Genomic DNA, 71,373 nt, shown 5'->3' on the forward strand with positions numbered 1-71,373 from the left:
ATAAAAAGTATGAACTTTTACTTAGTTGTTTGTTAGTGCCATTTCCATTATTTTTTTGAATTTCTTATAATACTAGATCGATTATTGCTTTTATAATCAAATATTTATGATATTATAAATTATATGGTATAAATTTTCTTCTTCTTTTTTGTTGAAATATTGCAAAATATCATTTCAAATTTATCAGGTGTCCTCAATAATATTTTTAGAAAGACTTATAGTGTTGTTTCATTGTAACCAAAATGAGTTTGGCTTACCTCCAGTACTTTTAAAACTGGAATCTCCTTTTGTTTTAACTAGTTAAATTCTCGCACAACTTATTATTAGTTTTCTCAAATATTTCAATAAGTTTATCAAAAATCTTGTATATTAATTGGTTGGCACCTCAATTTCCAATAGAGACATTCATTATTTAGATCCCCTAACTATCGATGTATAAAAAATTTTTGAATAAATTTCCTTCTAAAATTGTAATATTTAGTTATTTTATAGACAAAATAGAAATCACACTATATATATGTGTGTGTGTGTGTGTGTGTGTTCACAAATTGAAAATTGCATTACATAGTGGTTAATAGATAAGCATGTTTCATGCCTACTAAAAAGATGAATATATCTTTCAATTTTTTTTTTTACATTCTTGATTATGTGTTACTAATTTTTTTTCCCCTTTATGTTGGACATTGCTTCAATTGTTGCATGATATGGTGTTTCAATTGTTTCTCATGTAAATCTTAGAAAAATTATATTAAAATTTCATTATACTATAACAACAAAAATATATTTATTCTATTAGACACACGCGTGCAAATGTGCGCGCGCGCACACACACACATATATATTATGTGTGATTGAAAGGAGATAGGAAATTTAATAGATAAGCATGTTTCATGCCTACTAAAAAAATACTTATATCCTTCAATTTTTTTTTTTATTTACATTCTTGATTTTGTGTTACTATTTTTTTCCCCTTTATGTTGGACATTGCTTCAATTGTTGCATGATATAGTGTTTCAATTGTTTCTCACATAAAATAAATTGTTTCTCATATAAATCTTAGAAAAATTATATTAAATTTTCATTTATACTATAAAAAAAATAAATATATTTATTCCATTAGACACACACGTGCGCGAGCGCGCACACACACACACACATATATTATGTGTGACTAAAAGGAGATAGTAAATTTAAAGAACTAAGATTTGTTTTAGCGAATTCACAAATATTTAATTTTTAATGGCTTTTGTGTCAATTGTTGTCAAAGCAACTAAACATGAGGAAGAATGTCATATTCAAAATTAATTAAAATTATTCTAACTAAAAATTACCTCATAAAGTTTATAAAAATGATCATATAAAACCATTTGATATAAATAATTAATGCACAACTATAGATAATTAATATATGCATCTGCTCTATTGGCTAATTTAATGAACTAATACTTTGATATAAATGCAAACTTTGTTGATTTAGAATTCTAAATAAAAAGAACTTCAAGAAATTCTTCACATGTCACAACCTCATACTTTCTAACATGAGGCCTCTGCTTTTATATATATACTGATGACAAATTGCTACATCACCCACTAATTAAATATGAATTAAAAAAGTGGAGATTAAAACCCTGTGGTGGGCCTTTTTCGCAATTGCAAGCTGGGCTGCCTCCTGCCACGTTATGGCCCAATGGTTCTTGGTAGGAGAGTCAGGACTGACTTGATTGCAACACACCCTAAGTCGTCTTGTGCACAAGCTAGAGCTCCTTTTTGCCAAGACTTTGGACACACGCCCACAACAGTGGCAACTGTTACAAAAGAGTTATGGCAGGCAGGTGTAATATGACAATAATAAGGAGAATATGCTTACTGTTAGCCAGAAAAACGGAAAATGCTAAACCATGATTTTTTTTTTTATTGAAAGAGGTAGACTAAATCATGATCTTAATAAAGGAAGAAGCAATGCAATAACATAAATGCAACATAAATAAGGTGATAACAATAGAGAAAAGGAAAACAACACTAATGCTTGATCAATAAACATAAAGGAAGAACAGTTAGTCTACCGTGCTTGACTTCTTTGCGAAGTTAAGTCCAGGAAGGGAACCACCCTTCAATGTGGGCAATCTCACAGGGAATATTGCCATGAAAATTACCCACTTTGAGAGAATGAGTCTAAATGACTTATTCTCAAATTACCCACTTTTATAAGGAGAGAAGAGAATAGTCTATTGGTGCATGCCCACTACCACACTCTTGTTGACTCTATTTTTTCTTCTAATTCATTTTTCTTTCTAAGTTTTATGTTCTAACTTTCACTCTCTTTCTTGCTTTCTTTTCTCTCCGCTCTCTCTTGTTCCCTTATGGTTTGTGGTTCCGTTGTTGTTTTTTTTCTCCCCCCTGTGCATGGCTGAGGTCCTTTTTATACTATCTGCTGTGACAAGTTTTTACTATTTTACCCTTTAACTGCTTTTGTCCTGGCATGGGTATCCTTTCCAAACCACCCACTAGTGCCCAGCCATCGCCACTTACTTGTGCTAGCTGTGCCACATCCCATTCCCACACAAAAGAATCTTATTTTGTTTGTTTGCTCATTGTGGCATTCCCATTTGGATAAGGGTGGACATTCTGTAATACCCCACATAATTTTATTTAAGAGTTTTCTTTAAAATATAATTGATGGACTATAGGTTTTTTTTTAATTATTACTGCAGCCCACTACCCACTAAGTCCACATCTTATAATACAAATTACAGGGTAGAGGAAGAGATAGTCAGGGTTTTATCTAAGAGGCTAAGATGTGTTTTCCTTGGAGTTAGAGCACATACAATTGAAGAGACAATCAGATTGTTCAATGTAAGATTTCTCACAATTAGGAACAAAAAAAATAAAATTAAAAGTTTATAAGGTTATTTAGAAATTTGATTTTGATCCTAAAATTTATATTCTAATGTTTAGATTTGTCGCTGGGTATCCACATTAGATGTTAGATTGTTCATTAGGATATATAAATAATTCTCGATTGAGCCATGAGATTTCAAGAATCAATATTTTGGTTTAAGTCTTCCGTCGGATTGTACATATAATATATATATATATATATATATATATATATATATATTAGAGTTGAAATAGGCTTTGGGCCAAAACAATGCCTCTGGGACCCTTTCTTTATGATTATGCTATGCCTTAAGGTTATATATTAGAGTTGAAATAGGCTTTTACGTTCTTTGGGTTTTATATATCTACATATATTAAATCCTAGGGTTACTACAACTTGTATTCTAGAGCAAAAATCAAGATTTTAAAACTTAAATAATGTATAAGGGTTTACTTTTGTAGGGGCATATATCAAATCCTGAGTTTACAATATATTGGTTATTGCCTCTAAGGTTTAATAAATTCAAGGAAACATTTTGGGCAGAGATTCCTTACATTGGTGTTATTAATAAGTTCAACAAAGAATAATCATCGTGAGTTAGTTGTATAGTTCTATAAGCTTTATGGTTGTAGAGAATATTGAGCATATTTTCATGATTGATTATAGGTTCTATTTAAGAGTGTCTTGAGGCTCTTTGGAGATTATTTTGGCTGGACTTTCAGAGTGATTCGAGTGCGGTAAGTAATTATGCATAATATGCACAAGTTTTGTTCTTTAGGTTCTTAGAATTTAAAGGTTTTCAAAAGTTATATTTTTTGTTAGCTTACGTTTTAAAAATTTATCAAAAAGCATTTCTACACTATTGAAAGAGAAATTTTAATTGGCTTTTAAATAATGTTTTAAAAGAAATTTCAAAATTTAAATAACATTTTGAATGTCCAAATCCCATTTAAAAGATGGTTTTTAAACTAAACTATTTTCCAAAAATCTTGAGTTTCAAAGTAAGTATTCTAAAAAGATTATTGTTCTTTAAAATTGTTTCAAACCAAGTGATTTCGAAATCATATTCTTGTTTTTTAAACGGTATTTAAGACGTTCCTTTTAGCAAACTGGATTTTCAAACTTACTCAAGAATTGTAAAAATATTTATATAAACTTTTCAGTTCCTATTCGTTTCCTAAGAGAGTCAAGCATCTTTTGATTTATGTTTCAATTTGATATTGTGATATTCAATGTCTTTATTGTTGGAACAATTGTTAATATTGAGAAAATTATTATATGTTGTATAAACTTTATTGTTTGTGATATGTGACTCAAAATGAGTGTTTTTAGAATTGATGAGATATATGTGTAAATCCGCTCACAGGATTGTATGTGAGAATATGTGTTGATCCCTCACCAACATGGGTTAGATGTTAGTATCCGCTCACAGGATTGTATGTGAGAATATGTGATGTGTATATGTGACACTGTGCTCTGATCAATTATTTGTATGTGTTTCCAAAAGACTTTAAGATTTGATTATATGTGTATTAAGTGATTCTTTACATGTTTTGAAAACTATATTGGATATTTTGAGTGAAATTGTGAAATCAAACTCGTGCTTTGCTTGACTCTATTCCGTTGTGTATTCTGTATAATTACTTACTAGATGTGTGGCTTACCCCATCAATTAATATTTTCAGATTAAAGTGTAGTTGAGAATTAGAACCCTTGGATTGCTTTGTAAGGTGCAAGGTAGAGCGTGGAAGTTGTAGGCGGGCCACACATCTAGTAAGTAATCCAAGGCTCACCCCATCATTTCTTACCTCTGACCCATGGCCCACCACTCCTGTATTGGCTGGGTACAAGTTGGTGGTGTCTGAGCTTTATGCGTGCTCCACTTCCATGTGTGTCCATGACTTGTTTGCTGTTCATGCGTTTGCTATGACCTGAGGGCTTGTCTACACGTTTTGCTACTCATTCTTGACCTCTTGTGGCGTGGATGAGTCTCTGAGCTTTCATTATTTATGTCTTACTTCTTTCCTAGGCTGAGTCTTGCTTGATCGTGGGCTTTCCCTTCTCCAATCCATTCCTTACCATCTTTTGCAGGTCGGTTGACATTTCTGCCATGCCATCCCATTGTTCTTGCCATGCTATTATTTGACTTATGCTTGTGGGCTTCTTTTGGACCTACTGTACGCTTTCTTTTTGCTCAATTCTAGTAGCCCAACATTATCATTGGGCTAGTACTCATGCTGTTTTGGGCTTCCTTGGCCCATTTCATTGCTTCCGGGCTTCTTTGGCCCATTTCATTCTTTTGGGCATCCTCAGCCCATTTCATTTCCTTGGGCATCTTCGGCCCATTCCAATTCTTCATTCCCATGGGTATTTACTAAATCTTTTAGGATTTCCCGGCCCAAATTACCACATCCTTTACTTTAGGAGTTTATGGGCTTTTCCACTAACCCTTTAATTACTTAGTTCCTTCTTTTGGGCTCCTTTGGCCCATTCTTGCTTGCTTTCCGTTTTTCATAATGCCCATAGGTTTACCACTTCTTTCTTTGGGCTCCTTTGGGCCTGCTTGCTTTCTTTGAGACCCTTTTGCTATTTATTTTCAGGCCTGTGGTCCATTATTCTTATCATTCGGACTTAATGGTTTTCTTTTCAATTTACTAACTCATTCTTCCCATATAGTTGGGTTTTTTTTTTTTTTTTTTTTTTTTTTTTTTTTTTTTTTTTTCTATTATTGGGTTTCCTTGCCAAAGTGGGCATCAACTAACCCACTACCATTTGCTATTGTATATTTAAAATAAAATGACACCTCCAGTTAAAAAAGTACCAGAGATAAGCCAAACCTGACCAAAACATAGTATTTGCAATTAACACCTAATAAAGGCTTATCTAACTCCTTTTCTTTTCCCAAGAGAAAGGTACAATCATCCTCCGCCTCATCTGAAGCACTTTTTCTAATAATAAAACAGCAAAACATACTATTATTATGCCAAAAATTCTAAAATCCCATAAAATACTACAACTTTTTGTTACAACTGTCCACGTGATAGATTGTGAGCAGTAGAGGAAAAAGTGATAGGTTCATGTAGAAGTGACTTATGGTCAATTGCAGTCTGCTATGTAAGATAGTTCTGTAAAAAGTTGTAGAGTTTTATGTGGTACTAGAATTAGTCTTCTTATGCTATGATGTGTTGGAATGCTTAGTTTTGGAGAACCAAATGCTTAGTTAATGAGTACTCAAGTAAAATTAGATCTAAAAGCATCAATTTCCGTTAGACTAGGAAAAGGCCACAGAGGAAAGGGATTTGCACTTAAACATAAAATTTTCTTTCTTTGTATTGATAAGCCTGCTTGAAGCGTTGTAACCACTTGCCACTTAATTGTCACACTATTATAGCATGAATGTCCTTCAACGGAAATATGATAATTTCACTGAAAAGTTAAACCCTAATCTTCGTGCAGGCTACGTATCATCCACTAATGCTTAACATATTGATAATATGAGACAAAATGAGCATGTCCAACAGTCCAAAAGCAATATAAAACTTAAGTCACTTTTGGCAACAGTATTCAGGGCCAGTTATTATGGTCTCTGAGGCTTTTAATCTCATCTAAAGTATGTAATTTATTAAAGATGCCGTGTCATGATGTGAAACTAAGAGCTTAGGCAAAGACTAGGCCATATTAGCTATAATGAACTCAAAGAAAGACCTCTACCTTGGCAGTTATGTCATATGTGTTAGTTTGTGGTGGTTGAAAGTATAGGGAAAATAAGAACCTAATTCATTATATAATTCTTGAAAACAAGGTGATGAATCAAAAATCTACATGTGTCTCTCTTTATATCCCAATTCACTTATGGTACAAAACCATTTTCATGTCTAATTAGATGGAAGAAGCACCATCTGATCTCATGGAGAGAACAGGAAAGATCATCAGGCTATCAATCTTTACCTTTCTAAAAGATTTTCAGTACTTCACCACCACCCCAGTTCTTCTTATGTTACCTTTCTCAGTATCAGTTCTCCTATCACAAGCTGTTTTCCCAACTTCGCCGACTTCTTTGATCATTCATGCTCCCTTTAAGTCCCTCTTCCATGCTGCAGGATTTTCTTCCCCTTCATTATTGGATTCTCTTATCAACCTGAACCTTTCTCAAACCATGTTCAACTATATTCTTAGTTTCCCATTTATACTTACCTCCCTTGTCATCTCAAAAGCGTCTATAATTCAAGCTCTAAATGACCATCAAAGATCTCTTCCACCTCCCTTTCCCTCTTTCATATCGCTTTACAAGCCTCTCCTAATAACCCACCTATGGAATTTGATCATCAACATCACCATTAATATGGCTGCCTTTAATGCCATTAAAGCTTTTGGGTTCTTATCCAACGATCCTATTTTTTCACTAGTAACAAGAATATTTCTCTATACCATACTCACCAACATAGTTGTTGTATGCAACTTAGCTTTGGTTGTGACTGGGATGGGAAAGCGCACAGACTACTTGGCCATTCATAAGGCTTTTTTGCTTAGAAGGGGTACAAATTCAACGGCTCTTTTGTTGGCTCTCCCTCTCAGTTTTGGTCTAGCTGCTATTGAGTCCTTGTTCCGCTTCCGGATTGTAAGAGCTTATCAGCTTTATGGAAGGCCTAGTGTGTCTATGGCCTTGGAGGGGTTATTAATTGCTTGCTTGTATTCACTGCTTATTATCCTTGACACAATTGCTTGTTGCTTGCTTTTCAAGAGCTGCAGATCAGATTTTTCGATGGATGAAGCAGATGAATACAACCATATTGAGTTTCAAAAACAAGGAGGCAAGCACTCTCCTCCGATGTTGAGAAATTTAGAAGAACTTTTATGAATTGCTTTTGCAGTATCAATTAGACCAACCTAAACTTGTACATACAAATGAATACAGATTTCTGTAAATTAAAACAGATCTAGTTGAACGTGGAACCTTCAAGAGTTACAGATGAACACAAATCAATTACTCAATTAGTTAAACAAGGAGAGAATGAGCAAGTATGCCACTATTTCAATCTTCCTTTGGTTTTCACTTTATTGTAAGATATATCATGTAAGATGAACTTCTAATGAATGAATGCAAATGCCAGTTGCCATCTTTTGGATAACAGCCATAAAAAAAAAAAAAAAAAAAAAAAAAAAAAAAAAAAAAAAGCAACCCACTTTTTAACCTTTTTTTAATCAATTCCAAAGTCACTGGTTTGGTGGCTCTTTGGTAAGTTTAGGTTCCTCATGAAGAGTTTGCTTGATTTCGAGTTTTCTTCTCTCTCTGTCTCTCTGGTGGCTATTTCAAGGGACTTATCCTTGTAATTATCCAGCAAGTAAAAGAAAGTTCCTGAATTAGCACAAACTGCTAAAATCTTGGTGTGAGTCTATTGTTGGCTGGTTGTAGCCTGTTTGGCATGACTTTGTAAGGTGGCTGGTAGCTCAAAATAGGCTAGCAACAAGGGATCACACTGCTTACTGTTGATATGTTGTGTATGTTCTACAGAGCAAGTCTGGAATCTCTGGATCATTTTTACTTTGGATATTCTCACATGAGGAGTGTTAAGAAAAAGAGAAAAGAGAGGAAGGAAATTCTATATATTTGTTTATATAAACTGTATAGGTAGAATCCTCTATCTATAGCCTCACATAATTTGAGTGATCTACAAGTAATAGGAGTACCGCACAAGTAATGGTAATGGACCTTGGCCTTTGGATGGAAGTAGATGTGGAGATGTGTGGTCAAGAGGCAGATTAGAAACTGGCAGGATGAGTTGGATTGGGCCAGTAAAAAATTGAAGGGTGAGACTTTTTGGAAAGATTTGTAGATTGACCTGGGCAGCCACATTTTACTGCATTTGGATGGATACAAATGCTAGAATCCATAATGGCAAAATTAGAAGTGGAACTGAGCCGCTAAATGGAATTTTCTTTGCTGTGAAGAGCAGGATTTCTACTTGCAGGAACTTGGAAGAACAAAATTCAGAACAAGGTCCTTCCCAACTTATGTAGGATACCTTCATACCTTTGTCTGTACTTGAAACCCATTAGTTGCAGCTACTGTATTAGACTTTTAGTAATTAGTACTTTTAGTCAGCTTGCTGTTGTTGTTAAGGGTTGAGTTTCCTTTGTTTTGCTGCCAGTTGATATGTATCTAAGTTATACTCCTTTTATATGCTTTGTTGTAGTTGGTTGAGTCTTCTTTGTTTACTGATGTAAAGGTAGTCTGGTGTGCAGCAGTTATTGCTGCTAGTGGATGTGTATTTTGTTTTCCTAGTGGAAATGTATAAGTTGTAATGCCTTTTTTTTTTTTTTAATAAGTGATAGTAGAGATCCTATAAATAATATTAAATATTACTACATAACTTTTAGAAATGAGTAATTTAGACGTTCATTTGATTATATTTTTGAAATTCATCAAATCATATTTATTGTCACATTAATTTGTAAACCTAATAAATAAAATTTATAATATCTTTAACATTTTTCTACAGTCACAATAGCTCATACGGGTTTTGAAAAAGAGTTATGTCTCTATATTTATTGATTTGGTAGAGTAGACCATTGGCGGCTCTACTTGGATGTGAGGATGGTCCTAGGACCACTATCACTTGTTAAAAAAAATTTATATAATTAAATAATTATTTTAAATTAATATATTTTGTGACCACCTTGACTTGAAAAAAAAAATGTATATATATACACTTTAAAAATATATATTATATACTAAATTAATTTATTTTGACTACTCTAATAAAAATGTTGAACACCTTTACTTGAGAATCATAAGAATTTGAATTCAATAAATATAAGAGTAATGCTACATTCACAACATTTTCATAATAATTTTACAGTAAATTTTATATGGTAAGCTGTTACTAATTCTAATTCGAATTCAATATTGACATGTTTTACCCACCAATAACAGGCTAACAACTTATTGCATAAAATTTCTTATTAAATTTTTGTGATCACTTTATTATTCTTGTATTAGCATTTTCAACTTGCATTTTATCTTTTATTGGTCTATTTTTTTTCCCTTATTCTCTCTGTTACTACAAAAAAATAGTAATATTTCATGTATTTATATTTTTTTGTAAGGTTGATATATTTAAATTGTCTCTTTATTAAATTCTATATAATTTAAGTTTCAAACATCTTAAAAAAAAAAAAAAAAAAATTCTAGCCACCTTCACATGGCAGATTTGGCTGATGTGATCCACCAAGGAGCTTGGCTTGCCTTGGGCATCACTGTAGTGTTAGTAGTAGTAACTAGTAAGATATAAAAACAGTCAAATTCAGCAGCACCAAGCAATGTGCCACGGCCATCACAACCATCACGATTTGAACTACGGGCACAGATCTAGCGCAAGTCAGATCAGTTAATTCATTGTATTTGTGGTGGCTGATTATATATTTTGATTTGGAGACCGCAATATTGCCAAATCGAAGAAATAGTGGCCCAGTTTCCAACTGGGCTTGTGGGCTGACCATGTGAACCTCTTTTATTTTTCCCCTTAAATAGCTCTTGGCCTTAAAAAATTTGTTGAAATTCAACAATGGACTGATAAAAATTTGGTTATTACAATATAGTACTTTCAAAAAGTCTAATGAATTAACAAAAATCTTCTCAAAAAGAAAATAAAAATCAATAATGAATAAACAAAAAGGAAAAAGGATTAAAATGTAATGCATTTTATCATGATTTTTTTCTCGCTTCATTTTTGCCCTTTGGATGAATATATTTTCTATTATTGTTAGTCCAAAAATGTTTCATACACCAGAGTACCTAGTTTGAGAGGTTACATGGGTCAGCAGAAAATTACAACATGAACATGAATTTTCAGTGCTGTATTCCAATTGCCATGTAGCTCTTCTAACTCTTAACTTTTGCACCATTTAAGGGGAAATAAACCACATACCATGTCCTTTTCTTTTGGGAGACAACAGAAAATTCAAGATACTACATCAAAACAATGGTGGTAAACCCAATCAAGTTAGGTTGAACTTTCACTCTATTAATATTTGGTGGAAGGTTTTAAGTCAAGCTCTTAATGATGTGCTAATTAGTGGTGCCAGCTAGACAGCTTCATTTTCCTCTAAATTAAAACAGTGAAAATAAATTAAAAAATATAAACATAATTTGGCAACCCATAAGAAATTTCTTCTCAATTTTTTAAAGAAACTTGAAACTTCCCAGTAGCCACATAAAAGAAAAAGGTCAAGAGTATTTGTTTTAGCTTCAATTATTCATTCTCACTAAAAAGCTTCTATCCTGCACATGTGCAAATGTGAAAGCCACCTTAAGTTTTTCAAACACCAAATTAGCTACACCCCTTAAACAAACATATTGTTTATTGGGGTTGTTGATGACACTTGAGATCATATAAACAAAAAGGAATTGCATAATATAGAAGATATATATTATAGGGTACAGAATTTCACGTGTGGGTCATTCCAAGAAGCTATATAAAATTGTATAAAGGATCTCTGACTTTATAGTTCAAACTTCAAACTTGTCCTAGTTAAGTGCATATATATATCAAAAAGATTACACTAATTTCACCTCCACTAATGTTTGTCAGGGATGCAATCATTTTGCTATATGAGTTTTATATGTGCACCCACGTGTTTGTGTGTGTATTTCCATGTGAACAGTTCGATTATCACTAATCTCATTTATATTGCTCTTCTTCTACTAATTCCATTGTTAATTTCTTTTGCTAGCTGGTACTTCTAATTAGCACATCATTAAGAACTTTGATTCAGAACATGCATGAAAGTAGGGGCTCATTAATATTAGTCCCACTACTCTTGCTTTTTTAAAACGCTCTCATGTTCAATGTTCTTCATCAACTTTGTTTTTGCTACATATTTCAACAATGATACTGTGTATTTAGATTGTCACACAGCTGCTTTTTTTTTTTTTTTTTTTTAATGAAGGATTCTTACAGTCAAGAATAAATAATTGTCCGCAAGCTAGTTCAATGTTCAAGCACATCATAATGTTGTTCTTTAGGAAGACAAAAAAGTAAGTTAATGGGTCGGTCCCAACATCAAGTCCTCACTCCATGTTTTTGAGCAGTACTCAGGGACAAAAATTAAATGTATGGGAATATGTGGTGAAAGCGGTGTCATCAATAGCCAAAAATATTGCTAGTATAAATGGCAGAGTTACCAATGAAATTTATTTGTCATCATGTAAACTGACCCCGTGTGCTTCCATATTGTTGAGCTTTAGATTTTTTTTTTTTAATCTAAATTTAAATTTTTTTAAAAATTCTAGAAGTATAACTTAGATTAGAAACATAGACAATTTCAATGACTACAGACTAAAATAGAGTATTCTTCAAATCAAGAAGTTAGAAATAATAATCAATATATAATTAATTTCTCGCCTAAACTTTCTTCTTACCCAAAAAAAAAAAAAAAATCTTCCCATACAAATTTCCTCCTAAGGGATTTAAATTAATTTTTTTTTTTTATAGAGAGCTTCAACCTACTAAGGGTGAATCTTTCTTTTGGTGTCTTTTTTTTATTTTATTTATAATAGAAAAGTGGTACAAATATCTCAATGACTCCTTTTTTAGAATTGCTTTGGTCGATCTAGTTCCTACAGTCCTAGCCACTCATAGTTGAGATTCAACCTGCTTCAACTAAAACACTATTTTTGATGTAAAAGCCTAACCTTTTATTTAATTATAAACAAGTTGCACATCCCCTTTTGAAGGTTCACTACAACTAAACCTTTACTTGTGCCGCAAAAAATTAGTGTTTTTCTTTTTCAATGTCACAAAGGAGAAAGTGGTATCTTATACATGTAATCATTCTCTAATAGTATATGAGTTTCATAAGTAAGATAACGATTAAATACAATGGCTTTATAAGATATTTTTGTAGTAAAGAACATATAATTTTGTACCTTATAGATGAAATGACATCCCTTATGTTAATAAATGCTCGAGAGAATCTAATCTAATTATCTAAAGAAAACATTTTTGTTTTATATGAGATGGTGGAGAACTTTTACTTCTCTACATTTTTCAACTATTATCATTGAAAAAAACTTGAAGCGCACTCAATATCCTATCAATAATAAATTGGTTCATATAAAGAGTTTTTAATATATTGATAATTGAGGATCCGTGAATTTAAACATTGTATGTTTTCATTCAAATTTCTATAAATTGTTGAATGTTAAATTTGAATTACAAAACTTTTGACTCATACTAAGAATTAGATGAACATTTTATGGCCAAATAACAATAACCTCCCTGTTAAAAAAAAATGACACTTAACTCATAAAGCTATGAGTTTTGTTTTAGTTTTCTTGATTTTCCTGATCATACCTCAAATATAGTAATATCATAAAAAAAGAAAAAAAAGAAAAAAAAAAGAAAACACGAACCCAGAGTTATGATGGTTTCCTCCGGCCAAGGAACGCACTCGATGCTTTTCAGCAAAACCAAGTATTATTTTTTCTAGTTAATTTGTTGGCCTTTCAATTTTTTTTTTTTTGAGGAAAATGTGAAAAGCACTTTTTTTTTTTGAAAAGCACTTTAATATTGCATACACCAGCATACGCAAATAAACTAGTAATTTATGCCAATAAATTTTTTAACATTATTGCTTTCCTATATTTGGTGCCTGCATCTAGACTTTTTTTTTGGGTTATAGTGCTCATTGATAGTTTATTTTCATTGATTTTTTAATAAGAGTTTATTTTCATTGTTTTTTTTAATAAGAGTTTATTTTCATTGATTATTGCACAATAAAATCTTACTAAGATTTAACACATCCATTAACATTGTAAAAATATTGTAAAATTTTATTATTTTTTATAAACTTTGTTTAAAAATTAGATTGAGCAAAAATAAGTTGTTATATTTTTTTTATTTTACCAGTTGAGCTAACTAAAATTCACAATTGCTACCTATATTTAAATAAAATAATTAAAAAATTCTACATGAATTATATTTCAATAATAAGTTATAATAAACTGAAAAAAAGGGGACAAACAAAGGAGCCCTCATGAAATACAGCCTAATAAATAAGCTATTAATGTGCAAACAAAAGTGTGGACAAAACACTCGCCTTTACAACCAATCACAAAAGAAGCCAAAATGGGACCATGAAATAAAACCATATGTGACAAGAGAAGAGAAACATTTTACACTTTCCAAACGAGTACAAAAACCTGCCTCTATCTTTTGGAATGTCTCACTCATCATCAAACATGAGATACCTAACTCACTAGGTACAATGAAAAATAATTCAAGCTTAAAACAAATAATTAAATTGGAATATATGTTATATATGGGTTTATTAGCTCAATTGAAAAAATTACGTTATATTATTTATTTTATACCATATTTTGTTAAAATATTATTAACTTTATCAATTTTTTTTTAAAATTTCTCTATCAAATCATCTCTTTCTCTATATATGAGTTAAAAAGTATTAAAAAAATAAATTTGTACGTGAACAATAACTGTATATATTTACTCGATTATTATAGCAAGAATTTAAATTTATACAATTTACATTTATGTAAATAATTTTTGGAGTTGAATGTACAAAATTTTATCTCTTATACAATTATACATTCACTAACATAAGTGTTTCTAGGACGAGTAATCTATTTGGTACAACCCATTCTTTTTTACTGCAGAAGATAATTGAATAGGTAAATTAATATGTCTTCATATGGTTGATATTCATCGGCCCTACTTGGGCCCCTTCACCTTGATAGGTATGAAAGCACAAATGTGGAAAAAAAAAAAAAAAAAAACTAGACAGCTTTAAACATTTAACTGTTGATGCGCACGCATTCGTACGTGAAATTGAAGAATAATGCATACCAATTATATAGCGTTTGAATCTTTTTGCTTTTTTGGCTAAAGTTCTTTGACAATCTTTTATTAGTTCTTGTTCATTTCGTCCTTATGTCCCTACTTTTTTGAGTTCAAGTTGATCTTAAAGGAGATTAACAGAGAAGCAAATATAATGCAGCTGTATTCAGCTGTACTTGGCTAACCTTGGTTCTGGTTAGGCCATGTCTAGTGATTTATTATGAAGTATCTGCAAGGTCATGTAGCTCATATAACATTATCGATTACATTTCTCGCATAATTGCTGATCTGATTTGTTGTTACTAAAGCAAAACCGCTTTTATAGTTTTATCTTGGTCAATCATTTATAGTTCTACTTCAGTTTTATTGTACATCAATTACAGCTGGCTATATGGACTCGTGACAACTATTTATGACTATGTTTGTTGGTCATAAAATAATGACCCCAAGAATAAGAGAATTCAATATACTTATTTTCCTTTATCAAAATATATATACTTATTTTCCCATTTCTGTTGAAAAGAAACAAAAGGACAGGTAACTTTTTTCATGAAAAAAAAAACAGATCATATTTTCATATCTGTTCAGAACTGTTTTGTTTCCAAATCAATCACATTAGTTTAAATGAAAAAAAAAAAAAAATCCACCATTGTTGGTTTTGAATTCTTCAAAGTTCCAACAAGATCCACATGAACAAGCTAAATAATATCTTGGAAAATTACCAAGCTGTACTCTTCAGTGGGACTGGGAGGACAGTTTCTGAAAACTGCGTTCAATATTTTGGTCCCTTTGAAAAGATACGATTTGACCGGGATAAACAGCTAGATTATTGAATCCTAATAATCTTTTTCTTTTGGAGGGTTGGGAATTGGAATAAAAAATTGAAATGAAAGAGTTGGGATCATCAAATTATTCAAATCTCAATGAATGGTGGACTCCATGGCAATTAATAGGGAACAACTAACCTTATCAGTTGTTTCACCACTTTTAACTACTAAAAAAATACAGGAGTTGTAAGTTATCTTGATGCTCTACCTTACCTAAGAAAAGAAGATCAAAGAGTTAGGTATCTTAACTGATATTTTTTTTATGTTTCTAACTAAAATATTTAGGGTTTAAATTTCTGATTCTCTTATTTTAATAGTAATTATTAAATTATAAAAAAGATAATAATAAAGAAAGAAAGCAAGGATTTGAGCTCAACTTCTATTTCATATAAAAATCAACAATATTAACTAGGCACAAAACTTTTGATGACCTAAATCTTTGCTGCCTTAGATTAAAAAAAGAAAAAAAAAAAAACTTTGCTTCCTATTCCCAATTGTAATTTTTTATTTTTTATTTTCTCATTTTTGTTGTTAATTAGTGGAGGGGAGCGGAGTGGTGTGGGGGGGGGGGGGGGGGGGCGGGAGGTAGGCTTGTTAGTTTCCTGAGGCGTACTTTTGAAATAACTATGAGTCAGCTCTTCATAGATAAAGTGGTTTTTGAGATGATAAAATGAAATATTATTTAGAAATTAGATGCTAATATTCTTACATTGAGGCGCCAAAAATACTGCATAATTTTTAGGATATTTCTAGTATATTTCTTTTAACTTTTCTTCTTCTCTCTTCCCTTTTTAGTATCCTCTTATGTGTCCTATTGCATACCACAATAATTGTTGTTACCGAGCAAAGGATGAATAATTGTAAAATGATGATTCCTTTCATTCTTATGACGTCCTTAATAAGCAAAATAATTACCTATTGTTTTAAACTTTGGTATGAATTATGAGGAAATTATTGGTCACTAAAAAAATTGTGATGACATATTTTTGGTGGTTCAAAGTTTAAACTAATTTTCTATTCTTGAATGTTTTTATCCTCTCATATTGTTGAGGGTTCATCTTTTGAAAAAATAAATTAAAAACAAAGTCTGTCTTATACAATAATAGACATTAGCCTTACCAACAAACTAACCTTTGTGTGTGTGTGTTTTGTTTTGATAAATACCAGAAAACTACCTAGTGACATTGATTAACTATTTTTAATAGCACTAGATGCAACAAAGCTAAAGCACCTCTACCTGTAATCTTCATATTCTCGGTCATATTTTCTTAAAATAATTAATATTAAAACATCAAAACTATGAAAAAGAAAAACTAGAAAATATGACTTACCCCTAAATCAATTTTTTTTAAAAAAACAACAACCATCCTTACATTAATTCTAAAAGAGATTCTGATTGTTGAAATTTTTCTCTTTGGCCATTTCCTATTCATTTGAGTCGTTTACTCGGTCTATCTTCATTTTCAAATAAGCATGTACCTTACACCCACTAATGTAATCAACAAACACAACAGAAAACACATCACATTTTTTTTTCTTTTTTATTTATAAAGTTAATTTTTAACTATAATAACCCCAGTAATATAAAAAAAAAAGGTTCACAAGTCATATGCTTTTTGAAATTTTTTAATAGAATAACAAAACTAATTTGTGTCAATAGATTTTTCTATTTCTCATAAAAATAGTGTTAGAATTTTCTTAAAATAGTTTATTAATAAATGTTTAAAAGTATCTCTTAACTAGACCCTATAATTAAAGTGATGTTGATTATATATATATATATATGTGTGTGTATATATATGAATGAGAAATTGATGTTTTATCAATCATTTATTTTTTTAATAAAATTAATTTTAATGACAATTAAATTTAGTGATACAAAAGAGTTGAAGCGGCATATTGTAATTAACACAAGTGGTGGTGAAAATATATGGATCATCCAAGTTACTGAAAAAGTCTGTAAATACGGATTATGTGAATTATGAAACGTAGGCGTGCAACTTAAGACCAACAATATCAGCACAACAACACCAACCACTTTTTGTTGTTTGTGTTTGTCTCTCTCTCTCTCTCTCAGTTTGCGCCAGCAAAATCTTTGACAAGGAAAGCTAAACTCACATACATTACTTGTGTTAAAAACACAACATCTATAACATATATTGTGATATAAATAGAAAAAACCATCGTGATCCTCATTTATTATCTTCTCCTTCTTTGTTTAGATTCTCATTATAAAGAGAAGCAAGCATAGGAGGAGGAGGAGGAGGAGGAGCTTCTTTTCTCACTTGCTTCTTATTGGATACCACATAGTCGGACCCACCCATCTAAATCTATTTCTCTTTCTGCATTGGGTTGCAGAGAGAGAGAGATATAGCTGTATCATCTTCTTGAAGATCTGCCCCAAGGTATGGCCTTTCTTAATTATTCATTGAGTTAACTTTTCTGGGTTTTGCTCCAAACATTGTTATGTGTTTGTTTCATATATAATGGCATCAATATTTCTGGGTTTTGCTCCAAATTTTCATATCTGTAAGTTTCATTTTTGAAGTTTCTTTCATTTTTGTTTTTTTGGAGTCTATTTGTTGTGTGTTGTTTCTTTCATATTCTTATATTCTGCAAGGCCATTTGTTTGTCAAGAAGGAGAAGCTCTTTATCACATTGTTAAAATTGTTTCTTTCATGTTTTTGACGAGGACAAACTTCTGGTCTATCTTTTAAGTTTATTTATGTTTGAATGGTTAATTGTCATTATTCTCAAATTTATTCGTTTTTTTTAGTATAATGATTGTGGTCCCTTTGACGTGTATTTTCTTCATCTTCTCTCCCTTTATTTATTTCTCCTTTCAAAGTGAAAACAGAAGCTTCTTAAACTGATAGAGGACCTCTCACTCTTACGGGATGGAAAATTTAAAGAGAAATGTTGAAATTTGAATGCTTCAGGGTGTGAAATTCTGCACTTTTTGGAAGATTATTGTCATTTATTTTGGTTAAAATCACAGCAGATCTGTTGAAATTTGTGAGCTATTGCTTAGTAGTTAGCAGGGATATTCTCTTGAGAATTTTGGGTTGCTTTGTTTTCTGAACTCAAGTTGTGATCTATTGTTTAGTCTTTGAATCTTAAGTGCGCAACACTTGGATTAAAATTACATAGTAGGATCCTATTTTTGAGTTAATTCATAGCGTCACTCTCCCTGTAGTGACTTTTTTTTTTTTGGGTCTCAATTCTTCTCTGAATCCTCTGAATTTTTTGACAGTGTGCTGTTTTACATGATCATTTTTATCTGAGAATTTCAAGAACTAGAATTACGATGATTAACAAAATCATACTATCAATAGAACCTCATATATCTGTAATGTAGGTTGTTAATTAGAATAGACTTAGGAAAATCTTTTCTTTCCTGTATTACTGAGGTTTCACAAGGTCAAGAATTTTAGTGTAGTAGCTGTCTTTTCTAGAAAGCTTGTCTTTTTATCTGTTAGAGCAATGTGTAAGAGCGATGAGTATTAGCATAGTAGTAGTGTTTAAGAAAGCTTTTACTCGTCTTTCTCCAGGGTGAAATTAATTTCATGCATGTTTCTCTTTGTTGCAAGTGAATAAGGATTAATGGTTTTTGGCTTTCAACTAGAAGACATCTACTTTGCCAGACATGTCTGGGATTCTTCTTTTAGATGATTCCTCTATAAAATACCAATTAGATAAAATGTTATGTGCACTAGATTTTAACCTATTGGTTAATGTCATTTTCTTTGGGGCATTTAATGATTTTTGAAACTTGGTTTGAACTGGTATTATAGAGGGATACTTTTAAACGTGTGGTTATATGATTGATGAAAACTGCGTTCATAATATGAATTTTTTATTAATGAAAACTGTCTCATTTTAACATTGTCTAATCCTTTCTGAAATGCTATGTTGCAGATACATATTTGTGGAGGCACATAGGCTTCTTGCAAGTCCTTTCTGCTAGGTAGCTGATTCTTTTGATGAGAGTACTTTTGGTGATCAGAAGTTCACCAGTGAACAGGTTATAATGGGTGCTTGTGTATCCACACCATCTAAAACTATTAAATCACGGAAGAAACACCATCACCGGTTCAGGAAACGGCATGGAAAAGTTTCTAAGAAATTCCCTGATGGCACCAAGAAAAGGAAAAGTGACGCAGGAAATCGGTTAACAGATTATGCTGTAAGTGAGTTTGTTCACATGGACTTTGAGAAGGGTGCAACAACTACTTGCAGAAGATCAGAGGTTTCCAATTCAACATTCCATCTCACTCAGCTGCAATGGCACCACAGTCAATATGACACAAATGGTATGTCCTTCCACACTTTTTCCAGAGGATGTACAGAGGAATCCCTATTCCAATGGATCTTAATCTCTGACTGCACAGTTGGATGCTCATAAGTAAGGCGTTATGGAATATAGATTTATTGATGTGTGTGAATGAGTACACAAATTAAAGCTCCATATTAGATTAGAGTTTTGTCCTAGTGTGTATCAAGTATTGAAAGTAAGGAGCAATAACCCATATATTGTTCTATTAACATATGGAAGTATCATACTTCATCTTACTATTTTGTTGTTCTTCTCTTATACTCTTTTATTGTCCCAATCTATCTGTAAGTTTTTCATATATGTACCTTGTCTAAATCAAAATCTGATTGCTTAGAGTCGGTGGTTGCCAATAAAATGTTCTTGTGAAATATATTGCACAGTAAAAAATTTGAAATAATTTTCTTAATTGTCATCATTATGTTTTTATTGTGGATTCTGAGTTTGTGGCATTTGATTTTTCATATGTTATTCATTGAGTGTCTTTGATTGTATATGTGCTTAACAAAGTAGGCTATGTTTATAATACATTTAAGAATTTATTCTTAAAGGAATGAACTTTTTTTGATTTTTTTGAGTGTTATAATGTTTCTTTATGTACCATAGCCAGATGATGTATGAAATAGGTCCAAAGACTAATTATTGTCACTGTATTTATAAATATCAGTTCCTTTATCTATTTTCCTTGTGACTTTTTCCTGTTGATGTTGATGTTTTACAATTTTTTTTTAGTCCTGTCAAGTTGAAAATATTCTGTTTTTATTTTATACCATTATATAAAACAATTAGCTTAAGGACTTAACATCTCTATATACTTGCATTTGCAGTAATTTGCCAAGAGGATGCTTGGTTTGACTCAGTTAGTATTCTGGATTCTGATTCGGATGATGACTTCATCAGTGTACATGAAGGTAAGGAACATCAGCCTGTGTTTACAGAATGAAATCTACCTTCTATACAAAATAAAACCAATGTCCTACTGAAATGACCGGCAGCATGATATGGGACATAACATTTTGCCATCTTCTGTCAATTTAAACTCAACAGACATAATGAGCTGATGCGTTGGTGGTATTTAGCCTAACATGTTCTGTATCAACTGAATTGTCAGAACCCTGGGGCCACTAAATCAAATTACTTATGATCACCTAGATTTTCAGAATACGTGAATTCTTGATGGGTTTATTAAATTTTGGACCTGACCACCTTTACCATTTAATATTACTGAATAAGCTTTTCACTGCCTAGTTATATAGCTGCTAATTCTTATGGAATATATACAGTATATGATTGTTTGTAAGTTGACTACATAATTTTGATTTCTTCTATTTTTCAAATCTTCAGATGGTTTTCAATCGGTAGGCAGTGCAATTGGGAATATTTCAAGTGGCCAAGTGCTTCAGTATGAAAGATCAGCATGCCTTATGGATAGCATGTGCAAGTATGAAGAATACCATGAAAGATATCTGAAAATTGATGGAGGTAAATCAGAAAAATTTAGTACCCAGGGTTATGAGCTTTCTCGCTTAGGAAAGGCTGATGAAGTTTGCAGCAAGAGGGAGAAAATGATAGATCATTCTTATGGAAGCTTTAAAGGTCTAAAAGAGGATAGACGTGATTCTAAAGAGAAAATTCAAGGCTTGCCTAAGCTGTTTTCTTCTTACAGTTTCAATGACAAGGTTCTAAACCCACCAAGTATGGGTCCCCAGGCTCAGAGAAAGCAATCAGCAGTTTTCAGGCTTTCTTTCAAGAGGAAATCCTGTGATGGAGAAGAAGCCACCAAACATTGTAGGTGTTGAAATCATTTAATTTTCATTAAGCATATGGAAAATAAAGCATTAAGTAAATTATGTATAATCTACTATTTCCAAGGCACATCACTGTTTGCATTTCAGTTTAACTAATGGTCACTTAAGCATATTTTGTGACAGGTTACAGTTTTGGTTAATGGCTTAATTTGCTTAAAATATAAAATATTTTATTTCTTAGTTTTGCATTTTTCTTTTAATTATAAAATTATATCTTAATTCTATTATTGCATCACACAAGAATAACAAACATAAGGATGATGTATATGCAGGTCAATCAAAAAGATACTTGTACTGTCCAAGAGCCGGACATATAATTCCACGTTGTACAGGAGAGAAGCTGACCCCGGGATGTTGGTCTGAGATTCCACCCTCAACTTTTAAACTCCGCGGTGAAACTTTTTTCAAGTATGCTGTTGGCCTTCTTTAACTACCCTTAACTGCATGTGTAGACACTTGCAACATGCCAACAAGTAGTTTTTCTTTTATGTTTGTGTTTTCATCAATAGGAATATAACCTTGTGATGATCTACCATACAGAGATAAGCGGAAGTCGCCCGCTCCAAATAACAGTCCATACACTCCAATAGGTGTTGATTTATTTGTCTGCCCAAAGAAGATAGATCACATTGCCCAACACATTGAGCTTCCTAATGTGAAAGCGAATGACAAAGTGCCTTCACTTCTTATTGTAAATATCCAGGTACCTTTTTTATATATTTACTTTGAATTTTGTAAATTTTGTATTAATGGTGGGTTGTAAGGCCAGAATACCAATCTCAAACTCCTTCAATTTTAATGGTAAATAGTGGCTTCTGAACAGTCTTTCATGCTGTATCTTATTTTTTTTTGTCATGCACCTTGTGACAGTTGCCTACTTATCCTGCTGCAATGTTCCTTGGTGATAGTGATGGCGAAGGGATAAGTCTTGTACTATACTTCAAAGTTTCTGAGAATCTGGACAAAGACATCTCTCCCCAATTTCAGGAAAGCATCAAGGTAACTTCATTCAGTTGTGATTTTCCATATGACCTAAAACTTTCTTATGTTTAATATTATTTTATTGGGCTCATAATGCATTTTTGAAAATTGTTGCAAGGGTCTGAAGAAGCTAATTGTTTAGGTTTCTATTTTTTCTTTTGGTTGCTTATCTTATAGATGGCTATGAAGTTAAGTTAATTTTTGTAGCTTCTGTTATCCACATTTCTTTTGGAAGGTTCCACTTTTGTTCTTTCTCTTATGCTTTGCACATTGCTTATACAATTGATTGGACTTTTTCTTTTATTAGGTTATGCCATTTTCTTCCATAAATATGCATTCCGGATTATGAGTGAGACATCATAACTAAACATCTTCCTATGCTTTCAATCGATATATTTGTTGCCTTTTATTGTAGCTATGCTGTACCAGTAGCTTTGTATGAGGATGTTGCAATTAGGAATTAGAAAAAAATTACAATTGAATGTTCAGATGCATCCAACTAATGGTACATGTTGCAAATATAAGTGGTGATTTATAACGATTATTTTGCTTTCCACTCTTATAGACATTTCTTTAAATTTTTCCATTTTGGTACTGCAATTCCAAAGATGATAAGCTGATGTTAGAGATCTTCAAACTCACTGGCTTGGTTAAGCAGATTAAATTCGAAAGCAGTTCTTAATCTTGGTAGGGAAGACTGGTTTGGAGTATGATATAGACTGGCTAGAATTAATGATAGAGATACATTGACCATTCAACAATTACAAGTCAGGAGGCCCTCAAGGCACTGTGAGAATGAGACATCAACGTTTTTATGAAATTTAGTAGTCTAAAGAGAGTAGGAATAATTTACTTGATTTATATTTTTATTATATAAAATGTATATTTTTTACATATAACATTTGTTTGTTCCCCCAAAAAAGTTATTACTGTTTGAATGGAGCCTACTATAAGTAGTGTGGCATTATATATATCTACATTGTATATATAGTTAATAGGTGCAGCTCCTCTCTCTCTCTCCTCTATGTGGGGGAGGCTTTCATGGCGAAGGAAATATCTTCTTCTTCTTCTTTCATTTATGGAGGGTTGGGGGGTTGTTGTTTCAGGGGTTACGTTATTCTCTCTCATTCTGGATTAGTTTGAAGCTTGCCATTTTGTACATATTTGAAATCATCAGAACGATTGTGTGTTGCCGCTCCATTTAAATGAAAAGCAACTGAGTTATTGCAAAGTAATGTGCCCATGACCTATTCTGCCAAAAACATTTTAATTGAATATTCAATGGTATTATGCTTTGATAATTTTTAATGTTAGATGGGGTTCTAGTTATTGAATATAATATTTCACCCTCACGGTTTTCTTGGTAGCACAGCTCAGTTCGACATTTTCTCTTTATCTTACAGAAATTGGTTGAGGATGATATGGAGAAGATTAAAGGATTTGCAAAAGATTCCACTGTTCCTTTTAGAGAAAGGCTAAAGATCATGGCTGGGGTCGTTAATCCTGAGGATCTTCACTTGAGTTCTACTGAAAGGAAGCTTGTTCAAGCTTATAATGAAAAGCCAGTACTTTCACGGCCTCAGCACAATTTTTATAAAGTAATGTATAAATTTCTTGTTTTTTATTTTGATATTCCTGGTGTTAAGCTAAAGTTAAAATTATAAGTAGGTCAATAGGCAATTATCATGATGGGTAGATTTTCATTTCACACATGTTCTGAACAGCACATATATTTTACATTGCTAATGATCTTATCATTCCACAGTATTTAATATGGGACATAATTGATAAACACCCGGTGGCACCCCAAAAATTGAAGAGGATGTGAATAGGATATCATTTTAGTCTAGTTAACCATCTCTACAAATATATATACATATATATATATATATATATATATATATATATATATAAATTGTTCCTTACATATGCAGTTATATGTTCCTTCTGCTAAAGCTAGTGGCCAGCGGGTTTTCATTTCATGCGAAGATCTAAAAGACAATAGAATTCTCGAAATATTTGACTCAACCTTATTGTTTTGTTAATCTTTATATTGCTTCCTCCACAGTCAATTATATACCACACTTGAATTAAAGATGGTTAATGGTGCTAGAATTCTTGTTGCTCAACCTTTTATGTTGCCTGTAGAGTAGGATCTGGTTCTGACTTTACCTATTTTGGCTCTGATTCAGGGTCCTAACTATTTTGAAATTGATCTGGACATTCATCGATTTAGCTACATATCAAGGAAGGGACTTGAGTCATTCCGAGAACGTCTGAAAAATGGAATACTTGATCTGGGTTTAACAATCCAGGTAACGCAATATTCTTGTTTCGTAGACATGCATTCTAGGTTATAATTTTTTGGTGTCCATTGACCTCTAAAAGAATTGGATTCATGATATGACAACAACAAAATTTATGTCAAAACTCTTCTTACTTTGTAGCAGGTGTTTTAAGGAGTTAGGACCTTGGCAGATTCATATTTTTATGCGTTTGTTTTTGTTCAATTGACATGATAATACTTGACTTCCTGGCATATTTACTTAAGCTTTGAGCTTATTCTGACATTTACGCTCTTCACATTACTTTTAATAGGCACAAAAACAGGAAGAACTGCCAGAGCAAGTACTGTGCTGTTTGAGAATGAACAGGATTGATTTTGTTGATAATGGTCAAATACCAACACTTGTGACCCTGGATGAAGATTGATACGGATGATTAGATGCAGGGTAGCATATAAAAGATACGGCCACTTGACAGCATAATGTACACATTGAACTCTCTGCATTTCTGCCATATGTAGAAGTATAGAAAAATCCAAAATAATATATATATGAAGTGTTCTTTTGTTTTGAATCATGTCTACATTAACATGCTTGTACTACTATACGTATGTTATATATGGACCTGGGCCTTAATTTGTATTGGTACAAAGCGGTCAACAGTAACACAAAAGATTAACTATTAATATTGACTTGTAAGTTCATGTAGTAATATAGCCCTATGCATCAACTTTTGATTACTAAAGACTAGCTATCATTCGAAAACAATGAAATACGATTAATATCTATTGCTAGAGTTTCTTTGTTTCCTTTAATGTTTCAAATACATAAAAGATGAGCAGCTTATAAGAAGCATATCATAAATAATATGCCATATCAGGAGAAAAATTCTAAATTGAAAACATGCTTACCAAGAACAAGCATGATTGAAGGAGATGAAAAATACAAAATAAATCTTTAAACATTTTGCTCCTGTAGCATAGGAATAAACTCCAATATAGAAAAGACAGAAAAACAATTACACAAATATGGACCTAATTACATATGCATATGCCCCCACCTCAAGATATTAAAGTCAAAGCAAGTGACATGCAATATCCAGAGGAAGGAACCTAATGCCACATCGCCTAAATTGTATAATTGAGAAACTTGAAATGATTCTTGAACAAGTTCCCATATCAGTTGAGGAAACACAATTTGCAACGAAGATTATAGTGATAAAAACTTATAGAGAAGCCGGAGCACAAAGTCTCTAGACGCAAGTGAAGTAAGACATTAAAAGGGTAAAGTTTTTAAACAAAATAACAAATAGAAGCCAACAATAGAATCATCTTCAAAAGCCAACAAAAGTTTTATCAGAGCTCCAAAAAACAAACGCGCGTTCTCTTCACAAATATAAAACGCAACTTTTTCCAAAAAGTTGCGTTTTATACTAACCAAACACTATTTTTGGGCTGACTTTTTTGAAAACGCAACTTTTGGGCTTCAAACACTGAAACAAACAGGTACTTACTATCAAAGTGAAGCATACGCCATGCGCTTGGGAAGCTAAATTAAATTTACCAATCAAATCCTTCAAACTAATAACAAATAAAGAAATAAAGATTGAAATCTTAACAAAAAAAGTCCCCTCTACCACCATCAACAACCCTTGGTGCAAAATTTAGTCCCCACAAGAACAACTAAACTCACTTCAGCATCAATAAAGTTTAGAATTTTTAATGTTAGTGGATGTATCAATAACTATATATTCTATGCAATTTTTTTTTTCAAAAGAAAATACTAGGAGAGAGAGAAAGAGAGAGAGTTTCACTATAAAACAAATACAATATTTCTAATTTTGAATCCATTAAAGTTTCAAATGAAAGACGTAAAAAATAATGGGCATTCCCATAAAACTATTGCTTGTCACTAATTAAGTAAGAGAATTTATAAATATAAATGTTCTTAGTCAAATGCAAGTTGACAAATCTGAGAGCTCCTTGGGAGCTCCCATAATTCCTCTTGAACACGATCCTTCTCTTCTGAGCCTAGACTACTGTCAACAATGACAATGATTGTCTTTAACACTCTTGCCGCCTTCAAGATTTGTCTAACAAGTTCCATCTCGTCCTTACGCCCTAAAAATCCTTTATAATGACAAGTTGTAAGGTGTGACGATAGAGATTTAGGAATATCCAATGGCTGCTCTGAGCGACCACTAGGTGCAAAATAACTACAATGAGGCTGTTTTGTCCTTTCAAAGGCAAATGTTTGTAGTTTTGGAGCCCGAGAAAAAAAGAGTCGTACCACATGCCACATATACCATTTATGGCAATTCAAACCATACAACTTCAAGGATGACAAATTATGAAACATAGGAACATCATCGATAGAAGCATGACAGAGTGTCTGCACGACAACATAATAATAATCAAAACCAATATTATTTGGTAGTATTTAGCAATTTAATTAATGATAGAGAGTTAGAGAATGATCAAAACCATAACTTGCCCCTACCTCTGCGCTTACTATGCACAATTCCATGTAGTTAACGTTATAGAGCCGTCCCAAGAAGTCCCATCCCCTCTTCAAATAATCTGTAAAACTTATACCATTGAGACTCCTAAGTCCTATCTCAACTACAAGGACTGATTTAACCAAGTTGGCAAGGTTTTCCAACACAACCTCGTCCAAATTACCTTTGAAATGAAAGCACTCGAGAGCCGGGGTGTTAATCTGGAGTTTGTATGATGAACACACAACACGTAGATGTAAGTTTTTCAGCGTAGGTATGAGTACAACAATATTGAACTTGCCTGCATTTTTGTCCAAATTTGTCAAATCTTCATCATGCACTTTGAGGAAGAAATCTTGGAGGACCGGGCAGGCAGCAAGGAGTGTGAAGAGAGAGTTGCGGCTGGCAAATCTAACACATTGAAGTTTCAGAATCCTGAGACTCGAGAGCCCTTGAATTTCAGTAGGAGGATTAAGAAGAAATACACCCTTCAATTTGAGTACCACTAATGATGTACAAAAGAAGAGACTATGCGGCAGCTGCAAAAGTCGATACGAAGTACATATGGTGAGATCAAGCTCTTGCACACCATGCCAAAAGGTGGCGCAGATCCATGTGTCGACAAGGAGTGGAAGACAATTTTTGTGCCAACAGATCCGCAACTTGTGTATGGGAGTAGGATTGGGAGCAGTATTGCGAAGAATCAAGATCCTGGACACTATTTCCGCGTAACTAAAAGGCTGATCAGGTGTTCTACAAAGTTCTCTCTGGTCCAAGTGAAGAACTTGGACGAGAGTCCAGAGAGGCCTCCACCTGCTGGACAAAACGCTTGTTGCCACAGAGTCTCCGGTTGGAAGAAAGGAGAGGATATGGCAGAGGAGAGAGTCTGGTAGATTGCTGATAATGTCAGAGGACAGCGAACACTGCCTCTTCATGCTGCCCCCAGCTTCAATAGCTTCCGATTCCAAGCTCTGGTTCATTATGATTGCTTCACTTTGTGGAGTTCTTTTTTGTGTGTATTAAGAACAAAGAGGTAAGAGCTTAGAACTTCGATATATAATTAATGAAAGTGTTAGGGAGTAAATCTTTCTATAGCTTAAGACTTTTAAGGTAAAGAAAATGAATGTTGGGGAGTGAATAACTTGTGAAGAAGTAATGAAAATGTTGGGGAGTGAATAACTGAGGAGATGAGTGGCATGGGACATGCTGACTTTGTTCAAACGTTGGAGATATAGAACAGTGCCAGAGATAACACAAATTTTTCCTATAGGTATTATAATGTATTCATTAATTTTATCTGTTACTCCTTTTTTCAAACAATAATTTTTTATTTTATTTTTATTACACTAACACGTCCACAACTATGACATTAGTGGCGCAAAGTTACAAAATTGGTTGTAACTTTAAGATATAACCTTGCTTAATATCTTTTTATTGGACGTGAATTTTAACAAGACACCAATGACAATGGATTGAGATCCGATGCAATTGCATGATTAACCCCATTTGCTTCGCTTAACTTATTACTTTTTTTTAATATTTTTTTATTTAATAATTAAAATTAAAAATTGCTTTTTTCAACCATAATCCCAACGATTCATTACAACTACATCAAGTGCAATCCATTGGGTTGGAAGAAAAAAGAGGATGTGACAGAGGAGAGAGTCAGATAAACTGCTAATTATGTCTGCGGTCATTATTCTGGGTTTCTCTCATCTGCTGCTTCATGCTTCAATTTTAGAGTTTTTGGGTACAGTTCGTTGGCTACTTCGCTTATATTGGCTGGTAAACCTTACCAATTATCATATGGAAAATATTATATATTAATTAATTTTATATGTTATCTTCAAAGTTCAAATTATAATATTTATTTTTTAATAATAATAAACTGATGTAAATCAAATTGTCTTTTTTATTATTTTTTCTTGAACTCAATATTGATTTGATAAAAGCTTCTTTATCTATTATCTTCAATTAATATTTTAATTTACTTACCAATCCAAAGGAAGATATTTAATTTTGTAAATTATCGTTGATAGGTTTTAGTTTCTCTTTTATTTTGATACCACCGCTTCGCTCTAAATATAATTATTAAAATACCATTATTTTCTATAATTATAAGGCTTCTATTGTAATTTGCAACCATTAGGAATTAGGATCTATGTATATTTACTTTATTTTAATTAATGAAGCATTCAATACATTGGACTTTGTTTTATTGTTTTCTTGAACAATATGAATTTCCTTCTAAAAAAAAAAAAAGTTGTATGAATTTATTTATCTATTTTTTTAATATGGTGTGATTACGTATTATTGCTTGTCTTGTGGTACTATGTTGTTACATTGAAACTTTGTATTACCGAGACGAGCATGCCTTTCAAAGCTGATTTAAAAAAAAAAAAAAAAAAAAAAAAACCAGTTGCTATTGTAAATAACATGGCAATCCTGATTGGGTGTATTACTAGGCATAAGATAAAAATCGTCCATGTAATTAGTTAGCATTCAGTTTAGCTATGTGTTTGACACAGTGACTTCTGGGCTCAAATATTCTATCTATTGGAAAGACCCAAGCTTGATGATACTATGGTTCAGAATGGCATCTGATCAGGAAAGCATTTCCTCCAAATTTATCCTTTACAAAGGAGTTCGCTTTTTCTTTAACAGTGTCTTATGGAAGCCATGAAATTTGCCTCATGGAATTCAATGCTTTGGTTAGACCTTTATCATATAGAACCTTGAAACTTGTGTTTATACAAAGCTATTCATATCTACTTCATATTTATAGAGCCTTTCTTGACACATATGGAACATTTCAATAGTGACTAAACTAAATATCAAGTCCAAAATTCTTTGTTTTAGAAGGCAATTATATATTAAATTGCATGCTACTTCACCTAATTAATATGTTTTTGGAGATTTAGTATCCTAAGCAGTAACCTATCCCTCTTTTCTTAGATTTTTTTTTTTTTTTTTTATAATAATATGAAATCTAATTGAACTTTGATATTCTTGGTGCTAAGCTAATTTATATATATATTATATCTAAAAGCTGAAGCGTAGTATTTATTGTTATTGTACTTCTATTGAGTCATATCATCAATCTATTTTCAATATTTTCTCTCTTTTTAAAATTTTTTTTTCTCTTTATTAGTTTGCTATTTTATAATTACACATTTTTCAACATTTACTTACTTTTACTTTTTTATTTTCTCACTACTCTATACCTTAACCTTACAATTTCTCCATCCTTGCATCTTCCTTTTATTTTGACTCTTCTTTTCCCATTTTTTTACTATAAAAATTTGTTATCTTCTCTTCCATTCAATCTATATTTTGCTCACACAAAAAGGTAAATACTCTCTCTCTCTCTCTCTTTACACACACACATATATATAGGCCAAAATGGCAAAATACCCATTTCTCACAAACTTTCCAGCAAAATGTCTCATGTTTGAAACTATTTAGGGATATGTTCATGTTTTGAAACTCGATTTTTGGACAATCAAGGTATAGAGAAATGAAACTTAAAAAAGAAAAAAAAAATTGTGGAACTCGGGTTCCAATCAAAGAACTCGAGTTCCACAGTTTTTTTTTTTAAAGTTCCATTTCGCTATAACTCGATTGTTGGACAATCGAGTTTTACATTAAAACTCGATTTTCTAAAAATTGAATTTCAAAACAGAGGCATATTCCTAAATAGTTTCAGACATGGGGCATTTTGTTGGAAAGTTTGTGAGAAAAGGGGTAAAACCCCATTTTGGCATATATATATATTCTTTCTTTTGGTGGATGCTTAATTCTTTAGATTGATAAATTTTTATGTTTAACTCTGCTTTAGGTTGATATGATTTGGATATATTTAATCTTTTATTTTTAATTTTTTTTTCTTTGTTGGTTACATGTTATCCTATGAACTTATAGAATGATATTCTATTACATAGCATGACTTGGATAATTTGGTATTGACAACTATATATTTTCTTTTGAATATTCATTTACTCATCTTCTTTTATATAATTTTGTTATTTGGATAATTTTCTCTCTCTCTCTCTCTCTCTCTCTCTCTCTATTATTAATTCCTTGGTGGTGTGTTTTTTGAGTTATTTATCACATGCATTCTCTATCCCTCTTATAGTTTTGGCTTGAGTTTATTTTAGATATTTTAGAAGTAAAATGATTATGTATTTGAATGTCTCTATAAATTTTTTGAGTAATATCAATTGTAAATTTGTGATGAGGTTTGGTTATCATGATAATATTCTTAAGAGAATGAGAAATTCAAATAATTAATTTTGAACTTAAAATTTTTAGCTGTAGAAAAAAAACCATAGTACACTATACAAAATTTTGAATAATATACATCACTTGAAAAAAGAATAGTTTTTCTATCTTTTATCTCAAAAAAAAAAAAAAAAAAAAAATATATATATATATATATATATATATATATATATATATATATATATATATTGCAATAATATCAATCAAATGCACCTAAGTTTTTTTCAAAAAAAAAAAACTCAAAATAATAGAATGATATATTTGTAGGGATAGAGAGATGAAAAATAATTTCAAAAATAATTTCACCAGTACTTTTTAGAGAATAAATATATATCACATTATAAAATAGTTGTATATTCTAACATGTAGCGTGGGTTTGCGACCAGGGCCGGCCCAAGGCCTAAGCAAGTTAGGCCTAGGCCTATAGCCCCACCCAAAAAAAAAAAAAAAAAATTCCCCTTAGGGAGAAAGGCCTCACTTTCAATGATCACTTCCAATGATTAAAAGCCCAAATTTTTATAAAATTATATATATTTTTTAAAGGTTGTGCATTTTTTATTATTATTGATGTTAAAGATACTACAAATTTTACTATTGACCTACAAATTGCCATGTTACTAATCACAAAAAAGTGATTTAAACATTCATTAGTTAGATTGATGAATTTCATCAATAAGAGTTAATGTCACATCATATTGTGAACATTTTATAATCCTTTAAGCACATTTTCCTTTTTATTTCTAATAAGACTCTCAATGTACGAAACCAATAGAACCCAAACTCAATTGAAATTCTAAAATGTTTCAAAAAAATGTTGCAAATGTGTTAAATTATCAATTATAGGTTAATCTCCCCTAATAGTTTGAGACTTTAATTTTTGTAAATTGATATTCTACAAAGCTAAACACCAAATAATATCTATCACCCCCTCTTAAAAACAAGATATACAATTAAAAATTAGATTTTAACTTTACTTAACTATGTATCCTTGTATATCTAATAGATAAAGTATTTTATTTTAATCGTAATATATTTTTATTTATTTTTATTAATATTTATGGTTCAATTATGATATTCAATTCTCTGTATGAAATTAACATTAGTTTAATTGGTATTATTCATCAAATTATGTATTTAATTTATTAAAGTAACTTAGATTTGATTAGTATTAAGAACTTTGTTTAATTAATATTTATATATTAAAATTTTTGCATAAATTTTTTGCCTTAATCCCCCAAATAATGTTGACCCGCCCCTGTCTGCGACTAGTGTTATATTAATTGTAGGTCAATTCACAATTATCATGATCGGTAGATTTTCATTTCACACGAATGTCCTAGCACATTTATTCTACTTTTTCTATAATGGGCCTTTGCCAATCCTGTCCCCATCCCAGGGAAGCGCCCAGTAGCAACCTGGCATCCTTACTAGGTGGAAAATATAAGAAAATGGTTGAAATACTTATTGCCAATGTAACCTCAGCAATATTGTTGTTTTACAGCTGAATCCAGTCTCCAATAAGCACATGTTTCCTCACTTATCCCTCCCTCAACCGGTTCTTCTTTATTATTGGTTTTATCATTCCATAGTTGTTAGTACACACCCCAAGAATTGGAGAGAACCACAATAGAATGTCGTTTTAGTCTTGTTGACCAGCTCTACTCTATAAAAATTGCTGTTCCTAGTTGACAAGGGTATTTTTAGACCTACAAAGTTGTCAACACGAAGCATAAGTGAACGGACCAAATGTTTGATTGTTTAGCCTAACAAGCCCACCTTGCAATACAGTAGATAGTCTTATTAGGCTGACGACATGACAGGACTGACGAATATATTTTCGTGAGCAGATAGATCCAGAGGAAGTGAACCTAAGATGGACCTCTATATGGACGGACCCAACAAAGTGGACGGGCCTCAGGCGGACGGACCCAATAAAGGGGGACACACGGTACTCATGTGGCTCCCAAGTGGCTGGAAATGCTCATCAAGAATCCTGATATGAAAAAACTTAGCACCCTACACCCAACCATAATTGAGGGTCATCTACAAGGAAGACTATCCCAAAAAATCCGAAAATTTGATGGAGAGTTCTCCCCATAAGGAAAGGCTTTCCTCTTCAAGAAATTAAGGTCAAATCTACACCACTATATAACCCTTAAAACCCTCTCTCACAAAGGTACACAATTTCTCTAAAGCTCATATTTTCTAGTATTGTTGGAGCTCTCTTCTGACTTAACCTTCGGAGGGTCATTGACCGATACCCCACCGATGCCCTTTGATTGATTCTTCTCTTTTGTTTTTCAGGTGCACCCATTGACACATATGGACGATCAACTCACTGACAATTTTTTGTGCATCATCACTAGTCCTAATGTATGCAGTCAAATGTTCCTTCTACTAATGCTAGTAGCCAGTAGTTTTTCATTTCATGCGAAGTTCTAAAAGACAATAGATTTCACCAAATATTTTACTCAACCTTATTGTTTTGTTAATCTTTATGTTGTTTCATCCACATTCGATTTTATACCACAATTGAATAAAAGATGGTTCATGGTGCTATGATTCTTGTTGCTCTGTAGAATATAATTGGTTCTGACTTTGCCTATTCTGGCTTTGATGCAGGGTCCTAACCATTTTGAAATTGAACTGCCAGAGCAAGTACTGTGCTATTGGAGAACAAACAAGGTTGATTTGTTGATCATGGTCAAATAACAACACTTGTGACCTTGGATGAAGATTGATTTGGATGGTGAGATGAGGGGTGCCATGTAAAGGATACGGAAACTGAACACCTTTCTGTACACATTGAACTCCCAGCTAATTGCCATATGTAGAAGTAAAGAAAATACAAAATAACATATAAATGTTCTGTTCTTTTGCATTCAATAAAAAATTATGACAACATCAAGATGCTTGTACAACTATACGTGTGTTATATATGGCGAAGCTATGACCTTGGGCCTTCGTTTGTCTTGGTTACACCTATGAAAATTTATAACCTGTTTTTACATTTCTCACCTCAACAAGGATACAATTAAATTTTATCAATCAAATACCGAGGGAGATAAAAGGAAGAAGAAAAGGCTCAAGAAGCAAAAGAATAAACTATCAGGGGGGAAAAATCCCAAATTGAAAACATGCTTACTAGAAACTAGCATAGTAGAAGGAGATAGAAATTACAAATTAGATCTTCAAGTTTGATCCTGAAGCATAGGAATAAACTCCAACATAGCAAAGACAGAATGTGAAATACACAAACAAGGACCTAATATCTTATGGCCTCAACATAAGATATTAAATCAAAGCAGGTGACATGCAACATCCAAGAGGAAGGAACCAAATGCCACACCACCCAAATTGTATCATTGAGAATTTTGAAATGATTCCTGAACAAGTTCCCATATCATTTGAAGAAACATAATCAACAACAAAGATTATACTTCCAGACAAAAGTGAACTAATATCTATCCAAAAATTTAAAGACAGAGCACCGAGTTCCCAGACACTAGTAAACTAATTCATTAACAAGGTTAAACTTGTAAACAAAAAATAACAATAGGAGCCATCAGTAGAATCATCCTCAAAAGTCAATAAAAGTTGCTCCACCTTTGACACAATAAGAAACAAAAATTTTACAATCGAAGAGAAGCATAAGCCATGGGCTTGGGAAGCTAAAAATTGGAAATCTTAAAGAAGTTGAGTCCACACTGTGATAGCTAGACTCACTTCCGCATGAACAACCTTAGTCAAATGCAATTTTACAAATTTGAGAGCTCTTTGGGAACTCCCTTAATCTCTTCAAATCACGATGCTTCTCCTTTGTGCCTAGTTGACTGCCAACAACGATAGTCAAGGTCTTTAACACACTTGCTGCCTTCAAGATTTGTTTATCAAGTTTCATCTCTTCATTAAGCCCCCGAAATCCTTCATAATGACAGGTGGTAAAGTATGGTGATTTATATTCAGGAAGACGCAATGCCTCATCCAAGTAACCTATAGGTGTAAAATAATTACCCTGTTTAAATTCAAAGGAAAGTATTTGATGAAACACAAGTTTGTCAGTTGTAATGAGGTCGTCTAGACGAAACCAGATGTCTGCTTGTGTCGCGATGGAAGAAGCTATTCTCTGAAAAGGTCACCGGTGTGGTGCCTGCCACAACGCCTTCGATGTCAAAGTCAGTATAAGAGAGTTTTTAATAATAGAAAATAAGAATGATTAGGTATCTCTTGTAAAATGTGTCCCTACCTCTTATTGGCAATGTGAAGGCTTTATATATGTTGCTCTGGATTCTAGCTGTTGAGGTTGATATTGTGATGTTAATGCTTTTTTTGGTAACGCTTCTTGCTGAGTAATGGGGTTTTAATATGCCTTTAACTGTTTGTCCAGCTGATTCTGTAACCGTCTGGGGTATTATTGGTGGCATTGAATGATCTTGATATCCTCATCGGTGACGTGGATACTTACTTAGGCTCGTCTCAGAGAGCGGTCTCGTCTGTCCTATTGAACTCGTCAGTAGTTAATTTCGTCAGTCCCATCAGATGCCTTAGTCTCGTCGGTAGTTGATTTCGTCAGTCCCATTAGTATTTGTAGCTTTGGAGCCTGACAAAGCGAGAGTTGTACCACATGCCATGTATACCGTTTAGGCGAATACAAACTATACAACTTCAAGGAAGACAAATTATGAAAAATTGGAACATCATCATTAGAAGCATGGTAGAGGATCTACACGACAACATAACAATCACAAGTTTCAAAAAGTTAGAACTCACAACAATATTATTAAGTAGTAGTATTTAACAATTTAATTAATGATAGTGAGTTAGAGAGTGATCAAAAACAAAATGTGCCCTTACCTCTGCCGTTTCTATGCTCAATTCCATGGATATAGCGTTATAGAGCTGTCCCATGAAGTCCCATATCCTCTTTGCATAATCTTTAGTAGTCAATACTCGATGTTTCTCAACTTGAAGGAACGATTTAACCAAGTTGGGGAGGCTTTCCAACACAATATTCTCGTCCAATACACCTTTGAAATGAAAGTACTCGAGAGCTGGGGTGTTTATTAGGAGTTTGTACTGAGCATAACTTGACAACCTTGTGTTTATGGTGAATTTTTTCAGGGTAGGTACGAGTACAAGGATATTGAATTTACCTGCATTCTTGTTTGTACGTTTGAAAACATCACGATGCATAGTGAGGGTCAAATCTTGGAGGACAGGGCAGGCAGCGAGGAGTGTGGGGAGAGAGTCGTTGTTTGCATAGCTAACCCATTTAAGTAGCAGAATCCTAAGACTTGGGAACCTAAAAGCAGACGCAGGAGGGTTGAGAAGAAGCTTATTACCATCCAATTTGAGAACCACTAATGTTGAACAAAAGAAGAGACTAGGAGGCAACTCCATAAGTTGGCCACAAGAAAATATGTGGACATCGAGTTCTTGCAGGCGGCCATGCAGAATGGCATGTTGGACCCATTTGTGGACGTAGAATGGTTCACACTTTCTGCACCAATTGATGCGCAACTTGAGTAAGGGAATGGCTTTACTGGTGTGAAGAGTGAAGATGTTGGACACTGCATCCACAAAGCTAAAAGTTTTTTCATTGTTAAAAAGTTGTCTGTGGTCCAAATCAAGGATAGGTACGAGAGTCCAGAGACGACTCCATCTGCTGGATAGAATGGTTGTGGCGACAGCAGCTCGGGTTGGGAGTAAAGAGAGTATGTGGGTGAGGAGACAGTCTCGCAGACTGCTGATTATGTCAGTATCAGAAGGAGAAGAAGAAGAAGAAGAAGAAGATAGGAAACTTCTCTCTGCTCTTTCAATTATTCTCACCCTCCTTTTCCTTTCCTCTTCCTCCGATTCTGTCTCTCCTCATCTGTCTCTCCCTCTCCCCTTCCTTCTCTATTGTTTCTCTCGTTTGCTCCTTCATATGCTTTCAATCTAGGTCTGAACTATGATTCAGTGTGCATTTGCTTCGTGGAGTTTATGCTTATTTGAGGAAGTCAACCAATTTTTTTTAAAATAAGTGTTTGTTCTTATCAACTTATTTGGATAAACTAATTACAATAAGAACTGTTCATATCAACTTCTTCTTCTTCTTCTTCTTTTAGCCTACGTTTGTGAGTAAATTTTTTTTAAATTTTTTTTGGGGATAAACATGCATCCTACATGGCTATTCTATCTTTTTCATAATGATAAAGTAACCCAAAAAAAGAAGAAGCTAATATGTATCAACGTAAACTGAAAAAACTTAAACTAATTTATATGCTTATGGTTTGAGAATCATGGTACATATATCTTCCATGAGAACTGATAGATTAATTTTAACAAAAAAAAATTCTCTTTTGTATTAATGGTCTCATCTCAGCAAGAATACAAAAGATTTTATCGATCGGATATTTGGGGAGGGAAAAAAAAAACGAAGGAGAAGAAGCTCCTGGAAAACAAGAAATCAGCAAGCACATTCTATATCAGGAGAAGAAATAATAAATTGAAGACATGCTAACTAAAAACTTGCAAAATTATATTGAAGGAGATGGTATATACAAATTAAATCTTAAAGCATATTGCCCCTGAAGCATAGGAATACATTCCAATATAGCAAAGACAGAAAATGAAATGCACAAACATGGACCTAATTACATATTCATATGGCCTCACCACAAGATATTAAATCAAAGCAGGTGACATGCAATATTGAAGAGGAATGAAGTAATTGCCACATCATCTAAATCGTATAATTGAGAATGTTGAAATGATTTGTGAAGAAGTTCCCCATATCATTTGAAGAAACAAAATCTACAACAAAGATTGTAGTAATAAAATGTATGGAGAAGCCAGAGCACCAAGTCTCCAGACATAAGTGAACTAAGACATGAATAAGGTAAAATCTGAAAACAAGATAACAATAGAAGCCATCAGTATAAGCATCCTCAAAAGCCCACAAAATATGCTCCAACTTTGACACCACTTTTACAATCAAAGAGAAGCATATGCCATGGGCTTAGAAAGCTAATTTTTCCCACCAAATCACTCAAGCTGAAACCAATTAAAGAAATAAAGATTGAAATATTAACAAAAGAATCCCCCTCTACCACCCTCAACAAAGATTGAAATATAAATAAACGAATCCCCCTCTACCACCCTCAACAACCCTCGGAGCAAAATTGAGTCCGCACCACGACAATTTTACAAGCAGGAAATTTTGTTATGGTGGATTAGCTTTTGTAACTCCGCCAGTTTTTCAGCACTTAAAACCCAGTCTTCTGAGCAAGTACATTCAGTTACAATTTTACTTAATTCTGGATTGCAAAGTGGATCCACCTTCTTGGTGTCACCCCATAGGCTTTACTTTGAAATTTCTCAGGCCCCCAACTGCCAAAATTGTAGAGTAAGCATGAATGACTGAGCATATTTTATAATTCTGTAGACACCAACCAAATAGCCACACCCCCTTTTTTGTGCGGAATCATCAAACTTTATTTCATTCTGAGAAGAAGAAAGTGGGAAAAAAAATACTATAAGCTAACAACATATTTGCCTTAAAAAATGCACTAAATTCACCATGTATATCAGCAACTCCATTTAATGTGTGATCATTGACCACACATAACACAGAGATTAGCCATACAATCCCTCTTTAGGAATTCTGGTAATGGTTCTAGCAAAATTATTTTTGTTTTCTAAGTGCCTTTCTTATTAGATTTATCTTCTTCATCAGCAGGTTCAAGTTAATTCTTCCGAATTTTCAAGTTCATCACTAGCAACAAGAAGGCTTTCCATTGGTTTAACAAGTAAATCTGCAAAGTCTATAGGCAAATCAACATTTTCTAATACTCTCATACCATCATTTTCTAGAAATCTGCTGTACCATAATCCAATACATCACTAAGCTGGAAAATATGAAATGATTCAAGAAGTTCTCCATACCACTCAAAGAAACATAATCTGCAACAAAGACTGAATTGATAAAATTAATAGAGAAGCCAGGGACCAAGTCTCTAGACACAAGTGAACTGATACATGAACAGGGTAAAAACTGTAAACAAGATAACAATAGAAGCCATCAGTAGAAGCATCTTCAAAAGCCCACAAAATTTGCTCCACCTTTGACACCACTTTTACAATCAAAGAGAAGCATATGCGAAGGGCTTAGGAAGCTAATTTTTCCCACTAAATTGCTCAAGCTGAAATTAACTACAGAAATAAAGATTGATATCTTAACAAAACAAGCTCCCTCTACCACCTTTAACAAACCTCAGTGCAAAATTGAGTCTGCACCATGGCGGCTGGCCTCACTTCTATAAGCTGCACGGGGCCTCCATATTACATAACATGTTTGTGTATATAGCAAGCACTATATATTTATGCTTTTTTTCGGTTTTCAAAAGAAAGATACAAGCACAGAGAATTTAAACATTAAACAACTATTCCAATCTTGAATCCATTGAAGTTTCAAAAGAAAGATGCAAAGACCAATGGTCATTCCCATAAAGCTATTGCCTCTCACAAATTAAGAAAGAGAACTTAAAAATCAACTTGTCCTTCGTCAAATTCAAATTGACAAGTAGGATACCTCCTTTGAAGCTTTCTTAATTTCTTGCAAGCACAAAGCTTTATCTCTGAGTCTAGACGACTTTCAAAAGTGATTTTCATTGTCTTTAATATATTTGCTTCCTTCAAGACTTTTCGAACAAGTTCCATCTCAACTTCATGCCCTGAAAATCCTTTATAATAACAGACCATAAGACGTGATGACAAACATTCAGGAGTATAAAGCCACTTCTCCAAACGATCTTCCAAGCAATTTTCAGGTGAATCATCATTATAGGAACTTGGTGTCAATTCAAAGACAAGTGTTCATAGCTTTGGAGCCTGACAAAGTGAGAGCTGTACTGCAGGCCACATATAATAACAAGACCTAATACAACCACCAAACGTCAAGGAAGTCAAATTATTAAACTCTGGATGATCATTGATAGAACCATAGCAGAGGATCCGCATGACCACATAACAATCACAAGTGGCACAAAGTCACAACCCACTCACAAAAACATTATTAAGTAGCATTGCGCAATTTAATTGATGATAAGAGAATTAGAGCATGAAAAACATAACACGTCCGTACCTCTGCAGCTTCTATGCTGAATTCCGTGGATTCATCATTAAAGAGTGATCCCATGAACTCCTATATCCTCTTTACATAATCTCGAGTACTCGCATCGTCTTCTATCTCCTTAAATTTAAGACCTGATTTAATCAAGATGGGGAGGTTTTCCAACACAACGTCCTTGGCCAAGAGACCACTGAAATAAAACTGCTCAAGAGCCGGTGTGTTTAATCGGAGTATGTAATGGTGGAGGAATGTGTAGCACCAATCTTCGAGAAGCCAATATAAATATAATTTTTTCAGCGCAGGTATGAGGACAATGATTTTGAGCATGCCTGTATTTGCTTCCAAATAGAAGAAATTTGTATCAGACACTGTGAGGTTCAACTCTTGAAGGACCAGGCAGGCAGCAAGGAGTGTGGGGAGAGTCGCAGTTTTCATATGTAATTCGACTCCCAATTGCCATAATCCAGAGAGTTGGGAAACTGGAATCAGAAGGAGGATCGCGATGAATGACACCTTCTTATTTGACAACCACTAATGTTGTAGAAAAGAAGAGACTAGGATGCACCTTCAAAGGAGGGGGGATATTTTCATAGCAGCAGTGTGAGGAGGAGGCATATCGTAAGTTATGATAGGTTTGAAAGAATGATGCAAACTAGCATCTCGAGTTTCAAAAACTCGATTTCAATCTAAAACTCGAGCGGTAAAGACTCGATTTCCACTTGGTGAGTTGGCGGTATAATGCCACATAGATCTCGAGTCTCTAAGACTCGATTTTGTACTTGAAGAACAGAAACGATCTAAACAAGAACAGAGGAACAGAGACGATTTGAATTTGAAGAGGCATGATCTGATCTGAAGAGGAAGAACGAAGTGAGACGATCTAATCTGAAGAGGAAGAACGAAAAGACGATTTGAAGAGGCACAATCTGGTCTACAAATCTGCTGTCGAAGGACGAAGAAGAACGAAAAAATAAAACAAAAGGAAGAAGAAGGAGAAGAAACCCAGCAGATAAAGAAACCCAGAGAGGAAGAACAGAGATGAAGATGTTGAATAAATCAGTAGTAGCACGTTAGAATGTGCTGATTTGGGTTGTCCTAGTCTTTAGGAATTCAGTAGTTTGTTTTTATTTGTTGCCTAGTTTGTAGGAGTTGTTTAGCATGATGTTAGTGGTGCCTATTTTTGTGTTTGTAACCGTTTGTTTTCAGCCTATATTATGGCCATTTACTTATCAATAAAGTGGTAGAGTTTCAGTACAACTTAGTTTCCTCTGTTTTTAGTTTATCGTTTTCTTCTTCTATTTCATATCAGTCTTCTTCCATTTTATATTAGTGGTATCAGAGCTTGGTTAGAGTTCCACAATGGCTTCTGAAAATTTTGTGCAGCCAGCCATTCCACGCTTTGATGGTCACTATGACCATTGGAGCATGCTCATGGAGAATTTCTTGAGGTCCAAAGAATATTGGACAGTTGTTGTTTCTGGAGTAGCAGAACCAGCAGAAGGTGTTGTGTTGACAGATGCACAGAAGGTGGAGCTTGAAGGGAAGAAGTTGAAGGATCTCAAAGCAAAGAATTACCTCTTCCAAGAAATCGATCGTTCCATCCTAGAAACCATCCTTTGTAAAGAAACTTCCAAGCAGATTTGGGACTCTATGAAGAAGTATGAGGGAACAGCAAAGGCGAAGAGGGCACAACTTCAAGCACTTCAAGGCGATTTCGAAACTTTACACATGAAGTCTGGAGAATCGGTGTCAGATTACTTCTCCAGGACAATGTCAATCGCAAATAAGATGAGAATCCATGGCGACAAAATGGCAGATGCTACTATCATTGAGAAGATTCTTCGTTCGATGACAACAAAATTCAACTATGTTGTTTGTTCGATTGAGGAATCTAAAGACACTGACAGAATGTCCATTGATGAATTGCAGAGTTCTTTGTTAGTTCATGAGCAGAAAATGAATCGACAAGACAAGGAGGAGCAAGCATTACAAGCCTTGGCATCAAAAGGAGGTCAAGAACGAGGAAGAGGCAGAGGCAGAGGCGGCAATGATGGTTGATACTCAAATCAGAAATCTGAAGATTCTGATTCTCAAGGGAGAGGAAAAGGTCATGACAACAACAACAATCATTCAACGCTTTCCAAGTCAAAGTTAGCAGACAAATCAAGAGTTGAATGTTACAGGTGTCACAAGTTTGGCCACTACAAGTCAGAGTGCCGTACTAATCTAAGGAGGGATGGTGGAAAGCAGTCCAATTTTGCTGAGAAGGAAGAAGAAGTGTCTTTGTTGATGGCTTGTCACGGCAGGAGGAAACCCACAAAAAATTCTTGTGGTACTTAGACACTGGTTGCAGCAACCATATGAGTGGAGAGAAGTCTGTATTCTCTGAATTGGATGAAGCTTTTTGTGATGTTGTGAAGTTCGGAGATGGCTCTACAGTTTCTGTTATGGGAAAGGGAAAGGTAGCAATTCAAACCAACAGAAATTTTATTCAAACTATTTCTAACGTTCTTTTTGTTCCAGATTTGAGAACCAATTTACTTAGTGTTGGTCAACTACAAGAAAAGGGATATGGAATCTCTATCAAAAATGGAGTCTGCAGAATTGAAGATGAAAAGTTGGGCTTGATAGCTCAAGTCAACATGACAGCCAACAGAATGTTTCCATTGTATATCCATGACACCGCTCACTCATGTCTTTTTGCAAGATTGGGAGAGAAGGAATGGCTATGGCATTTTCGCTATGGGCATCTTAGCTTTGGCGGATTGAAAACTTTACAACAAAAGAATATGGTGGCTGGTCTTCCCCAAATTACAGCTCCTTTTGAAATTTGTGAAGAATGTGTTGTTAGCAAACAGCACTGTAATCAATTCCCACAAGGGAAATCATGGAGGGCGAAGGCTGCACTGGAGCTTGTTCATTCCGATATTTGCGGGCCAATAACTCCATGTTCTAATGGAGGTAAGAGATATATACTTACATTCATTGATGATTTTAGTCACAAGAGCTGGGTTTATTTTTTGCAAGAGAAGTCTGAAGCCTTTCTAGCCTTTAAAAGCTATAAAGCACTAGTTGAAAAAGAAGTTGGCAGTTCCATAAAAATTCTTTGCACAGATCGTGGTGGAGAATATGACTCACATGAATTTGCAAGTTTCTGTGAGACTCATGGAATAAAGAGGCAGCTTACAGCAGCTTATACGCCCCAACAAAATGGCGTTTGTGAAAGGAAGAATCGCACTATTCTAAATATGGTGCGAAGTCTTTTAATAAGGAGTTGTATTCCAAAGAGTTTTTGGCCAGAAGCAGTTAATTGGAGTATTCATATATTGAATAGAAGTCCCACACTTGCTGTTAAAAATAAGACACCAGAGGAAGCATGGAGTGGACGAAAACCAGCTGTTGATCACTTTAGAATTTTTGGATGTGTTGCATATGCCCATATTCCAGATCAGAAGAGAAAGAAGTTGGATGACAAGGGAGAAAAATGTATTTTTCTTGGTGTTAGTGATCAATCAAAAGCTTATAAGCTTTACAATCCTAACACTAAGAAAATACTTATCAGTCGAGACGTTGTTTTTGATGAAGATCAAATCTGGAAATGGAGTAAAAATGTAGTTGGAGAGCATATTCCAACTAGTTTTGATGGAGAAGATCGTGATGAAGTAAACCAGCCGCAGCAGCACCTTGTTCCAGCAATTGATGCATTTGAGAATCCACAAAATGAAACTCGTATTGCCTCTGAAGTCACTCCAACAGCACCAGAAGCAGCAGCTGAACCACGTTCTCAACGTGTACGAAGAAGACCAACATGGATGTATGATTATGAGGTAACTGGAATTGATCAATCTGAAGACCCACTCACTCACTTTACTCTGTTTTCAGATTGTGATCCTATCAGTTTTGAAGTGGCTGTCAAAGAACCAAAATGGGGAAAGGCTATGGATGCTGAAATTACAGCCATTGAAAGAAATGATACATGGGAGCTATGTGACCTTCCAAAAGGGCAGAAGACAATTGGCGTAAAGTGGGTTTACAAGACAAAGTTGAAGGAGAATGGTGAGGTTGACAAGCACAAGGCACGCTTGGTAGCTAAGGGCTACAAGCAGGAGTTTGGTGTTGATTATAAAGAAGTCTTTGCTCCGGTTGCAAGGCATGATACAATCAGATTGGTGATTGCTATGGCAGCTCAAAACTCATGGCCTATCTTCCAATTGGACGTGAAATCAGCATTCCTTCATGGAGATTTGAAAGAAGAGGTATTTATTAATCAACCCCCTGGTTATGTAAAACTTGGCAATGAGCATAAAGTGTATAAGTTAAAGAAAGCTCTATATGGATTAAAACAAGCTCCACGGGCTTGGTATAATCGTATAGAAACTTATTTTTTGAAGGAAGGATTTCAAAAATGTCCTTATGAACACACACTTTTCATAAAAGTTGATGATGGAGGGAAAATGCTCATTGTTTGCTTATATGTAGATGATCTAATCTATACTGGAAGTAATACAGCCATATTTGAAAGCTTTAAGAAATCCATGATGGCTGAATTTGAAATGACTGATCTTGGAATGATGCATTACTTTCTTGGCATAGAAGTGTTGCAGTCCTCTACTGGAATTTTTATTTCTCAAAAGAAGTATGTGGGAGAAATCTTGGGCAAGTTTCAGATGAAGGATTGTAATCCTGTAAATACTCCATCTGAGTTTGGTATGAAGCTAAACAAGGATGATGGAGGAAAGAAGGTTGATGACACTCTTTACAAACAAATAGTGGGAAGTTTAATGTATTTGACAGCAACAAGACCTAATATAATGCATCTTTGTAAGTGTGATTAGCGGTACATGGAATGTCCTACGAGATTCATCTCTTGCAAAAAGAATTCTTAGGTACTTGAAAGGTACTAAGTAGTTTGGGTCGTTCTTCAAAAAGGGAGAAAAATCGAGATTTGTTTGGCTTTACGGATAGTGATTATGCGGGAGATTCGTATGATCAAAAAGTACATGCAGGTATGTTTTCATGTTGGGAATAGGAGCTGTTTCATGGTCATCAAAGAAGCAGCCAATAGTCACATTGTCAACCACTGAAGCTGAATTTGTTGCAGCAACAGCTTGTGCTTGTCAAGCTATTTGGCTGAAGAAGATTCTTGAAGAGCTGAAGTTCAAAGAAGATGGGCCTACTCTTATTTACTGTGACAACAGTTCAGCAATAAAGCTCTCAAAGAATCCTGTTCTACATGGTCGAAGCAAGCATATAGATGTGAAGTATCATTTCTTGAGGGATCTCACAAATGATGGAGTTATTAATCTAGTTTACTGCAGAAGTGAAGATCAGATTGCTGATATTCTAACAAAGCCTCTCAAATTTCCTGCATTTCAGAAGCTCAGGGAGCTACTTGGTGTTTGTTGTTCAAAGGACTTTATCTGAGGGATGGCACTTCAAAGTTTGAGTCTTATTGAACTGATGTTATATGTGGAACATCAATTTAAGGGAGGGATTGTTGAATAAATATGTAGCAGCATGTTAGAATGTGCTGATTTGGGTTGTCCTAGTCTTTAGGAATTCAGTCGTTTGTTTTTATTTGTTGCCTAGTTTGTAGGAGCTGTTTAGCATGATGTTAGTGGTGCCTATTTTTGTGTTTGTAACCATTTTTTTTCAGCCTATATTATGGCCATTTACTTATCAATAAAGTGGTAGAGTTTCAGTACAACTTAGTTTCCTCTGTTTTTAGTTTATCATTTTCTTCTTTTATTTCATATCAGTCTTCTTCCATTTTATATCAGAAGAAAGGTAAAACTCGAGTCTTAAATACTTCCACGTGGATTTTTCGTCCACGTCGGCTCCCACCGCTTGCAAATCGAGACTTATAAACTCGAGTTTTATCTTGAAACTCGAGTTTTAGAAATATTTTTCATCGTTGTTTTAAAACCTAACAACTAACTAAATTTTTTAATATTTAATGTTATTTGAAAAAAAAAAATCGAAAAAAGGGGGATTAGGATTAGTAGTATATATGCAGAGATGGAGCTCTTGGAGCACGCGGCCAGGGAGAACGGTATGTTGGATCAATGTGTCGACATAGGATGAGTCACAATCGGAGGTCCAATGGAGGTGAAACTTGCGTAAAGGAATGGCGGCGTTGCGAAGAGTGCAGATGCTGGACAATGTATCTAGAAAGTTTACATTTCTAGAAATTTCGAACTGGTTCAAGTCCAGAACTGGGTCGAGTTTCCAGACAGTCCTCCACCTGCTCGATAAAATGCTTGTGAGGACGGCGTCTCGGGTTGGGAGAAAGGAGAGGATGTGGGTGAGGAGACAGTCCGGTAGACTGCTAATAAAGTCAATTTTCCTCTCTGCTCTCACGTTTCTCTGCTGCTGCAGCCTCAGAACATCTCTCTTTTCTGCTCTCTCTACTCTCTCAATTCTCTGCCTCTCTCTCCTCTCCTCTTCTTCCTTCGACTCCATTTCTCTCCGATTCCGATTCCGATTCAAACCCCCTTTATTATTATTATTCAGTGAGCTGCTCAGACTCTGTTTCCTTCAATTTTGGGGATATGTAGATTTGGTTAAATTAATACAACAAACAAGGAAATGCGAGGCCGAACAATGGCGTGCAAAAGAAACGACGTCGTTCATAATATCTGTTATTTTCAAACTGTAATGTTAAAAAAAAAAAAAAATTATGTAAATCTTATTTTATATTATTTTATCTTTTTACGGAACTCAATCAGTTTTTTTTTTTTTTTGAGAAAAGGGAACTCAATCAGTTGAGTTGATAAAAGCTTCTTGATTAGTTATTACGTACTGTATTAATGGATTTATTAATCCAAAGAAAAATATTTATTTGGTAAATTGATATGGTATAGTTTTACCTTTTCTTTTGATGTTGGTTGCCATTATTTTTTTTTTTAATTATAAAATTACTATTGTGATCAATAAACATTTTTTCTATATTTACTTTATTATTTTTATGGATTGTTTGATACTTTGGGACTTTGTTTTACTATTTTGTCAAACAAAATCTATAAAAATTGTGGTTTGTATATTTATTTGTATTAAATATTTGGATTGTACTATGTTTTATTGCTTGGTAAAGAACTTCCCTTGTGTTATTACTTAGGGTCATGCTAACGAGTGCTCTTAGGGCATTAGTTAACAATCCATTTTAGAAAAGTTTTTACATCATTTTTATGGAAAATGAAAAAAGCTGTTAAAACATTAATTGTTTTTCTTTCTTTCCCTATAATAACGTTCTTTAAATAGATTATTAAACAATACCCTAAGGGAATTTGTTAGCATTTCCCTATTACTTATTCCTAGCGTTTAACCCGCGTAATGCAATGCACATTATCATTTTATGAATTTGAAGACAATTAACTTGATAGAACAATACATTAAAATACACTCAGCATGTTATATTTGTGGGTATGCTGTCTATAATTAGAATGAAATCATAAAGAACTTAGTAATACGTTCATACTTAGATAGTTAGATCAAGTAAATGCAGTAAAAAGTAGTCATAAGTTATTATCGGTTGATCATGATAGGGTTCATGAAAAACGAAAGATGATTTTGTTTCAGTACACTTTAGCAGGTAGGACCATTTCTAGCTTGGGTAGGGCCATAGTTCACATTGGCAGGTAAGGACCATTTCTAGCTTTGATGGGCCGTTCTCCTGTATTTCCTAGCTTGGGTTGGACCATTTCTATCACCCATTATTTGAAAAGTATTTTTGTCTTCCACGCCATTTTCTTTTGGTTTGCCTCTCAAACTTTATCGTCCCTTTCTTTGTCATGCTACTCCTGCCGTAGGATTAACCCTATCAAACCAAGTCATAAAATCCTTTTGTGATTTTATGCTTTATGGCACAAAATGATGAGCTCCCAAGCACAAAATAGATTAAGAACTGATGGAAAGAAAATTTGAGACATCAATGAAGTTAAAAATAGAATAAGAGATAAATCAATCCATGAGTTGCTAACAATTTTGACAGAAAAGCATTTGAGGGATTGGCAATACTGAACCAAGAGAAACATATTTAAATGGAATGATACAATTCGTTTAAGTTAAATGACAAGGATAACAAAATGAACAGCAAATTTGGTAACTTCAATATGAAACAATTCAAGTTAAAAATTATAAGGAAAAAAAAAAGAGGTAAGAAAAACAAGAGTGCCAAAATGGGATACATCTAACAACACCCATACAAAAGGATCACTACTATGTTGAGCACAATGAGTGACGCAAGACAACTCAGAACAAAATTGAAATAACAATAAAATAAATGAATATGACCTAGGAGTCAGCACCTAAGCCTGATTTGGAGTCAACACCAAGCGGGAAAACCACTAGAAGTCAACACCTAGAGTAGACCTGGAGTTAGAACTAGACCAAACGGCCATTTTTCATTCATCAAAATATCAACTATCTCCTCAAAGAATACAATGGGTTGCTTATAAAGGATTGTTAAACCCTAGTTCTAATTGGCTAGGAAACCCTAATTGCCTTATTACAGAAATAACCTTGCTTCCAAATTAAAATACTAATAGCCCAATAAACTAATAGGACCTAAAACATAAAAATACAATTGACTTGCAAACATAAATAATACTAAATAATAATCTTCTTGCATCAGACGCAATCAATGAGCAACTTGATTGCTCTCTTGCTCCACATGACTAGTTGGGTAGGATCTCAAAGTTTGCAGCAGATATCTCACTTCATGGCTCCATCAAGTTTTTAGAGTCACCCTTCAGAATTAATATCCGAGAGACCTGCTTCATGTGCAAACCAAAGGACCTATAATGCTGCAACAAGTTCAGCTTCCTCTGTAGATCACGTAGGATTACCCCGTGACAACACAAGGCCTGTTTCAACAGAGCACCAGACCATCGGGTATCTTTAAACAGAGCTCCAACAAAATTGATTTTGTAGATTCCCTGTTGCTGTTTATTCCATTGTGCTATCCAGGAAGATCTAGTCACCTCTGACAGTTCCTGAACACTTTTGAACTCTTGCAGCAGTGACTTTGCATTTGAAAATTGGACTCTTGGAGCATGTTCAAACTTAAACACATTCCTAGAACAACAGACTGACCAAGCCGCCATTAGACATAGCTCAAAATCCTGCCCACTGTTGAAGTTCAGATTTTGGGTCGTCAAAATCCTTCTCTAACATACTGAAGCAGCTGTGGAAAATTGTTCTAAACCTCCTTAGCTCTTTCACAGGACCAGATACTGTGTAGAACTGTTACCAAATTCTCATTGCATCATTCATAGTTTGGATCAACCTGAACATGTCTTCTTGCTAAATTTGCTGTTGTGGGTGATTATATTCCGGCAAGCTCTCCACCCAAAATCCATTACTTTGCTAGGAATTTTATTTTCTCCAAAAACCGATTCCAGAAACTCTTGTCGTCTTTGATTACCTGAGCTTTCTCCTTCACTTTGGCCCTTCCATGAACCAAAAACCCAATAGGCACTCCTTACTGTAAACCTCACATTTTTTGTCCTACTTAAGAGAATTTCCTTAATGGTTGGCAAGTTAACCAGACACAAAAATCAGCTAATGGCTTTGTGATTCCACTCATGGTGGAGAATATCAATAAGCTCACATACCAACATCCACCCCAATTTTGATGACTTTGGGGTAATGACCTTGTACGAACTCGTGTTGGTAATTACCTGTCCCTCCAGGTTCTCACCTTTTGTCCATTTTCCAATCCTCCACCAACTTCCCCTATCAATAACTTCCTTGGCACTCATAATGCTCTCTACCAAGCGTATGAAGCATATTATTTCATGCTAGCTTCCATCACTGAACATCAAGGAAAATATATAGCCTCAAGTACCTGAGTAATTCACTAATCTCCACAGTTGCTTAGGCAATAAAGCTACATTGAAGGCCTCCAAATCCCTAAAGCCCATTCCCCCTTCCTTTTCGTGCTTCCACAGGGCATCCCAATTCAACCAACACATTTTCACTCAGTCCCTTTGAGACCCCCACCAAAATTTGTTCATTATAGTATTTAGCTCCTAACATAAGGTTGAAGGGAGCTTAAATACACTCATGGTATAAGTTGGGATTGATTAGGCATTTGTGCAACTGCCTTAATTAGGACCTTGTTACCTGTCTTTAACATTAGTTTCTCCTTCCACCCTTGCACCTTCTACCACACCTTAATAACGTTGCCTACTCCTTAATACAAGTTAAGCAAGTGTCTGCAGTAAGCTCTCTGCATCAACCTAAGATTGGTATTGACTAGCTATTGTTCGAAAACAACGTAAAAAGATTTATAAAATAAAAAATTTCAAATACAGAAAAATGAGCAGCTCATGAGAAGCATATCATAAATACTTGAACACCACCTAAAATATTTATAACCTATTTTCACATTCCTCATCTTAGCAAGGATGCAATAAAATTATTCAGGCAGAAATAAAAAAGAAGAAAAGAAAAAAATAAAAATAAAGAAGGAGCTCAGGAGAGTAAGAAATCAGCAAGTATATGTTATATCAAGGGGGAAAAAATCCCAAATTGAAAGCATGCTTAAGAATATGGCAAAAGCATATTAATCTTCAAGCATTTTGCCTCTGTAGCATAGAGATATACTCCAACATAATAGAGACAAAAAATGAATTACATAGGCATGGACCTAATCACATATGCATATAGCCACACAACAAGATATTACATCAAAGAAGGTGACATGCAATATTCAAGAAGAACGAATTAAATACCATATCATCTGATTTGTGAATTAGTTCCCCATATTATTTGATGAAATACAATCTGCAAAAAGTATTGTAGTGACAAAATGTATAGAGAAGCCAAAGCACCAAGCCCACAAACACAAGTGAAGTAAGACATGAATAGGGTAAAATCTGTAAATAAGATAACAAAAGAAGCCATCAGTAGGAGCATCCCAAAATGAAATATGCTCCACCTTTGACAGCACATATACAACTAAAGAAAAGCATATGCCATGGGCTAAGAAAGGTAAATTTTCCCACCAAATTGCTTAAACTGAAACAAACTAAAGAGATTGAGATTGAAATCTTAACAAAACAAGCTCCCTCTATCACCTTCAACAAACCTTAGGCAAAATAGAGACCGTAGCATGACAGCTGGACTTGCATCAGTAATGACCAAGGCTAGAACTAAAAGCTGCATTGGGCATCCATATTATATAACATGTTAGTGGATATAGAAAGCACTATATATTCTATGCTTTTTTTTCTCCCCCAAAAGAAAAATAAAGGTACAGAAAGTGAAACAGAATTTCAACCTTAAACAAATATTCTAATCTTGAATACATTAACGTTTCAAATGAAAGATGCGAAGAATAATGGGCATTCCCATAAAACAATTGCTCCTTGCAAATTAAGAAAGACAACTATTTAATAGAAATGTGCTTCATCAAATTCAATTTGACAAGTACAAGATCTCCTTTGAAGCTTCCTTACTTTCTTGAGAATTTGAAGCTTCATCTTTGGGTCTAGATGACTTTGAACAGTAATTTTCATTGTCTTTAACACTTTAGCTTTTTTTAGGACTTGTCTAACAAGTTCCATCTCAACCTCATGCCCTGAAAATCCTTTATAATAACAGGCTGTAAGGTGTGATGACAGACATTCGGGATCACTAAGTGGCTTCTTCATGCAACTTTCAGGTGAGTAGTCAACATAATCACCCAATTCATCTTCGAATGTCATTTCAAAGGCAAGTGTTTGTAGCTTTGGAGCTTGACAAAGCAAGAGCTGTACTGCAGGCCACACATAATAGTCACCCGAAAGCTCGCCATCAAAGGTCAAGGAAGTCAAATTATTAAACACAGGAGGATTATAGTTAGAAGCATCGCAGAGGATCTGCATGACCACATAACAATCACAAGTCTCACAAAGTCACAACTCACTCACAACAACAGTAGTATTTAGCAATTTAATTAGTGATAAGAGAGTTAAAAATAAATAACAAGGTGCCCAGCAGCCTTACCTGTGCGGTTTCTATGCAGAATTCCATGGATACAACGTTATAGAGTGGTCTCATGAAGTCCCATATCCTCTTTGCATAATCTCTAGTACTCAACTCACCCGCTATCTCCTCGAATTGAAAGCCTGATTTAACCAAGTTGGGGAGGTTTTCTAACACAACATCGTCGCTCAAAAGACCACGGAAATAAAAGTGCTCAAGAGCAGGGGCATTTAATCGGAGTATGTAAAAGTGGAGGAATGGGTAGGCCCACACTTCCAAAAGCCAAGATAAATATAATATTTTCAGCGTAGGTATGAGCACGATGATTTTGAGCATGCTTGTATCTTCGAAATTATTATCATCGAAATTATTATCAGACACTGTGACAGCTAACTCTTGGAGGACCGGGCAGGCAGCAAGGAGTGTGGAGAGAGAGTCGCAGTTTGCATAACTAATTCCAGATTCAAGATACAGAATGTGGAGACTTGGGAAGATGGAATCAAGGGGAGGAGGATTGAGAAGAATCTCACCTCCCAACTTGAGAACCACTAATGTTGTAGAAAAGAAGAGACTAGGATGCAACTCCAAAGGTGGATTAGGATGACTATATATGTTGAGATTGAGCTCTTGCAGCATGCGGCCGCGCATAATGGTGTCTTGGATCATTGTGTTGACATAGGACGTGTTACAATCGGAGCTCCAGTGGAGGTGAAACTTGCGTAAGGGAATGGCGGGGTTGCGATGAATCCAGATGTTGGACACTATATCTTGGTTGCGCAACCGCTCCAAGTGAAGAACTGGGACGAGTTTCCACAGAGAGCTCCACCTGCTCGACAAAACGCTTGTTCGAACAGAGTCTCGAGTTGGGAGTAAAGAGAGGATGTGGGTAAGGACACAGTCTGGTAGATTGCTAATAAAGTCAGTAGTACCGTTTTTCTGGCTCTCTGTCCTTTCGTCTTCTTCCTCCATTTCTCTCCTTTTCAGCCGCTTCTGTGTCTGTGTTGTGTTTTTTTTTGCTTTGAGCGAGTGAAAGGGCTTTCTTTCTTGTTCGATTTTGGGGATTTGCCTATTTACCAGTGAAATTAATATAATGATGAAAAGCAAGGCACGGCATTTGGGAATTGGTATTCGAGAAACCGACGTCGTTCGCACCCGGGAAAAAGCTCTGACCCGCCCAAGTGTATGGAATTGGTACCTTATATGTTATTTTCAAACTTATCATTTTTTATTTTAAAAAAAAAAAACTCAGATAAATCTTTCTTTCTTTTTATTACATCTTTTTTCACTGAACTTGATCAGATGAATTGATAAATGTTTCTTTATTAGTTATTATTATTTAGGATTCGGTTAATGTGTGCCCTAATGACATATAATAAGCCATTTATTTTTGAAAATATTTCTTCAGGAATTGAAAAAACTGTCAATACTTTTTCAATTCTCAAGAAAATGTTTCTAAAAATGAATGGCTTAATGTACATTAGCAAAATCCTATTATTTACGCTCTATTTGTTTCAGCATCAACGTTTCTGGAAAATGATTCATTTTCCAAAAAACATTTTCTAGAAAACTATATCATTTTCTAGTGTTTGGTAACGATCTTGAAAATGAGCTTGAGAATGTTTTCTAGTATTTGGTATGCAAATTTTTATTTTTATTTTTTATATTTCTTATGTAATTTAAAACATGCGTATCATGTAAACCAACTAATGTAATTAATATTAAAAAAAAAAACCAAGAATGAATTTGGTTTTCATACTAAAATTTTGACAATAGAATATAGATACAATAAAAATTAGTTGTCAAATTTTCATGATCTCTACCACTCATCTTGCTCATATATATGGACAGGAACGTCCACACACACACACACACACACACATATATATATATATATATATATATATATATATATATATCAACCATTTGTCTATATACATAAAATTGACAGGAGAATACATCTTTAATAAGTACAAAATAACAATAACTTTTCATTGTCTACTCTTTTTGCTGGTACATTAATTGTTTACTATGGTCAACCAGAAGTCTTTAATATTACTCAAAATTATGTATTTATATAATGTATCTACATAATATATCATCACTACATAGTATCTGTATAATATATCTATCAACAAAAAAGATTATCCTATGTAAAAGCAATTTAAAACCATATAGGCATTATGTTTAAAATTTTCATCTTTACTTCATTCATTCTTTCTTTCTTCTTTTTTATATTTTATTTTTTTAGCACTTTTATGTGCAAAAAAAACTTATACATGAAATCCATCAAACCAAAAGTTTCTTAGAGAAAAAAATAAAATCAAGTTTGAAATCAAAGTAAAGAATTGTGATTTTGGTAGAGAGGAATGAATAATTACCGCTGCAAATATGTTTTCTTTTGCAAGTTGGTAGAGGTGACTGAAATAATTATTGAGCAATGAAAGAAAAAAAATCTACTCAAAGAACTGTATTATAAAGGGGAAGAGAAATATGGAGAGAGAGTGAGGGAGAGAGATCTATGGAAGAGGAGAGAGCAGAGTTAGTGACAGTGAGGGTGTGAGGAAAGAAAAAGAAAAGGGAAAAGAGAAAGAGTGAGAGTGAGAGAGCGTACTGTGAGAGAGAGATTGTTTTCCAATTTTTTTTTTTTTGGAAAACAAGCTATAAAAAACAAGCCTTATTTTCATTAGGGTTTTCCATTGACTAAAGATAGTTTTCCGTTGATCAGTTTTTTTTGTGCTACCAAATACTGGAAAATGTGAAAAACTATCTTTACAGAAAGTTTTCCAGCAAAACAAACAGAGCGTTAATGTATTTATCAATTCAAAGGAAAATGTTTATTTAGCAAATTGATATAAATGGTTTTACTTTTTTTATGTTGGTTGGTTGCCAATCTTGAATATACTTATTTTAAGTGTCATTATTATTGTTTCTAAAAAAAAAAAGTGTCATTATTATTATTTTTTTATAATTACAAAATGACTATTGTGAAAAATATAAATTTTCTATATTCACTTTATTTTAATGGATTATTTGATACGTTGGGACTTTGTCTATTGTTTTCTTAAACAGATTCTATAAAATTTGTGGTTTGTATTATTATTAGTGGATTATATGCTTATGTATTATTGCTCGGTAAAAGCCTTGTCATGTGTTATTATATTAGTACATTAAAACTTTGTAGGGTAAATTACAAAGTTAGTTGCTATTTTTTACACCATATTTTAATTTAGTCTATAATTTTTCAATTGTGTCAATTTGGTCCATAATCTTTTAGCATCATATCATTTTGGTCCTTGCCGTTATCTCTTAAATGGAAAAGTCTGATGTGTCAAATAGAATAATAAAAAATTAATTTACTTGTCATATCAAATCCCAATTGTCAAACAAAATAATAAAAAAATTAAAATTCCTCTCACTCGTTCTCATGCACATCTATGTCCCTAATAAATCTCATGCTCACCTTAGGTTTACTGATTTGGAATTTGGGTTTGGGGGTTTTGAAAAGGTGGATTTTCATTTGGGGTTTGGGTGATTGTTTATGGTTTCTACTTTCTATCCTCTTTGTCAGTGGTCGTAATAGAGATCGCATATAAAAGTTAGAAACATGTATTTATCAATCTACTAGTTGTATATTCACTGTTCAGGCATATGGGGGATTCGATTGTTTTGGTGCTCTAGAAGATAATGACCACATGATATCATTGAAATCATTATTACCATATTCAATCCATGTCCATAAACTAAATGTACCAGATGGCTGAAACTTTGCGGACCCAAATGTAAAATCCAATATTCGATAAACTACATGTACTAGATTATAAAAGAAGAGTTTGCTCAATTACTCGAAGATAGGTGTGTTCTTTGATTTTGTTGTTTGTTTTATTTTTCTTTTTTTTGGTTGGATTTCAAAATTTTTTTTTTTTTGGGTCTCATTTCTCAAAACTGGAAACAGTTTGTGTAAACTAATTAACAAACAGAGTATGGGAAGATTAACATTTAAAGAAAATTCCAAAAGTCAATTGATGTGGCCAGAGAGAAAACCCCCGCCTGACCTTGCCATTGCCATCCATCTGCAACTCCTGTTTTAGCTAAGAGAGTTTAGGATTAGGTATAGAGATGAGAGTGAGAGTAAGAGTAAGAGGGATTTTAAATATTTTCTCAAGCCCAATTTCACGCGAGAAGTGAGAACAACAATTTAGTTTTTTTCTTTAAAAAAAAAAAAGGATAATTACACTTTACCCACCTGTGGTTTGCCTTTAATTTGACTTGCCTACCCGTGGTTTCAATTTTGACACTTTACCCACTTCTGATTCCCTCCGTTACTAATCCGTAATCCACTTCTGTTAAAATTAAGGGTAAATAGGTATTTTTACTCAAGTTTTATGTCTCTCTCCTCCCAAAACAAAAAAATAGCACAAAAATCCAAGAGAAAGAAGATCAAAAAGCGATATTTCTCTCTCTCTCCATTTACACAAATCTTGAACATGAAGAACATACAAAAAAAAAAAAAAAAAAACCCAAATCAACCTACAAGATCACTGACTTAATGAAACATCTTCGAAAAATCATTAAGCTGTAAGATTAGAAATCATTAATCATTAAGAAATCATTAAGCTGAAACATCTTCGAAACATCTTGAGTCACCACTCTTCGCTGCTTCCAAACCTTCAGATCAAAATCTCTCAGCTCCTCCAAGAAACAGCTCTTAGTTTTGGCTTCGGCTTCTCTACAAGCTCTGGTATTCGACTACGACAGCATGATCCTCGAGTCCAAGCACTTGCACTGCCAAGCCTACAACGATGCCTTCGCTCATTTCAATGTCTGCTGCCCTTCTTCTTTTGATGAATCACAACAGCCTCTCAATTGGGGCATCGATTTCTACGACCAGCTCCAAAATCGCGTTGGAGAGATTTGTTCTGGACCTCTGGTCCTTTTACCACGGTGTTAGTTTTTGTTATTATTGAAATTTAATTTAGATTTAGATTTCAAATTTTGGGTTTTGCAGAGTTAAGCTTAAAGATTAGAACCCAATTTTCATGGAGGGACAAGGAATTGATTCGGCTTCAGTGGCGCCTCTTGCCAACTGGAGAAATGATTTTTCGAAGATGTTTCATTAAGTCAGCCAAAATTGGAAATTAACCCTGTTTGTCAAACAATATAGTTAGTAGGCACTGTTACAAAACTAAATTTTTTATTAACATCTCGAGTTTAAAAGACTCGATTTTTAGGCCCAAAATCAAGTCTTTGAGGATCGATTTTCATGTTCTAATAAGATACCGGGAAATCGAGTCTCCAAGACTCGATTTATAACTCTTAAAACCCACTTTACACCTTCTCATCAGAGAAGAACTAGAGAGAACTCGGTTCACGTCTTGGATCTCCCCACTTCGGATCTCGCGTCTCGGATCTTAAGTAAAATGTTTTACAAATCAGGTCCTCTCTCACTGCTCTCTCTTTTCTTTTCTTTTCTTTCCTTTTCGCCTTTCTCCCCATCTCTCCGCTCTCACCTGATCTAGAATCATTTTTTTTTTTTTTTTTTAAATTTGGGCTTGTGGACTACATGTAGGTGGTGGTGGTGATTAGGAATGGCAACGGGTCGGGTTCGGGCCGGGTTTTTGCATACCCGGACCCGACCCGCGGGCCAAGACCCGGAACCCGGACCCGGTCCGATTATTAATCGGGTTTTTTTTTTTCTGGGGCCCATATCGGCTCCGTCGGGCCCCGCGGGCCCCATTTATCTTCTTGGGCCCAAATCTAGCCTAACAAAAAAATTTTTTTTTTTTTAAGCCCATTAAATTTTTTCCCTAAATTCAAGCCATTTAACATGGCCCAAATGCCAAAATTTGGCATTTAGGCCACATTATAGGGCAACCAAATCAAACCAAATTATAAGTTAATCATAAATCAACAAATCACAACTAAGATTTTAAATCAACAAATCACTTAAAAAGCTACAAAATAAATCCTACAAGTCTAGGAAATTACAAAATGTCTTATCCTCCAACTAACAAATGAAAAAGACTAAGAAATTCTTACAAAATGTCTTATCCTCCATAACCGGGTTTTTATCCGGGGCGGGTTTCAGATTTTTTTATAAAACCCGGACCCAACCCGAACCCGCTTCGGGTTTTTTTTTTAAAAACCCATACCCGACCCTATTCTTTATCGGGCCGGGTAAAATCCGGCCCATTAGGGTCGGGCCGGGCCGGGCCGGGTATCCGCGGGCCGGATCTAAATTGCCATCCCTAGTGGTGATGGATCCAGGCAGTAGTGGTTGCTGATCGGTGGTTTTGATGGTTGCTGATTGATGGGGTTGCTGATCGGTGGGGTGATGGGTTTGGGAGTGGTGGCTGGCTGGGCTTGGATGAAATCGGTGGCTGGGTTGGGAGTGGTAAACGGAGTGGTGGCCGGATCAATTTTGGGTTTGCCACCGTGGGCCTACGTTTTGCTCGCCGTAGATTTGTCACTGTGGATTTGGGTTTTACTCGCCGTGGATTTCGGCTTGCTCGCCTTGGGTTTTTTTTTTTTTTTGGTGGTGGGTTTTGCTCAGTCATGATCTTCTACAAACCCTATGGAGGTGGGTGGATTTTGATGTGAGATAGGCAAAATGTGGGTTTTAGTGGTTGTGTTTTTGGAAATTTGTTAAAAATTTTTTTGGTATTTCTGGGAATGGATTGTGCTGACTTAGACTTAAAATTTTTTTGGCTTATAAATCGAGTCTTAGAAACTCGATTTCCAGGTGAACACCACGTGAAAAAAATGTCACATCAAACGTGCTCAGACCATGAAAATAGACCCTCAAAGACTCGATTTTTAGGCCTAAAATCGAGTCTCTTAGACTCAAAATGTTAGTAAAAAATATAGTTTTGTAACAGTGCCTACTAATTATATTGTTTGAAAATTAATGTTAATTCCCAATTTTGGCCTCCAAGTCAGTGATCTTGTGTAGGTTGATCTGGGTTTTTTTTTTTGGACATGTTCTTCATGTTCAAGACTTGTGTGAATAGAGAGAGAGACAAATACCACTTTTTGATATTTTTTTCTCTTGCATTTTTGTGTTATTTTTTGTTTTGGGAGGAGAGAAACATAAAACTTAAGCAAAAATATCTATTTGCCCTTAATTTTAACAGAGGTGAGTTACAGATTAGTAACGGAGGGAATCACGGGTGAGTAAAGTGTCAAAATTGAAACCACGGGTAAACAAGTCAAATTAGAGGTAAACCACAAGTGGGTAAAGTGTAATTCTCCTTTAAAAAAAATTAATATGATGTGAGTGTACTGCTAGCGGTTGATGTGGCAAATAAGTTAATTTTTTATTATTACATTTAACATATCAGATTTTTTCATCCAAGAAATAACGGCAATAGCTAAAATGACATAGTACTGAAAGGTTAGAGACCAAATTGACACAATTAAAAGGTTAGAGACCAAATTGAAATATGATGTAAAAGATAGGGACTAACTTTATATTATTTTTTTGTTAAAAGTTTTTATTGGAATTCCATAAAAATTCCATTAAAGAATAAAAAATTCAAAACAAATATTGATATTGGAAATTTGAATCAATGTGAGAATGTACGCTTTTTATTGCATTTTAAGTTTCTTTGGAGTTGTGCTTGAATCAAGAATCAATAGTTTTTAATTTAACTATTTTGAAAAGAAAAAGAAATAGAAAGGATAAACTACAATTTAAACCTATCTTTTATTTTAAGGAGATAGCAAATTAAACTTTATAGTTTCAAAAGTAATAAATTCAACCATGAAAGTTTCAAAAAACAACAAATTAAACCTTATAGGTGCAAAAATGAAACCCTTTATTTTTTTTAAATAAAGGAAACTGTGATTCCATTTAATTACCAGCAATTAGCAAAAATTGGATACATCTTTTAACAACCACCTCTGAATAACAGTTGAACATTCTTCATGCCATACATAAGAATCACTACTATGCTGAGCGTGTCTGGCCAGACAATGAGCAACTTGATTGCTCTCTCGCCTGACGTGACTAATTGAGTAGGATCTCAAAGTTCGCAGCAGATATCTCAACTTCATGATCAATGAACAATTGCTCCAACAAGTTTTTACAGTCACTCTTCATTTCATGTGCAAACCGAAGGACCTATAATGCTGCAGTAAGTTCAGCTTCCTCTGTAGATCACGTAGGCTTACCCCGCAACAACACAAGGCCTTTTGCAACAGAGCACCACACCAAATCCTGACCATTGGGGTATCTATAAACAGAGCTCCTTCAGAATTGATTTTGTAGATTACCTGTTGCCATGTACTCCATTGTGCTATCCAGGAGGATCTAGCCACCTCTGACCACTCCTGAACTCTTTTGAACTCCTGCAGCAGTGCCTTTGCATTTGAAAATTGGACTCTTGGGGCATCTTCAAACTTAAAACACATTATTAGAACAACAGATTGACCAAGCCACCATTAGAAATAGCTCAAACTCCTGCCCACTGTCATTGTCCATGCATTGGATCGTTGAAAAGAGAGTTAATGGGGACTTCTCTAACATACTGAAGCAACTGTGGAAAATTGTTCTAAAACTCCTTGCACCATTCATAGCTTGGATCATTCTCTAACCAGTAACCACAAAGTGTGTGAAACCCTTTCCAAATTCTCATTGCATCATTCATAGTTTGGATCGACCTGAACATGTCTTCTTGCTAAAATTCTTTCCAGCAATCTCTCCACCCGGAATCCTTTACATTGTAGGAATTTTTGTTCAGCAGAAACGATTCTAGAAACTTTGTCATCATTGATTATCTGAGCTTTCTCCTTCACTTTGGCTCTTCCATGAATGAATTAAACCCAATAGGCACTCCTTATTGTAAACCTACCAGTTTTAGTGCTTGCTCAAATGAGTTTATGCTATGTTATTGTAGTACTCAAGCGATTTTCCTTAATGGTTTGCAAGTCAACCAGCCACAAAAATCTTCCAACTGGCTTCATGGTTCCATTCATGGTGGAGGGTATCTTTAAACAGAGCTCCAACAAATTGATTTTGTAGATTCCCTGTTGCTGTGTATTCCATTGTGCTATCCAGGAAGATCTAGTCACCTCTGACTGTTCCTGAACACTTTTGAACTCTTGCAGCAGTGACTTTGCATCTGAAACTTGGACTCTTGGAGCATTCTCAAACTTAAACACATTCCTAGAACAACAGATTGACCAAGCCACCATTAGACAGAACTCAAAATCCTGCCCACTGTTGAAGTTCAGACATTGGGTCGTTAAAAGGAGAAAGTTAATGGGGACTTCTACTGAAGCAGCTGTAGAAAATTGTTCCAAACCTCCTTAGCTCTTTCACAGGACCAGATACTGTGAAGAACTGTTACCAAATTCTCATTGCATCGTTCATAGTTTGGATCAACCTGAACATGTCTTCTTGCTAAATTGAGTCTGCACCATATGTTTGTGGATATAGCAAGCACAATATATTCTAGGCTTTTTTTTTCCTTTTCAAAAGAAAAATACAAGTACAGAGAATTTAAACATTAAACAAATATTCTAATCTTGAATCCATTGTAGTTTCAAATGAAAGATGCAAAGGGTAATGGGCATTCCCACAAAGCTTTTGCTTCTCACAAATTAAAAAAGTGAACTTAAAAATCGAATTGTCCTTTGTCAAATTCAATTTGACAAGTAGGATACCTCCTTTGAAGCTTTCTTAATTTCTTGCAAGCATGAAGCTTTATCTCTGTGTCTAGACGACTTTCAAAAGTGATATTCATTGTCTTTAATACATATGCTTCCTTCAAGACTTGTCGAACAAGTTCCATCTCAACCTCATGCCCTGAAAATCCTTTATAATAACAGGTTGTAAGATGTGATGACAGACATTCAGGATCAAAAAGCGTCTTCTCCATGCGATTCTCCAAGCGATGGTCAGGTGGGCAACCATTGTGGTCACCCTGGAATGTCAATTCAAAGCCAAGTGTTTGTACCTTTGGAGCCTGACAAAGCAAGAGTCGTACTGCAGGCCACATATAATAGGAAGGCCAAAAATTCCCATCAAATGTCAAGGAAGTCAAATTATTAAACATGGGAAGACCATCCATAGGACCATAGCAGAGGATCTGCACGACCACATAACAATCACAGTTCCACAAAAGTCACAACCCACTCAGAACAATATTATTAAGTATTATTGAGCCATTTAATTAATGATAAGAGAGTTAGAGCATGAAAAACGTAACATGTCCTTACCCTGGCGGTTTCTAGGTTGAATTTCATGGATACAACGTTATAGAGTGATTCCATGAAGTCCCATATCCTATTTGTATAATCTACCGAATCATCATCTTCAAGTTCAATGACTGTTTCAACTAGGTTGGGGAGGTTTTCCAACACAACATACTCACCCAAACCACCCAAAAAATCAAACCTCTCAAGAGCCGGGGTGTTTATCTGCAGTTTGTAAAGCCAACACTCATCAGCAGGCCAACTTATATTTAATGTTTTCAGCGTAGGTACCAGTACAATGACATTGACCTTGCCTGCACTCTCGCCCAAACCATGAAAATTGTAACTTTCCACTGAGAGGCTCAAATCTTGGAGTGCAGGGCAGGCGGCGAGGAGTGTGGAGATAGAGTCATGCTTTGCATATCTAACACTTCCAAGTGCAAGAGTCCGGAGACTTGGGAAAGTTGAAGCAGAAGCAGGAGGAGGATTGAGAAGCATGGCACCTGTCAATCTGAGGGACACTAATGCTGAACTAAAGAAGAGGGTGGTAGGCATCTCCAGAGGTGGATTAGTACCAGTAAATATGTAGAGATCCAGCTCTTGCAGGCCGCCACGTAGAAGGGTATCTTGGACCCATGTTTCGACAAGAAATGAGTCACAATTGGAAGTCCAATGAAGGCGCAACTTGCGTAGGGGTAAGGGTAAGGGAATGGCATTGCGAAGAGTCCAGATGTTGGACACTGCATCCAGGAAGCTGAAATTTGAGTTCGTCCTCGTTGGGCCTGGGTAATCTGTGTCTGATCGAGTAAAAGGTAAGCGCCGGTCCAAGTCGAGAACTGGGACGAGTTTCCAAAGAGACCTCCACCTGCTCGATAGAATGCTTGTGGCGACTGAGGCTCGGGTTGGGAGAAAGGAGAGGATATGGATGAGGAGACAGTCCGGTAGACTGCTAATTACGTCTTTGTAGTCATCAGCAGAAGAAGAAGAAGAGAGGGATGAACTCCCACAGCAACTGCAAGGCCTCGCTCTCACAACATTTCTCCTTTCCGCCCTCTCTGCTCTCTCTCTTCTCTGCCTCTCTGATCTCCTCTCCTCTTATTTTTCTTCCTGCATGGACTCCCTCTTCTGACCCTTCATGGTAGTAGCTCCAATCAGCTTCCGATTCACTGAGAATGAGAATGAGAATGAGAAGGGTTTATTTTAATTTTGGGGATTTTGGCGGCAAAAATGGGCAAATAGCCCTAACGGCTGAAGAATATAGTTAGTAGGCACTGTTTCAGAAGTTAATAGAATACTAGCATCTCGACTCTTAGAGAGTCGATTTTGAGGCTATAAATCGTCTTTTATATAGTCGATTTCTGTGGGTTGATCAGATCTGATGTGGCGATTTTCCACGTGGTGGCCACCTGGAAATCGACTCTTAGAGAGTCGATTTACATGGGAAGAATTAATTACTATTACATGCTGCCAGCTGGAAAATCGAGTCTCATAGACTCGGTTTTTACAAATGAAAATCGAGTCTCAGAGACTCGATTTTTAATGGTTGGTCCCCTTTCTGCCACGTGGTTAGGCAGCTTCTTTTTATCATACTATACCTATTTTCTGGGTTCTGCCGTTTGCCACACCTCAAAACCCAGCAGCTCTCTCTTCCTCTCTCACTCTCTCTCTCTCTCACTCTCATAGAAAACTTCAAATCAAACTCATCCTCCATTTACACATTATCATGTCAAGTAAGGTTTTTATACACTCTCTCTAGTTGTTAGTTGTTTTTTTTTTTTGAATAGTTGTTAGTTACATAGATGTAATGTTAGGGTTTTTTATGGGTAGTTGTTAGTTACATATATGTAATGTTAGGTTTTTTATGGGTATGTATCATTAGTTTTTTTGTTTGGTTTGTAATTTTTCTTTATATTTTTTATAGAATGATTTGAATATTTGTGCATTTGGTTTTTTTTTTTTTTTTAGTATGATTAATGAATTTTTTTTTTGTTTAGAAACAAATGGTAATGATTGAGTATATATGTTAATGTGGGGTTTGTAGATGCATATGATGTAACAAGTTAGTGTATATATGCTAGGCTTTTTTTTAAAATTTTTTTTATAAGAAGTAAAAAATATTTAAGATATATATTTGTATTGTTAGGCTTTTATCATGGCTATTTTTGTTGTTGTTTGGTTTAATATTTGTTATTATCTTTTTGTTAGAATGATTTGAAATTTTGTAGTGGGGGTAAGTGTTGTCTTTAGTTTTTTTATTTGTTTGAGTATGAAATAATAATGATTGAGTGTGTTTGTATGTGATGTGGAGTGAGTATATGCAAATGTGGGGTGTGTTGGATGTAAGAAGTTGAAATTTTCCTACTTTGAGTATATAAAAATGTTTTGTAATTGTGTTAAAATATGTCACTAACATATTACCCTTGACTTTAATAGGTTCACAATCTCTGAAGAATATTGACGTAAATGTATACTACGGTGATCCCCTTTTCAATCCTGAACAGATTGACGGATTCCCATTTCAAGGGCCGAATATCGAATGCTATTACGTGATGCTACGTCGTAAGTTGAAGATATTGAATGATTTGAAGATGAAAATAATGAAAGAATTGAGTTTGAGCCCTACTTGTTATGACATAAATATTATTTATCGTTACCCACAAGAAGTTCTTCATGAGCGGATAAATTACAAGTACATGGCGATCAAAGAAGATAAACATGTAAAGGTCATGTTCAATAGAATCCATAAAATGCCCCAAGTAAATGCTGCTGAGTTGTACGTAAGTTCCGAGCCGCTCGCAGAAGTTGATGTCGAGGAGTTGCAGCAACAAACAACTACATCTTTGCAATTAGACGATGGATGCACTACAATGGGAGGTTACACATTCCCATCTCAAGATTATGCTGCCAATACTAGTGAAACACTTCAACCTCAAGAGACATATTTAGGGGTGGAGGACGAAGATCATTTTGCGAATAATGATGAAAATCTCGATGATATGGATGAGTACGAAGAGAGGATTGAGCGAGGCGACTTTGAGAAGGATGTGGATGACCATGAACTTGCTTCGAATTTTGAAGAGGAACATATGGAGTGCCATGATGAAGGTGATGCGGACAATGATATTGGTGTCCAGCATGTTACAAATACGACCACTGCCTACACACCTCCTGCCGAGTCATTCTCCGCAAATACTTGGGAAAATATGGTTGATCCTTCACGTCTTCAGATACCATTTGTTTCTACTTGGGAAGATGGGATGCATTTTAATAAAGGGTTGACTTTTGCAAATAAAGAGGCGGTGAAGCGTGCATTGATAATATACGCAGCAAAGGATAATAGAAATTTTATAATCCGGAGGTCGACCAAAAGTAAATTGTGCGCTGCGTGCATTGACCCCAACTGCAACTGGTACGTTGGGGCATTCATAAAGGCTCAATTAAATGGTCTGTGGATGGTCACGTCTTATGTGGGTCCACACAGTTGTATACCCTTTGGGCTGCAAAGAGACGGTAAAATGATGGATTCTAATTTTGTTGCATCAGAAATTGTGGGGAAATTGCGACAAAATCACACTGCTCGTATTGATGAGCTCCAGGGCCACATAGATACTAAGTATAATCATAAGCTCTCTTACTATAAGGTATGGGATGCAAAACAAAAGGCAATTGCTATGATATTTGGAGATTGGGAGGAGTCTTACCAAAGGTTGCGAAAGTTGTTGTTGGCATACTTGGATCAGGATTCGGGTACCCAGTACAACTATTGGACCATACCTAGCCCCATAGATGGTACTACGTTACTGCGCTATGTATTTTGGGCATTCGCTCCATGCATTGCTGCATTTAGATATTGCAGCGTTGATCGCATTGATGGGACTCATTTGTATGGTAAATATCGAGGGGTGTTGATGATTGCAATGGCAACGGATGCTAACCAAAAGGTTTTGCCTCTCGCCTTTGCTGTTGTGGACAAGGAGTCAGGGGCTAGTTGGGGGTGGTTTTTAGAGTGTCTCAGAAATTCGATAGGGCATGTGATACCTAACGAGGGCATTTGCATTATTTCTGACCGACATAAAGGTATCAAATGCGGCATTGCAGAGTGGCCTTTAGGTGATGATGGAAAGTTACAGGTACATCACCGATATTGCCTTCGACATGTTGCTAGCAACTTCAACACACACTTTGATGACCCGACTCTAAAGGCATTGGCCTTGAAAGCTGGATATGCGACTCATGACGCTAAATTTAAGTCCATAATGCAAACTATTAAGGATGTCGAGATTAATGCACTGAGGAGGGTAAACCCTGATGATTCCCATCTTGAACGCTATATGCCATACACATATCTAATGAGTGAGGATGTGGAGAAATGGACCCAGTCACATGATGGTGGAAGACGTTACGGGGCAATGACAACCAATATCTCTGAGTGCTTTAATGGGGTACTTAAAGGTGCCCGCGGTTTGCCCATTGCTGCAATGGTTGAGTTCACTTGGTGCAAACTTGTTGCATATTTCCATGATCGACATAAACAAATTACTTCTGATCGCTCTCAAGGTAAGGTATGGAGTGATTATGCAATGGGGATCTATAACACAAATTTGCAGAAAACTTCAGGACACACTGTGCGGGAATTTAATCATGAGACTGGTGTATATCAAGTGGTTACCCCGTACAACGACCATAGAGGTGGAGGGGGAAACCACAGTCATGAAGTGCGCGTATTTGCTAGAACATGTGGTTGTGGAAAGTGGCAAAACATTAAGATCCCTTGTTCACATGCAATTAAAGTTTTGCAACAATTGCATCTCAATGCGACCAGCTATATTGACCCATGTTACAGTTTGGAGAACGCCATTCACACATATTCACATCAATTTGTGGTGCCAATGTCAGAGTCATTGTGGAGGGACGTTCGCGGACCACGGTGGGTGCCTGACCAAAGTCTGTTGCGGGCCAAAGGTCGCCCTGTGAAGTCAAGAATAAGAAATGAAATGGATGGGGTACGGCGAAAACGGGGAAGCCGGAACCCAGATTTGGAGTTGAGGGAGATTCAACCGAGGCAGCGATGCGGAGTGTGTCATGAAGAGGGGCATAACCGCAGAAGATGTCCCAATTCCCTTGGGGGTTCGACAAGCGGTTCCCGTGGGGCTTCGACAGGCGGTAGTGCTACAAACTAGGCAAGTGTCTTTGTTGTTTTGATGTAATATGCTCAGAATCTTATTTGGTTTTTGTTCTTCGCATTTAGGAACTAACAACTGCATTTTAATGTTTTTCAGGTGAGCAGAGGCTCGATTTTGGAATGGCATTGTACGTGGGAGTTGTAGTTATCTTCGGTATGGACAAGTGCTACGCGACCATGTTGTATCAGTATGGACAAGTGTTACGCAACTATGTAGACTATGTTGTATCGACGTAGTTGTTATTTTGTTTATTACTGAATGTTGTTGTAATTAAAGCAGTAGCTATCCATTGTAATCGTTACATTAGTTGCGTTGTGCAGCTTTTTTGCCTATAATGCCAGCAACCGTAGTACTTTGACATTAGTAGCACTTACTTCGGCAAGGGAAAACCACAGGGGCCTTGTTTGAAGCAATGATAGCTAGTAATCACATTGCATGCCGGATGTAATTTGGTTAAATTTGTATGGTCTGTAGCTAAGAAGGCAACTATACTGCCCATGCCCAATAAATATTTTAATCCAGTTTTTTGCATTCAATGTACTCTTTAGGAAATGTTTGCATACAGCTGGATCTGGTTTACAGCTGCAGGGGAAAAAAAAAAAAATTCTGGTATACTGCTGCAGGGGAAGACTGTGTAACAAAGGGAAAAAAAAAAAAACAACCCAGTAGAAATCGAGTGTCTAACACTCGATTTCAAATCAGATGGCATAATGGTAAATACATGTAGTACAAATCGAGCTTAAAAAACTCGACTTCTGTACGACTTATTTACAAAAAAACCACTTAAATGGAAATCGAGTCTCTGAGACTCGATTTTCACTGGGAATTTTTCCAGTGGCAATGGCCCGTAAATATTTTTGAACTCTCTGCCTGGCGTACTCGCTGGTAGGGAACTCGAGTTCCACTTATAGAAATCGACTTTCTAATAGTCGACTTCTAAAAGGATGGCATAATGGTAAATACATGTAGTACAAATAGAGCTTAAAACACTCGACTTCTGTACGACTTATTTACAAAAAAACCACTTAAATGGAAATCGAGTCTCTGAGACTCGATTTTCACTGGGAATTTTTCCGATGGCACTGGCCCGTAAATATTTTTGAACTCTCTGCCTGGCGTACTCGCTGGTAGGGAACTCGAGTTCCACTTATAGAAATCGACTTTCTAATAGTCGACTTCTAAAAGGATGGCATAATGGTAAATACATGTAGTACAAATAGAGCTTAAAACACTCGACTTCTGTACGACTTATTTACAAAAAAACCACTTAAATGGAAATCGACTCTCAGAGAGTCGATTTTTACTGGGAATTTTTCCAGTGGCACTGGCCCGTAAATATTTTTGAACTCTCTGCCTGGCGTACTCGCTGGTAGGGAACTCGAGTTCCACTTACAGAAATCGACTTTCTAATAGTCGACTTCCAATCAAATGGCATAATGGTAGTAATGCTGGTAGCACAAATCGAGTTACAAAAACTCGATTTGTATACAACTTATTTACGAAAATACCACTGCGTTAGAAATCGAGTCTCAGAGACTCGATTTCCACTGGGAATTTTTCCACTGCCAATTTGCCCGTAAATATAGAGAGAATCAAAGACCATGGAGAGAAGGTAAATAAACATACCTTGCTTCCATTGGGCTCTGAATGGTCATTCAATGTCTATTTTGAAGGGATTAACCTAGATTGATCTATCATTTGTGGGTTAAAGAGACATAGTTTAAAGAATGCAAGAGAGTTGTAAAAGAAAAATGGGTTTTCCTCTTGATGATTTCTCCAAGTTGAATGGCGTTAGTGGTTTAACTTTAACGTTAGGATAGTCATAGATAGGAGGGTTTTTGTGTTTTGAAAGACTAATTTAGGTTTGAATTAGTGGATTAATGAGTAACATTTTAACCATTGATTTTAAATGAAAGGTGGGGATTTACTTTGTAAAGTATTCTAAGAACTCTAAAGGATCTAAATCCTCAACAATATACACTTTATAGTCTCACACCACCTTCCATCATGGATTCTCATAATTAATAGCAAAAAAAAAAAAAAAAAAACTGGAGGCTAAAATCAGAACTAGGTCTGATACATACTAAATTATCAAGCCAGAAAATATATTAAGAATGCTTCAGATTTTTGCGAGGTTTGGCATCTGAATAAAATATACATGTCAAAACAATTAACAGAGTTGACAATAAGGCTGAAATAAAAGTGACAACGGATACAATTCTAGCATGAGTCTTTATCCCTGAAGGAATTTTCCACACAATCTCATCACTTTCCAGTTCAGAACTAATACTGGTTGAAGTAAATAAACAGCTCTGATTATGCGACGTCCCCTCTATGCTACAGCACACAAACAAATCAGGTGGACCAAATTTGACTCTTGAATAACCACTTTTACCTAGAGGCTGCAAAAGAAAAAAGAAATTTCAAGATGTATTGCAAGCTTTCCCTTGTAGCCAGTCAGTTACTGAAAGAAGAGCAGAGAACAGACTATAATTCCAATTAATACTAGTCAGAATATATGAAATTTATATAGTCCATGTTAAATTTTGTCCAAGGATTCTTCTGACAGCAAGTAAAAGTAACTACTTTGCAAGTACAGCCTCCATAGTAGTACGCATGCATAATGATATATATATCAAAAGGAAAAATCATGTTATCCAAGCATGTGTAGATATTTTGGCCAGATGTTCAATAGGAGAACTAAGAAACACTTTCAGATACTAAATTATGAAAGACGGGATAAGAACAGTGCAAAAGGCTTGGATCTAAGAATTTTGATAACATTTTATTCATTGATTTTCATTAGAAAAAATGAATACAGTATTTTTACCACCATGCTGCAGAAGATGTTGTAGCTCAAATGGGTCAGCAAAAACACCTGAGGGCAGTCTTTCAATAATTATGACCTCAATTTTGAGGGAGGATAATTTTGTACACAATTTTGTTGAAGGGAAAATTTGAGGCTTTTAACTAGAGTATACCCCATACATGGTTGGATGTTTACTAGTTTGTGGGAAAGTTTGTACCTTTTGACATACCCCATACATGGTTGGGTGTTTAGTGAATCTAGTTTATGCTTGGGATGCAGCAAGGGATTTATGATGTCAAATTAGTAGGTTCAGAACGATTGCACAACCAATTCTAACTGTCAAAAAACTTACAGTAG

At 34.8% G+C, this 71,373-nt stretch overlaps 7 protein-coding genes and 2 pseudogenes across 8 annotated transcripts in view; 2 read left to right on the forward strand and 7 right to left on the reverse strand.

Annotated features, from left to right (window-relative positions):
* Window positions 1-6,761: 6,761 nt before the first annotated feature.
* On the forward strand, window positions 6,762-7,736 carry LOC142634109 (uncharacterized). Its single transcript, XM_075808389.1, has one exon. It carries the CDS (start codon window positions 6,762-6,764, stop codon window positions 7,734-7,736), a length of 975 nt encoding a protein of 324 aa, XP_075664504.1.
* Window positions 7,737-17,595: 9,859 nt separating this feature from the next.
* LOC142638722 (uncharacterized) lies at window positions 17,596-25,614 on the forward strand. 2 transcript variants are annotated; one of them, XM_075812794.1, is made up of 10 exons: window positions 17,596-17,968; window positions 19,482-19,876; window positions 20,724-20,807; window positions 21,241-21,684; window positions 21,977-22,112; window positions 22,245-22,407; window positions 22,575-22,703; window positions 24,089-24,283; window positions 24,878-25,000; window positions 25,284-25,614. In XM_075812794.1, exons 2-10 carry the CDS (start codon window positions 19,594-19,596, stop codon window positions 25,395-25,397), a joined length of 1,671 nt encoding a protein of 556 aa, XP_075668909.1. In that variant the 5' UTR covers window positions 17,596-17,968; window positions 19,482-19,593; the 3' UTR covers window positions 25,398-25,614. The 2 variants fall into 2 exon arrangements, with proteins under 2 accessions (XP_075668909.1, XP_075668915.1); XM_075812800.1 differs by lacking the exon at window positions 17,596-17,968 and adding an exon at window positions 18,449-18,503.
* A 1,303-nt stretch (window positions 25,615-26,917) lies between these two features.
* Window positions 26,918-28,447, reverse strand: LOC142634117 (putative FBD-associated F-box protein At3g50710). Its single transcript, XM_075808399.1, has 2 exons — window positions 27,470-28,447; window positions 26,918-27,361 (listed from the first exon to the last, which is right to left on the reverse strand). Exons 1-2 carry the CDS (start codon window positions 28,445-28,447, stop codon window positions 26,918-26,920), a joined length of 1,422 nt encoding a protein of 473 aa, XP_075664514.1.
* A 7,043-nt stretch (window positions 28,448-35,490) lies between these two features.
* Window positions 35,491-37,674, reverse strand: LOC142634128 (putative FBD-associated F-box protein At5g56560). The gene is made up of 4 exons (XM_075808408.1): window positions 37,578-37,674; window positions 36,603-37,318; window positions 36,370-36,471; window positions 35,491-35,763 (listed from the first exon to the last, which is right to left on the reverse strand). Exons 1-4 carry the CDS (start codon window positions 37,672-37,674, stop codon window positions 35,491-35,493), a joined length of 1,188 nt encoding a protein of 395 aa, XP_075664523.1.
* A 2,564-nt stretch (window positions 37,675-40,238) lies between these two features.
* LOC142642366 (F-box/LRR-repeat protein At4g14103-like) lies at window positions 40,239-47,322 on the reverse strand (annotated as a pseudogene).
* Window positions 47,323-52,127: 4,805 nt separating this feature from the next.
* On the reverse strand, window positions 52,128-53,871 carry LOC142608343 (putative FBD-associated F-box protein At3g50710). The gene is made up of 2 exons (XM_075780098.1): window positions 52,852-53,871; window positions 52,128-52,724 (listed from the first exon to the last, which is right to left on the reverse strand). The coding sequence occupies exons 1-2, from the start codon at window positions 53,797-53,799 to the stop codon at window positions 52,257-52,259; spliced, it is 1,416 nt and encodes a 471-aa protein (XP_075636213.1). The 5' UTR covers window positions 53,800-53,871; the 3' UTR covers window positions 52,128-52,256.
* An 8,470-nt stretch (window positions 53,872-62,341) lies between these two features.
* Window positions 62,342-64,227, reverse strand: LOC142622217 (FBD-associated F-box protein At4g10400-like). The gene is made up of 2 exons (XM_075795664.1): window positions 63,049-64,227; window positions 62,342-62,918 (listed from the first exon to the last, which is right to left on the reverse strand). Exons 1-2 carry the CDS (start codon window positions 63,577-63,579, stop codon window positions 62,445-62,447), a joined length of 1,005 nt encoding a protein of 334 aa, XP_075651779.1. The 5' UTR covers window positions 63,580-64,227; the 3' UTR covers window positions 62,342-62,444.
* A 6,069-nt stretch (window positions 64,228-70,296) lies between these two features.
* LOC142634136 (uncharacterized) lies at window positions 70,297-71,254 on the reverse strand (annotated as a pseudogene).
* A 42-nt stretch (window positions 71,255-71,296) lies between these two features.
* Window positions 71,297-71,373, reverse strand: part of LOC142622396 (homeobox protein knotted-1-like 3) — a 1,549-nt gene continuing 1,472 nt past the window's right edge. Inside the window, exon 3 of the mRNA XM_075795850.1 lies at window positions 71,297-71,373. This exon is cut by the window's right edge and continues 127 nt beyond it. Coding sequence (XP_075651965.1) covers window positions 71,312-71,373 — 62 coding nt within the window. The 3' untranslated portion in view covers window positions 71,297-71,311.

Source organism: Castanea sativa, chromosome 1 (genome assembly GCF_040712315.1).
Source record: "Castanea sativa cultivar Marrone di Chiusa Pesio chromosome 1, ASM4071231v1".
NCBI classification, from domain to species: Eukaryota; Viridiplantae; Streptophyta; class Magnoliopsida; order Fagales; family Fagaceae; genus Castanea; species Castanea sativa.

Excerpts from the sequence above, each read along its gene's own strand:
- LOC142634128 (XM_075808408.1), bottom strand. The coding sequence starts at position 37,674 with ATGAAGGAGCAAACGAGAGAAACAATAGAGAAGGAAGGGGAGAGGGAG. Across the intron at positions 37,319-37,577 it reads AAGAGGAAAGGAAAAGGAGG|TGTCCAACATCTTCACTCTT; the intron begins GTGAGAATAATT and ends TTGTGGATGCAG. Across the intron at positions 36,472-36,602 it reads TGAGCATAGAAACGGCAGAG|ATCCTCTACCATGCTTCTAA; the intron begins GTAAGGGCACAT and ends GTTGTCGTGTAG.
- LOC142608343 (XM_075780098.1), bottom strand. The coding sequence starts at position 53,799 with ATGGAGGAAGAAGACGAAAGGACAGAGAGCCAGAAAAACGGTACTACT. Across the intron at positions 52,725-52,851 it reads TCTGCATAGAAACCGCACAG|ATCCTCTGCGATGCTTCTAA; the intron begins GTAAGGCTGCTG and ends GTGGTCATGCAG.
- LOC142638722 (XM_075812794.1), top strand. The coding sequence starts at position 19,594 with ATGGGTGCTTGTGTATCCACACCATCTAAAACTATTAAATCACGGAAG. Across the intron at positions 22,704-24,088 it reads AATTTCAGGAAAGCATCAAG|AAATTGGTTGAGGATGATAT; the intron begins GTAACTTCATTC and ends TTTATCTTACAG. Across the intron at positions 24,284-24,877 it reads CTCAGCACAATTTTTATAAA|GGTCCTAACTATTTTGAAAT; the intron begins GTAATGTATAAA and ends GCTCTGATTCAG.
- LOC142634109 (XM_075808389.1), top strand. The coding sequence starts at position 6,762 with ATGGAAGAAGCACCATCTGATCTCATGGAGAGAACAGGAAAGATCATC.
- LOC142634117 (XM_075808399.1), bottom strand. The coding sequence starts at position 28,447 with ATGAACCAGAGCTTGGAATCGGAAGCTATTGAAGCTGGGGGCAGCATG. Across the intron at positions 27,362-27,469 it reads TGTGCATAGTAAGCGCAGAG|ACACTCTGTCATGCTTCTAT; the intron begins GTAGGGGCAAGT and ends GTTGTCGTGCAG.
- LOC142622217 (XM_075795664.1), bottom strand. The coding sequence starts at position 63,579 with ATGCCTACCACCCTCTTCTTTAGTTCAGCATTAGTGTCCCTCAGATTG. Across the intron at positions 62,919-63,048 it reads TCAACCTAGAAACCGCCAGG|ATCCTCTGCTATGGTCCTAT; the intron begins GTAAGGACATGT and ends GTGGTCGTGCAG.